General features: G+C 39.3%; 3 non-coding genes across 3 annotated transcripts; 1 reads left to right on the plus strand and 2 right to left on the minus strand.

Annotated features, from left to right (window-relative positions):
• Window positions 1–9,618: 9,618 nt before the first annotated feature.
• LOC130958298 (small nucleolar RNA R71) lies at window positions 9,619–9,726 on the minus strand. The gene has a single exon (XR_009077427.1). It is a non-coding gene; the product is annotated as a small nucleolar RNA R71 (small nucleolar RNA).
• A 10,205-nt stretch (window positions 9,727–19,931) lies between these two features.
• On the plus strand, window positions 19,932–20,039 carry LOC130958975 (small nucleolar RNA R71). Its single transcript, XR_009078072.1, has one exon. It is a non-coding gene; the product is annotated as a small nucleolar RNA R71 (small nucleolar RNA).
• Window positions 20,040–41,987: 21,948 nt separating this feature from the next.
• LOC130959365 (small nucleolar RNA R71) lies at window positions 41,988–42,091 on the minus strand. The gene has a single exon (XR_009078451.1). It is a non-coding gene; the product is annotated as a small nucleolar RNA R71 (small nucleolar RNA).
• Between the last annotated feature and the right edge of the window lie 29,998 nt (window positions 42,092–72,089).

A 72,089-nucleotide genomic window follows, 5' to 3' on the forward strand; every position in this document is an offset into this window, starting at 1 on the left:
TCTTCATTTCTTTCTGTTTTTCGGTTTTTAATGTTGTGTTTATCTATGTTTTGTGTCTTTATTTCATGATCATTAGTATGTAACCATGCCTTAAAGCTATGAATAAAATCCATTAATCCTTCACCTCTCTTAAAAGAAAAATGTTTTAATTCAAAAGAACAAGAAGTACATGAATTTCGAATTTATCCTTGAATTTAGTTTAATTATATTGATGTGGTGACAATACTTTTGTTTTCTGAATGAATGCTTGAACAGTGCATATGTCTTTTGATCTTGTTGTTTATGAATGTTAAAATTGTTGGCTCTTGAAAGAATGATGAACAAAGAGAAATGTTATTGATGATCTGAAAAATCATGAAATTGATTCTTGAAGCAAGAAAAAGCAGTGGAAAAAAAATGGCGAAAAAAAAATATATAGAAAAAGAAGGAGCAATAGAAAAAGCCAATAGCCCTTAAAACCAAAAGGCAAGGGTAAAAAGGATCCAAGGCTTTGAGCATTAATGGATAGGAGGGCCCAAGGAAATAAAATCCAGGCCTAAGCGGCTAAACCAAGCTGTCCCTAACCATGTGCTTGTGTCATGAAGGTCCAAGTGAAAAGCTTGAGACCAAGTGGTTAAAGTCGTGATCCAAAGGCAAAAGAGTGTGCTTAAGAGCTCTGGACACCACTAACTGGGGACTCTAGCAAAGCTGAGTCACAATCTGAAAAGGTTCACCCAGTTATGTGTCTGTGGCATTTATGTATCCGGTGGTAATACTGGAAAACAAAGTGCTTAGGGCCACGGCCAAGACTCATAAGTAGCTGTGTTCAAGAATCAACATGCTTAACTAGGAAAGTCAATAACACTATCCGAAATTCTAAGTTCCTAGAGAAGCCAATCATTCTAAAACTTCAAAGGAAAAAGTGAGATGCCAAAACTGTTCAGAAGCAAAAAGCTACAAGTCCCGCTCATCTAATTATAATTAATATTCATTGATATTCTGGAATTTATAGTATATTCTCTTCTTTTTATCCTATTTGATTTTCAGTTGCTTGGGGACAAGCAACAATTTAAGTTTGGTGTTGTGATGAGCGGATAATTTATACGCTTTTTGGCATTGTTTTTAGGTAGTTTTTAGTAAGTTCAAGCTACTTTTAGGGATGTTTTCCTTAGTTTTTATGTTAAATTCACATTTCTGGACTTTACTATGAGTTTGTGTGTTTTTCTGTGATTTCAGGTAAATTCTGACTGAAATTGAGGGATTTGAGCAAAACTCTGAAAAAGGCTGACAAAAGGACTGCTGATGCTGTTGGAATCTGACCTCCCTGCACTTGAAATGGATTTTCTGGAGCTACAAAACTCCAATTGGCGCGCTCTCAACGGCGTTTGAACGTAGACATCCAGGGCTTTCCAGCAATATACAATAGTCCATACTTTATTCGAAAATTGACGACGTAACTTGGCGTTGAACGCCAAGTTCATGCTGCTGTCTGGAGTTAAACGCCAGAAAAACGTCATGATCCGGAGTTGAACGCCCAAAACACGTCATAACTCGGAGTTTAACTCCAAGAGGAGCCTCAGCTCGTGGATTGATCAAGCTCAGCCCAAGCATACACCAAGTGGGCCCCGAAAGTGGATTTATGCATCAATTACTTACTCATGTAAACCCTAGGAGCTAGTTTATTATAAATAGGATGATTTACTAATGTATTAGATATCTTTGGTCTCAGTTTTGTTTTATTCTTCATCCTAAGAGGCTATTGATCACGTTTTAGGGGGCTGGCCATTCGGCCATGCCTGAACCTTTCACTTATGTATTTTCAACGGTGGAGTTTCTGCACACCATAGATTAAGGGTGTGGAGCTCTGCTGTACCTCAAGTATTAATGCAATTCTATTTTCTTTCATTCAATTCTCTCTTATTCTTATTCCAAGATATTCATTCGTACCCAAGAACATGATGAATGTGATGATTATATGACCCTCATTATCATTCTCACTTATGAACGCGCGTGATTGACAACCACCTTCGTTCTACATGCAACCGAGCTTGAATGTGTATATCTTAGATTCCCCAACAGAATCTTCGTGGTATAAGCTAGATAGATGGCGGCATTCATGAGGATCCAAAAAGTCTAAACCTTGTCTATGGTATTCCGAGTAGGATTCTAGGATTGAATGACTGTGACGAGCTTCAAACTCCTGAAGGCTGGGCGTGATGACAAACGCAAAAGAATCAAGGGATTCTATTCCAACCTGATTGAGAATCGACAGATGATTAGCCGTGCTGTGACAGAGCATAGGACCATTTTCACTGAGAGGATGGGATATAGCCATTGACAACGGTGATGCCCTACAAACAGCTTGCCATGGAAAGGAGTAAGAAGGATTGAGTTGAAGCAGTAGGATAGCAGGCGTTCTTGAGCCATACAGTATCTCCATTCGCTTATCTGAAATTCCCACCAATGAATCTGCATAAGTATTCTATCCCTTTTATTATTTCTATTTTATTATTTCTATTTTCAAAACCATAAACAAATTTAATCTGCCTGACTGAGATTTACAAGGTGACCATAGCTTGCTTCATACCAACAATCTCTGTGGGATCGACCCTTACTCACGTAAGGTTTATTACTTGGACGACCCAGTACACTTACTGGTTAGTTGAACGGAGTTGTGAATTCGACCAGTGCCATAATAATGATTTCATACAAATAGTTAGAACATGGATCACAATTTCGTCCACCATCAGGCCTCTTTCTATGGATTACTTTTTATAATTTTGTCGTTTTGATTAGTTTGGTCCGACTTCTTCATGTCGGTCCGTCCTAAGTTATTTTTAACGATCCATTTTTTCTCAGACCTCGTCAGGCCTCTTTCTATGGATCACTTTTTTATAACTTTTTTGTAGCTTTAGTCGATTGGTCCGACTTATTTATGTCGTTCTGTTCCGAGGTCAATTGGTCCGACTTCTTCATGTCGGTCTGTCTCAAGTTATTTCTAGTAATCCATTTTTTAGTCAGGGCTGACCAGGCCTCATCTTATGGATTACTTTTCATAACTTTGTCGATTTTGTCATGATCGGACGGTGAATTTGATCTTCACCTTGCCGACCTATAGCTTTGTCTTGATCGAGCAGTGAATTTGGTTTTCACTTTTTGCCAATCTTTGTTAAAATTAGACGATGAATTCGGTTTTCATCGTGGTTGGGCGGTGAATTTGATTTTCACCTTGCCGACCTGTAGAGAGGCTTTGTAGAAAATCTGGAAAACTTTATTCAAATAGAAAAAAAAGACATATAGGCAAGAATATGTACATGTGGGTGTTTACCCCTCTAATTCGGGTAATTTGCAGATCTTGGCTCGGTGCCTCATTAAAAAACCTTTTTTTCAGGGAAAAGAGTGCACCTTATCCTAAGATATTTTATTACCTCTTAACTATAATACCTTCTTAGGTTACAAGCGTGCCATGATCTTGGTAGCTCTCACCCCTCGAGTTTGGACACCCTGTATTAGCCTTTTTCCAATACCTCTATGACTCGGTAGGGGCCTTTCCAGTTAGCCGCCAGTTTTTCCTCTCCAAGTCGACTTGTTCCGATATCATTTTGGATTAGGATGAGGTCGTTGTTGGTGAAATTTTGCTGTACTACCTTTTGATTATATCTTAAGGCCATTCGACGTTTTAACGCCTCCTCCCTAATCCGAGCTCTTTCTCGAATTTCTGAAAGTAGGTCGAGCTCTTCTTTTTGAAGTTGAGAGTTGGCCTCTTCACTATAGAGGATCGTTCTGGGAGATCCTTCTTCGAATTTCACTAGGATCATTGCCTCCATTCTTTAAGCTAATCGGAAAGGTGATTCCCTGGTCGTGGAGTGTGGGGTTGTCCGATATGCCCATAGGACTTGTGGGAGCTCTTCAGCCCAGGCTCCCTTTGCATCCTGTAATCTCCATTTTAGCCCGGCTAATATGACTTTATTGGCAACTTCTACCTGTCCATTAGGCTGGGAGTATTCTACGGACGTGAATTGGTGCTTTATGTTTAAGTCAGCCACCAATTTTCTTAACCCTGCGTCTGTGAATTGAGTGCCATTGTCTGTGGTAATAGAATAAGGAACCCCAAACCTTGTGACAATGTTTCTATATAGGAATTTTTAACTTCTTTGAGCAGTGGCATTAGCTAGGGGCTCTGCTTCAATCCATTTTGTGAAATAGTCTACCCCTATAATGAGGAACTTGACTTGTCCTGATCCTTAAGGGAAGGGTCCGAAGAGGTCGAGTCCCCATTTTGCAAATGGCCAGGGTGAGGTTACCCTGATGAGTTCCTCTGGTGGGGCGATGTGGAAATTAGCATGTTTCTGACATGGTGGACATCTCTTTATGAGCTCTATTGTTTCTTTTTGTAAGGTTGGCCAAAAGAATCCGGCTCAGAGTACTTTTTTAACGAGAGCTCGTGCTCCAAGATGGATGCCACAGATGTCACTATGTACTTCTTCTAAAACTTCTTTTGTGTTGGAGGTCGGCACACATTTTAACAGCGGTATTGAAATCCCTCTCTTGTATAGAGTATTATTTATGATGGTGTAGTATTGTGCCTCCCGTTTTAGTCTTTTCGCCTCCTTCTTATCTGTAGTGAGTGTCTCTGTATTGAGGTAGTTAATTATGGGGGTCATCCATCCCTGATCCTGATCTGTTATGGCTAGGACTTTTTTCCCCCGAGATTGATGGACTTTGCAATACTTCCTGAAATGAGGCTTCTATTATTGCCCCCTGGTTTGGTGCTGGCTAGTTTTGAGAGTGCATCGGCTCGAGCATTTTGTTCCCGAGGTATGTGGCAGACCTCATATTCCCCAAGTTATCTGAGCTATTCCTTGGTTTTGTCCAAGTACTTTTTTATGGTAGGATCCTTAGCTTGGTAGCTCCCTGCTATTTGTGAGGTGACTACTTGTGAGTCACTGAAGATGATAAGCTTTTGAGCTCCAACCTCCTTAACCAGCTTCAAACCAGCTAGTAGTGCTTCGTATTCGGCCTGGTTGTTTGAAGCAGGGAACTCGAATTTGAGGGAGAGTTCGATTTGGGTTCTTGATCAGTTTCCATTATAACACCTGCGCCACTTCCCGTTTTGTTTGAAGAACTGTCTACGTAGAGATTGCATTCTGTGGGAGTTCTCGGAGTGTCAGTGTACTCAGCAATGAAGTCGGCAAAATATTAGGACTTTATGGTCGTCCGAGTTTCGTATTGAAGGTTGAACTCAGATAGCTCGACTGCCCATTGTAGAATTCTTCCAGCTAAGTCTGTCTTCTGGAGAATTCTTTTCACGGGCTGATTAGTCCGAACCTTGATGGTGTGAGCTTGAAAGTAGGGGCAAAGTCGTCGAGAAGTTAGTATGAGGGCGTAGGCGAACTTCTCTATCTTTTGATAGTTCAGTTCTGCCCCCTGTAGAGCTTTGCTGACGAAGTAGATGGGTTGTTGCCCATTTTGTCTTATCTGACTAGTGTTGATGCTATTGCCCGGCTTCCTACTGTGAGGTATAATACAAATGGTTCTCCTTCCCGTGGTCGAGTTAGAATAGGTGGTTGTCCCAGGAACCTTTTGAAATCCTAGAAAGCTTGTTCACACTCATCTGTCCATTCAAACCTCTTTCCTTTCCTTAGGGTGGCATAGAAGGGGAGAGATCTTATGGCTGATCCGGCTAGAAACCTAGACAAGGCTGCCAGTCTCCCGATGAGTTGTTGTACCTCTTTGACATAGGTCGGACTCTTCATGTCAAGTATGGCCTGGCATTTGTCCGGATTCGCCTCAATTTCCCATTGTGTTAACATGAAACCCAGGAATTTGCCCGCTTCTTGATGAGCGGATAATTTGTACGCTTTTTGGCATTGTTTTTAGTATGTTTTTAGTATGATCTAGTTAGTTTTTAGTATATTTTTATTAGTTTTTAGTTAAAATTCACTTTTCTGGACTTTACTATGAGTTTGTGTGTTTTTCTGTGATTTCAGGTATTTTCTGGCTGAAATTGAGGGACCTGAGCAAAAATCTGATTCAGAGACTGAAAAGGACTGCAGATGCTGTTGGATTCTGACCTCCCTGCACTCGAAGTGGATTTTTTGGAGCTACAGAAGCCCAATTGGCGCGCTCTCAACGGCGTTGGAAAGTAGACATCCTGAGCTTTCCAGCAATATATGATAGTCCATACTTTGCCCAAGATTTGATGGCCCAAACCGGCGTTCAAAGTCACCTCAAGAAATTCCAGCGTTAAACGCCGGAACTGGCACCTAAATGGGAGTTAAACGCCCAAACTGGCATAAAAGCTGGCGTTTAACTCCAAGACAAGTCTCTACACGAAAATGCTTCATTGCTCAGCCCAAGCACACACCAAGTGGGCCCAGAAGTGGATTTTTATGTCATTTATTCATCTCTGTACACCCTAGGCTACTAGTTTTCTATAAGTAGGACCTTTTACTATTGTATTTTCATCTTGGTTCTTCTGGTTCCCTCTCTGGGGCCGAAACCAATGATCACTTTTGTTCTTATGTATTTTCAACGGTGGAGTTTCTACACACCATAGATTAAGGTGTGGAGCTCTGCTGTACCTCGAGTATTAATGCAATTACTATTGTTCTTCTATTCAATTCCGCTTGTTCTTGTTCCAAGATATCACTTGTTCTTCAACTTGATGGATGTGATGATCTGTGACACTCATCATCATTCTCACTCATGAACAAGGTGACTGACAACCATTCTTGTTCTACAAGCATATGAGGCTTAGTGAATATCTCTTGGATTCTTTAATCGGAGTCCTCGTGGTATAGGCGAGAACTGATGGCGGCATTCAAGAGAATCCGGAAGGTCTAAACCTTGTCTGTGGTATTCTGAGTAGGATTCAATGATTGAATGACTGTGACGTGCTTCAAACTCCTAAGGGCGGGGCGTTAGTGACAGACGCAAAAGAATCACTGGATTCTATTCCGGCCTGATTGAGAACCGACAGATGGTTAGCCTATGCTGTGACAGAGCATCAGGGACGTATTTCCAATGAGAGGATGGGAGGTAGCCATTGACAACGGTGAAACCCTACATGAGCTTGCCATGGAAAGGAGTAAGAAGGATTGGATGAAGACAGTAGGAAAGCAGAGAGACGGAAGGGAAGGCATCTTCATACGCTTGTCTGAAGCTCTTACACCAATGATATACATAAGTATCCCTATCTTTATCTTTTATGTTATTTTCGTTCATCACCATACCCATTTGAGTCTGCCTGACTGAGATTTACAGATGACCATAGCTTGCTTCATACCACCAATCTCCGTGGGATCGACCCTTACTCGCGTAAGGTTATTACTTGGACGACCCAGTGCACTTGCTGGTTAGTTGTGCGAAGTTGTGTTTATGCCATGGTATTGAGCACCAAGTCTTTGGAGCCATTACTAGGGATTGTTTATGTTTTGAAAAGTATTGATCACAATTTCGTGCACCAAGTTTTTGGCGCCGTTGCCGGGATTGTTCTTGTGTATGGACAACTGACGGTTCATCTTGTTGCTTAGATTAGGCATTTATTTTTTTCGAAATTCTTGAAGATGAATTCTAGAGTTTCATGATGATTTGCTGAAATCTGGCTGGCTGTAAAGCCATGTCTAATTTCATTGGACCGAGGTTTCAACTTATCATCACAAGAGCTTGTTGATCTTGCTTTTGGAGCAGTGATCTGCTAAGGCTTGGCTGGCCTTTGGCCATGTCTAGTGTTTTGGACCGAAGCTTTCTTTGAAAGCTTGGCTGGCTGTGAAGCCATGTCTAATTCCTGGACCGGAGTCTTAGACTAGCATTGCACTGATTCCTGGAACTCTCATTAAGAATTTTGATGTTTCCACTTAATTTTCGAAAATCACAAAAAAATTCACAAAAACCATAAAAAACCAAAAATATTGGATGTTTCTTGCTTGAGTCTAGTGTCTCATCTTAAGTTTGGTGTCAATTGCATGCATTCATTCATGTGTCTTAAGGACCTTCAAGTAATTCTTGATGATTTCTTACTCTGATCTTTGAATTCTTTTGACTTGAGTGTTTATGTGTCTCATATAGTGTCAATAGTATACAAACTGCTAAGTTTGGTGTCTTGCATGCATTGTTATTTGATTCTTGTTGCATTTTGATTATTAAAAAATCCAAAAATATTTTGTTATTTGTGTCTTTTCAAGTCAATAATACAGAGAATTGAAGATTCAGAACATACTGCAGAGGAATTATACAGAAAAAGCTGGGCATTCGAAAATGCCCAGTGAAGAAGGCAGACTGGCGTTTAAACGCCAGCCAGGGTACCTGGTTGGGCGTTTAATGCCCAAAAAGGGTGCATTTTGGGCGTTAAACGCCAGAATGGATACCATTCTGGGCGTTTAACGCCAGGATGGTGCTAGGGGGAAGATTTTGTTTTCAAAATCAATTTTTTTCAAGTTTTCAAAGTTTTTCAAAATCAAATCTTTTTCAAATCATATCTTTTCAATCAAATGTTTTCAAAATTAATTTCTTTCCTTTTTCAAAGATACTTACTAACAATTAATGATTTGATTGAACATTTTTTGCCTTTTCTGTTGAGGAAGGTTTCATGTTTGAATCATATCTTTTCTTGTTAGGCAAGTCATTAATTTTAAAATCAAATCTTTTTTTTAATTGTTTTCAAATCATATCTTTTTAAATTTGTTTTCAAATCATATCTTTTCAATCACATCTTTTTAAAACCAATCATATCTTCTTAACCACATCTTTTTCAAAATAGTTTTCAATCAAATCTTTTTGATTTCTAATTTCAAAATCTTTTTCAAAAATCACTTGATTTCTTTTCCACTTTTATTTTTCGAAAATCAATTAGTGTTTTTCAAAAATGTTTTCAAAATATTTTAATTAATTTTCGAAAAATTACTTCCCTCCTTCTCACATCCTTCTATTTATGGAGTACCACTCCTTCTCAATGCACAATTCGAACCTTATCTAAGTAAAGTTCGAATTCTTCTTCTCCTTCTTCTTTCTATTTCTCTTTTCCTCTGACACCTCAAGGGATCTCTATACTGTGACATAGAGGATTCCACATTTTCTTGTTCTCTTCTCTTTCATATGAGCAGGAGCAGAGACAAAGGCATTCTTGTTGAAGCTGACCCTGAACCCGAAAGGACCTTGAAGAGAAAGCTAAGAGAAGCCAAAGCACAACTCTCTTTAGAGGACCTGACCGAATTCTTCAAAGAAGAAGAAGACATGGCAGCCGAAAACAACAATAATGCAAACAATGCAAGGAAGGTGCTGGGTGACTTTACTGCACCTACTCCTGATTTTTATGGGAGAAGCATCTCTATCCCTGCAATTGGAGCAAACAACTTTGAGCTTAAGCCTCAATTAGTTTCTCTAATGCAACAGAATTGCAAGTTCCATGGACTTCCAATGGAAGATCCTCATCAGTTTTTAGCTGAATTCTTGCAAATCTGTGACACAGTCAAGACTAATGGGGTTGACCCTGAGGTCTATAGACTGATGCTATTCCCTTTTGCTGTAAGAGACAGAGCTAGAATATGGTTGGACTCTCAACCTAAAGAAAGCCTGGACTCTTGGGAAAAGCTAGTGAATGCCTTCTTGGCAAAGTTCTTTCCACCACAAAGATGGAGTAAGCTTAGAGTGGAAGTCCAAACCTTCAGACAGAAGGATGGAGAATCCCTCTATGAAGCTTGGGAAAGATACAAACAATTGATCAGAAGATGTCCTTCTGACATGCTTTCTGAATGGAGCATCATAGGTATTTTCTATGATGGTCTCTCTGAACTATCCAAGATGTCTTTGGATAGCTCTGCTGGAGGATCTCTTCATCTGAAGAAGACGCCTACAGAGGCTCAAGAGCTAATTGAAATGGTTGCAAATAACTAATTCATGTACACTTCTGAAAGGAATCCTGTGAACAATGGGACTAGTCAGAAGAAAGGAGTTCTTGAGATTGACACTCTGAACGCCATTTTGGCTCAGAATAAAATATTGACTCAACAAGTCAATTTGATTTCTCAAAGTCTGTCTGGAATGCAAAATGCACCAAGCCGTACTAAGGAGGCTTCATCTGAGGAAGAAGCTTATGATCCTGAGAACCCTTCAATGGAAGAGGTGAATTACCTAGGAGAACCCTATGGTAACACCTATAATTCTTCATGGAGAAATCACCCAAATCTCTCATGGAAGAATCAAGAGAGACCTCAACAAGGTTTCAATAATAATGGTGGAAGAAACAGGTTTAACAATGGCAAACCTTTTCCATCATCTTCTCAGCAACAGACAGAGAATCCTAAGCAGAACCCCTCTGACTTAGCAACCATGGTCTCTGATCTAATTAAAACCACTCAAAGTTTCATGAATGAAACAAGGTCCTCCATTAGGAATTTGGAAGGACAAGTGGGACAGCTGAGCAAGAAAGTTACTGAACTCCCTCCAAGTACTCTTCCAAGCAACACAGAAGAAAATCCAAAAGGAGAGTGCAAAGCCATCAATATGGCCGAATCTGGAGAGGAAGGGGAGGAAGTGAACGCCACTGAGGAAGACCTCAATGGGCGTGCACTAGCCTCCAATGAGTTCCCCAATGAGGAACCATGGGAATCTGGGACTCACAATGAGACCATAGAGATTCCATTGGACTTACTTCTGCCTTTCATGAGCTCTGATGAGTATTCTTCCTCTGAAGAGGATGAGTATGTCACTGAAGAGCAAGTTGCTAAATACCTTGGAGCAATCATGAAGCTAAATGACAAGTTATTTGGAAATGAGACTTGGGAGGATGAACCTCCTTTGCTCACCAAAGAACTGGATGACTTGTCTAGGCAGAAATTACCTCAAAGAGACAAGACCCTGGGAAGTTTTCCATACCTTGTACCATAGGCACCATGACCTTCAAGAAGGCTCTGTGTGACTTAGGGTCAAGTGTAAACCTCATGCCTCTCTCAGTAATGGAGAAGCTAGGGATCTTTGAGGTACAAGCTGCAAGAATCTCATTAGAGATGGCAGACAACTCAAGAAAACAAGCTCATGGACTTGTAGAGAATGTTTTGGTAAAGGTTGAAGACCATTACATTCCTGCTGATTTCATAGTCCTAGAGACTGGGAAGTGCATGGATGAAACCATCATCCTTGGCAGACCCTTCCTAGCCACAGCAAAGGCTGTGATTGATGTTGATAGAGGTGAACTGATCATTCAAGTGAATGGAGAATCCTTTGTGTTTAAGGCTCAAGGATATCCCTTTGTCACCATAGAGATGAAGCATAAAGAGCTTCTCTCAAATCAGAGTCAAGAAGAGCCCCCACAGTCAAACTCTAAGTTTGGTGTTGGGAGGCCACAACCAAACTCTAAGTTTGGTGTTGAACCCCCACATTCAAACTCTAAGTTTGGTGTTGGGAGGTTCCAACATTGCTCTGAGTATCTGTGAGGCTCCATGAGAGCCCTCTGTCAAGCTACTGACATTAAAGAAGCGCTTGTTGGGAGGCAACCCAATGATTATATTTTATATATTTTCTTTTGTTATTTTATGTTTTTTGTAGGTTGATGATCATAAGAAGTCACAAAATCCATTGAAAAAGCAAAAACAAATTGAAAAACAGGAAGAAAAACAGCACACCCTGGAGGAAGAACCCACTGGCGTTTAAACGCCAGTGAGGCTAGCAGTTGGGCGTTTAACGCCCAGTCTGGCACCATTCTGGGCGTTTAACTCCAGAAAGGGGCACCAGACTGGCGTTAAACGCCAGAAAAGGGCAAGAACTTGGCGTTAAACGCCAGGAATGGGCACCAACCCGGCGTTTAACGCCAGAAATGGCTCAAAACGTGATTTTGAGTGCCATTTGGTGCAGGGATGACTTTTCCTTGACACCACAGGATCTGTGGACCCCACAGGATCCCCACCAACCCACCACACTCTCTCTTCTTCTTCACCCATTCACCAAACACCTCAATACCTCTTCCCCATAAACCCTTCTTCACTCCTTCATTTTCACACCACCTAAACACCATTTCTCCCCCTCTATGGCCGAAACACAAAGACACTCCCTTCTTCCTCATTTCTTCTTCTTCTACTCTCTTCTTTCTTCTTTTGCTCGAGGACGAGCAAACCTTTTAAGTTTGGTGTGGTAAAAGCATTGCTTTTTGTTTTTCCATAACCATTTATGGCATCCAAAGCCGGTTCAACTGAGAAGGCATGACCACAAGCCCATCACTAAGAAGAAGATGGAGCAAACAAGAGACCCCTCTCATCATGAGATCCCTGAGATACCTCAAGGGATGCACTTTCCTCCACAAGACTATTGGGAGCAACTAAAACACCTCCCTAGGAGAATTGAGTTCCAACATGGGACAACTAAGGGTGGAGCACCAAGAACATGCCATCCTCCTCCATGAAATTAGAGAAGATCAAAGAATCATGAGAGATGAGCAACAAAGACAAGGAAGAGACATTGAGGAGCTCAAGCACTCCATAAGACCTTCAAGAGGAAGAACAAGCCGCCATCACTGAGGTGGACCCGTTCTTTAATCTCCTTGTTCTTTATTTCTCTGTTTTTCGAATTTTTATGCTTATGTTTATCCATGTTTGTGTCTTATGATCATTAGTGTCTTAGTGTCTATGCCTTAAAGCTATGAATATGAATCCATCACCTTTCTTAAATGAAAACTGTTTTTATTACAAAAGAACAAGAAGTACAGGATTTCAAATTCATCTTTAAAACTAGCTTAATTAGTTTGATGTGGTGACAATACTTTTTGTTTTCTGAATGTATGCTTGGACAGTGCATATGTCTTTTGAATTTGTTGTTCATGAATGTTAAAAATTGTTGGCTCTTGAAAGAATGATGAAAAAGGAGACATGTTACTGAGGATCTGAAAAATCATAAAAATGATTCTTGAAGCAAGAAAAAGCAGTGAATACAAAAAAAACAAAAAAAAAAGCAAAAAGCAAACGAAAAAAAAAAGAGAAAATAGAAAAGAGAAAGAAAGAAATAAAGTTGTGATCCAAGGCAATAAGAGTGTGCTTAAGAACCCTGGACACCTATAATTGGGGACTTTAGCAAAGCTGAGTCACAATCTGAAAAGGTTCACCCAATTATGTGTCTGTGGCATGTATGTATCCGGTGGTAATACTGGAAGACAGAGTGCTTTGGGCCACAGCCAAGACTCAATAAAGTAGCTGTGTTCAAGAATCATCATACTTAACTAGGAGAATCAATAACACTATCTGGATTCTGAGTTCCTAAAGAAGCCAATCATTCTGAGTTCCAAAGGATAAAGTGAGATGCCAAAACTATTCAGAGGCAAAAAGCTAAAAGCCCCGCTCATCTAATTAATACTGATCTTCATAGATGTTTTTGGAGTTCATTGCATATTCTCTTCTTTTTATCTTATTTGATCTTTAGTTGCTTGGGGACAAGCAACAATTTAAGTTTGGTGTTGTGATGAGCGGATAATTTGTACGCTTTTTGGCATTGTTTTTAGTATGTTTTTAGTATGATCTAGTTAGTTTTTAGTATATTTTTATTAGTTTTTAGTTAAAATTCACTTTTCTGGACTTTACTATGAGTTTGTGTGTTTTTCTGTGATTTCAGGTATTTTCTGGCTGAAATTGAGGGACCTGAGCAAAAATCTGATTCAGAGACTGAAAAGGACTGCAGATGCTGTTGGATTCTGACCTCCCTGCACTCGAAGTAGATTCTGAAAAACAATACTTTTTCACAACTCAAATAATCCCCGGTAATGGCTCCAAGAACTTGGTGGCTCAATACCATGGCATTACACAACTTCGCACAACTAACCAGCAAGTGCACTGGGTCGTCCAAGTAATAAACCTTACGTGAGTAAGGGTCGATCCCACGGAGATTGTTAGCATTGAAGCAAGCTATGGTCATCTTGTAAATCTTAGTCAGGCAAACTCAAATGTATATGATGATGAACGAAAATAACATAAAAGATAAAGATAGTGATACTTATGTATATCATTGGTGTAAGAGCTTCAGACAAGTGTATGAAGATGCCTTCCCTTCCGTCTCTCTGCTTTCCTAATGCCTTCATCCAATCCTTTCTTACTCCTTTCCATGGCAAGCTCGTGTAAGGTTTCACTGTTGTCAGCAGCTACCTCCCATCCGCGCAGTGAAAGCTAATGCACACACTCTGTCACAGTGCTGCCAATCACCGGTTTGGTTCCCTCCCCTACCGGAATAGAATAACTCTTTTGCGTCTGTCACTAACGCCCAGTAGGTTACAGGTTTGAAGCACGTCACAGTCATTCAATCATTGAATCCTACTCAGAATACCACAGACAAGGTTAGACCTTCCGGATTCTCTTGAATGCTGCCATCAGTTCTTGCCTATACCACGAAGACTCTGATCTCACGGAATGGCTGGCTCGTTTGTCAGGCGAGCACTCGGTTGTCAGGCGATCAACCATGCATCGTGCAATCCGGAATCCAAGAGATATTCACTAAGCCTCAAATGCTTGTAGAACAAGAGTGGTTGTCAGTCACCTTGTTCATAGGTGAGAATGATGATGAGTGTCAATCATCACCTTCATCAAGTTGAAGAACAAGTGATATCTTGGTAAAAGAACAAGCGGAATTGAATAGAAGAACTATAGTAATTGCATTAATACTCGAGGTACAGCAGAGCTCCACACCTTAATCTATGGTGTGTAGAAATTCCACCATTGAAAATACATAAGAACAAGGTCTAGGCATGGCCGTGAGGCCAGCCTCCCCAAAGTGATCAAAGGATCAAAAATAATCCAAAGATTTTAAATACAATAGTAAAAGGTCCTACTTATAGAAAACTAGTAGCCTAAGGTGTACAGAAATGAGTAAATGACATAAAAATCCTCTTCCGGGCCCACTTGGTGTGTGCTTGGGCTGAGCAATGAAGCAAATTTCGTGTAGAGACTCTTCTTGGAGTTAAACGCCAGCTTTGGTGCCAGTTTGGGCGTTTAACTCCCATTTGGGTGCCAGTTCCAGCGTTTAACGCTGGGATTTCTTGAGGTGACTTTGAACGCCGGTTTGGGCCATCAAATCTTGGGCAAAGTATGGACTATCATATATTGCTGGAAAGCCCAGGATGTCTACTTTCCAACGCCGTTGAGAGCGCGCCAATTGGGCTTCTGTAGCTCCAGAAAATCCGCTTCGAGTGCAGGGAGGTCAGAATCCAACAGCATCTGCAGTCCTTTTTGGTCTCTGGATCAGATTTTTGCTCAGGTCCCTCAATTTCAGCCAGAAAATACCTGAAATCACAGAAAAACACACAAACTCCTAGTAAAGTCCAGAAAAGTGAATTTTAACTAAAAACTAATAAAAATATACTAAAAACTAACTAGATCATATCAAAAACATACTAAAAACAATGCCAAAAAGCATACAAATCATCCGCTAATCACAACACCAAACTTAAATTGTTGCTTGTCCCCAAGCAACTGAAAATCAAATAAGATAAAAGGAAGAGAATATGCAATGAATTCCAAAAACATCTGTGAAGATCAGTATTAATTAGATGAGCGGGGCTTTTAACTTTTTGCCTCTGAACAGTTTTGGCATCTCAATCTATCCTTTGAAATTCAGAATGGTTGGCTTCTTTAGGAACTTAGAATCCAGATAGTGTTAATGATTCTCCTAGTAAAGTATGATGATTCTTGAACATAGCTATTTATTGAGTCTTGGCTGTGGCCCAAAGCACTCTGTCTTTCCAGTATTACCACCGGATACATACATGCCACAGACACATAATTGGGTGAACCTTTTCAGATTGTGACTTAGCTTTGCTAAAGTCCCCAATTAGAGGTGTCCAGGGTTCTTAAGCACACTCTTATTTGCCTTGGATCACACTCTTATTATTATTTTTTTTCGTTTTCTTTTTTTTTCGGTTTTTTTTTTTTTTTTGAATAGCAATGCTTTTTCTTGCTTCAAGAATCATTTTATTGATTTTTCAGATCCTCAATAACATGTCTCCTTTTTCATCATTCTTTCAAGAGCCAACATTCATGAACCACAAATTCAAGATACATATGCACTGTTTAAGCATACATTCAGAGAACAAAAATATTGCCACCACATCAAAATAATTAAACTATTATAAAATTCAAAATTCATGCAATTCTTCCTTTTTCAATTAAGCACATTTTTATTCAAGAAAGGTGATGGATTCATAGGACATTCATAACTTTAAGGCATAGACACTAAGACACTAATGATCATAAGACACAAGCATGGATAACATAAAGCACTAAAATTCGAAAAACAAAGGAATAAAGAACAAGGAAATCAAGGAATGGGTCCACCTCAGTGATGGCGGCTCTTCCTTGCTTTTGAAGGTCCTATGGAGTGCTTGAGCTCCTCAATGTCTCTTCCTTGCCTTTGTTGCTCCTCTCTCATGATTCTTTGTTCTTCTCTAATTTCATGGAGGAGAATGGAGTGTTCTTGGTGCTCCACCCTTAGTTGTCCCATATTGGAACTCAACTCTCCTAGGGAGGTGTTTAGTTGCCCCCAATAGTCTTGTGGAGGAAAATTCATCCCTTGAGGAATCTCAGGGATCTCATGATGAGTGGGATCTCTTGTGTACTCCATCCTTTTCTTAGTGATGGGCTTGTCCTCATCAATGGTGATGTCTCCCTCTATGTCAACTCCCACTGAATAACAGAGGTGACAAATGAGGTGAGGAAAGGCTAACCTTGCCAAGGTAGAGGTCTTGTCCGCCACCCTATAGAGTTCTTGGGCTATAACCTCATGAACCTCTATTTCTTCTCCAATCATGATGCTATGGATCATGACAGCCCGGTCTATGGTAACTTCGGACCGGTTGCTAGTGGGAATGATTGAGCGTTGTATGAACTCTAACCATCCTCTAGCCACGGGTTTGAGGTCATGCCTTCTCAATTGGACCGGCTTTCCTCTTGAATCTTGCTTCCATTGTGCGCCCTCTTCACATATGACTGTGAGGACTTGGTCCAACCTTTGATCAAAGTTGACCCTTCTAGTGTAAGGATGCTCATCTCCTTGCATCATAGGCAAGTTGAACGCCACCCTCACACTTTCCGGACTAAAATCCAAGTATTTCCCCCGAACCATAGTAAGATAATTCTTTGGATCCGGGTTCACACTTTGGTCATGGTTCTTGGTGATCCATGCATTGGCATAGAACTCTTGAATCATCAAGATTCCGACTTGTTGAATGGGGTTGGTAAGTACTTCCCAACCTCTTCTTCGGATCTCATGGCGGATCTCCGGATATTCACCCTTTTTGAGTGAAAAGGGGACTTCGGGGATCACCTTCTTCAAGGCCACAACTTCATAGAAGTGGTCTTGATGCACCCTTGAGAGGAATCTATCCATCTCCCATGACTCGGAGGTGGAAGCCTTTGCCTTCCCTTTCCTCTTTCTAGAGGTTTCTCCGGCCTTGGATGCCATAAATGGTTATGGAAAAACGAAAAAGCAACGCTTTCACCACACCAAACTTAAAATGTTTGCTCGTCCTCGAGCAAAAGAAGAAAGAAGAGAGTAGAAGAAGAAGAAATGAGGAGGAGGGAGATGGTGGTGTATTCGGCCAAGGAGGGGGAGAAGTGGTGTATAGGTAGTGGGAAAATGAAGGGGTAAAGAGGAGTTTACATAGGAAAGAGGGGGATGAGGGGTCGGCCATTTGAGGGTGGGTTTGGGAGGGAAAGTGGTTTGAATTTGAAGGGTGAGGTTGGTGGGGTTTTATGAAGGATGGATGTGAGTGGTGAAGAGAAAGATGGGATTTGATAGGTGAGGGGTTTTTGGGGAAGAGGTGTTGAGGTGATTGGTGAATGGGGGAAGAAGAGAGAGAGTGATGGTAGGGTCCTGTGGGGTCCACAGATCCTGTAGTGTCAAGGAAAAGGCATCCTTGCACCAAATGGCATCAAAATCCACGTTTTGAGCCTTTTCTGGCGTTAAACGCCGGGCTGGTGCCCATTCCTGGCGTTTAACGCCAGGTTTTTGCCCTTTACTGGCGTTTAACGCCAGTCTGGTGCCCCTTTCTGGCGTTAAACGCCCAGAAGGGTGCCAGACTGGGCGTTAAACGCCCAACTGCTAGGCTGACTGGCGTTTGAACGCCAGCAGCATCTTCCTCCAGGGTGTGCTGTTTTTCTTCCTGTTTTTCATTTTGTTTTTGCTTTTTTCATTGTTTTTGTGACTTCTTATGATCATCAACCTACAAAAAAGATAAAATAACAAAAGAAAATAATTAATTATAAAACATTGGGTTGCCTCCCAACAAGCACTTCTTTACTGTCATTAGCTTGACAGAGGACTCTCATGGAGCCTCAGAGATGCTCAGAACCGTGTTGGAACTTCCCAACACCAAACTTAGAGTTTGATTGTGGCCTCCCAACACCAAACTTAGAGTCTGACTGTGGGGGCTCTGTTTGGCTCTGTTTTGAGAGAAGCTCTTCATGCTTCTTCTCCATGATGACAGAGGGATATCCTTGGGCCTTAAACACCAAGGATTCTTCATTTACTTGAATGATCAACTCTCCTCTATCAACATCAATCACAGCCTTTGCTGTGGCTAGGAAGGGTCTGCCAAGGATGATTGATTCATCCATGCACTTCCCAGTCTCTAGGACTATGAAATCAGTAGGAATGTAATGGTCTTCAACCTTAACCAGAACATCCTCTACAAGTCCATAGGCTTGTTTTCTTGAGTTGTCTGCCATCTCTAGTGAGATTTTTGCAGCTTGCACCTCAAAGATCCCTAATTTCTCCATTACAGAGAGGGGCATGAGGTTTATACTTGACCCCAAGTCACACAAGGCCTTCTTGAAGGTTATGGTGCCTATGGTACAAGGTATAGAAAACTTCCCAGGATCCTGCCTCTTTTGAGGCAGTTTCTGCCTAGACAAGTCATCCAGTTCTTTGGTGAGCAAGGGAGATTCATCCTCCCAAGTCTCATTTCCAAATAACTTGTCATTTAGCTTCATGATTGCTCCAAGGTATTTAGCAACTTGCTCTTCAGTGACATACTCATCCTCTTCAGAGGAAGAATACTCATCAGAGCTCATGAATGGCAGAAGTAAGTCCAAGGGAATCTCTATGGTCTCAGTTTGAGCCTCAGATTCCCAAGGTTCCTCATTGGGGAACTCATTGGAGGCCAGCGGACGTCCAGTGAGGCCTTCCTCAGTGGCGTTCACTGTCTCTTCTTCCTCCCAGAATTCGGCCATATTTATGGCTTTGCACTCTCCTTTTGGATTTTCTTCAGTGTTACTTGGGAGAGTGCTTGGGGGAAGTTCAGTAATTTTCTTGCTCAGCTGACCCACTTGTCCTTCCAAATTCCTAATGGAGGATCTAGTTTCAGTCATGAAACTTTGAGTGGTTTTGATTAGATCAGAGACCATGGTTGCTAAGTCAGAGGTATTCTGCTTAGAGCTCTCTGTCTGTTGCTGAGAAGATGATGGAAAAGGTTTACCATTGTTAAACCTGTTTCTTCCACCATTATTATTGAAACCTTGTTGAGGTCTCTCTTGATTCTTCCATGAGAGATTTGGGTGATTTCTCCATGAAGAATTATAGGTGTTTCCATAGGGTTCTCCTAGGTAATTCACCTCTTCCATGAAAGGGTTCTCAGGATCATAGGCTTCTTCCTCAGATGAAGCTTCCTTAGTACTGCTTGGTGCATTTTGCATTCCAGACAGACTTTGAGAAATCAAATTGACTTGTTGAGTCAATATCTTGTTCTGAGCCAATATGGCATTCAGAGTGTCAATTTCAAGAACTCCTTTCTTCTGACTAGTCCCATTGTTCACAGGATTCCTTTCAGAAGTGTACATGAATTGGTTATTTGCAACCATTTCAATCAGTTCTTGAGCCTCAGTAGGCGTCTTCTTCAGATGAAGAGATCCTCCAGCAGAGCTATCCAAAGACATCTTGGATAGTTCAGAGAGACCATCATAGAAAATACCTATGATGCTCCATTCAGAAAGCATGTCTGAAGGACATCTTCTGATTAATTGTTTGTATCTTTCCCAAGCTTCATAGAGGGATTCTCCATCCTTCTGTCTGAAGGTTTGGACTTCCACTCTAAGCTTACTCCATCTTTGTGGTGGAAAGAACTTTGCCAAGAAGGCATTGACTAGCTTTTCCCAAGAGTCCAGGCTTTCTTTAGGTTGGGAGTCCAACCATATTCTAGCTCTGTCTCTCACAGCAAAAGGGAATAGCATCAGTCTATAGACCTCAGGGTTAACCCCATTAGTCTTGACTGTGTCACAGATTTGCAAGAATTCAGCTAAAAACTGATGAGGATCTTCCATTGGAAGTCCATGGAACTTGCAATTCTGTTGCATTAGAGAAACTAATTGAGGCTTAAGCTCAAAGTTGTTCGCTCCAATGGCAGGGATAGAGATGCTTCTCCCATAGAAATCAGGAGTAGGTGCAGTGAAGTCACCCAGCACTTTCCTTGCATTGTTGGCATTGTTGTTGTTTTCGGCTGCCATGTGTTCTTCTTCCTTGAAGAATTCGGTCAGGTCCTCTAAAGAGAGTTGTGCCTTGGCTTCTCTTAGCTTTCGCTTCAAGGTTCTCTCAGGTTCAGGGTCAGCTTCAACAAGAATGCCTTTGTCTCTGCTCCTGCTCATATGAAAGAGAAGAGAAAAAGAAAATGTGGAATCCTCTATGTCACAGTATAGAGATTCCTTGAAATGTCAGAGGAAAAGAGAAATAGAAAGAAGAAGGAGAAGAAGAATTCGAACTTTAGTTAGATAAGGTTCGAATTGTGCATTCAGAAGGAGTGGTACTCCATAAATAGAAGGATGTGGGAAGGAGGGAAGAGAATTTTCGAAAATTCATTTAAAAGATTTTGAAAACATTTTGAAAATTTGATTGATAATTTTCGAAAATTAAAAGTGAAAAAGAAATCAAGTGATTTTTGAAAAAGATTTTGAAATTAGAAATTAAAAAGATTTGATTGAAAACTATTTTGAAAAAGATGTGGTTAAAAAGATTTAATTGAAAAGTTATGGTTTTAAAAAGATGTGATTGAGAAGATATGATTTGAAAACAATTTTAAAAGATATGATTTGAAAACAATTTGAAAAGATATGATTTTAAAAATTAATGACTTGCCTAACAAGAAAAGATATGATTCAAACATAAAACCTTCCTCAACAGAAAAGGCAACAATTTTGAGATGTTCAATCAAATCATTAATTGTTAGTAAGTATCTTTTAAAAAGGAAAGAAATTGATTTTGAAAACATTTGATTGAAAAGATTTGATTTGAAAAAGATTTGATTTTGAAAAACTAAAAAAATTGATTTGAAAACAAAATCTTCCCCCTAGCACCATCCTGGCGTTAAACGCCCAGAATGGTATACATTCTGGCGTTTAACGCCCAAAATGCTACCTCTTTGGGCGTTGAACGCCCAACCAGGTGCCCTGGCTGGCGTTTAAACGCCAGTCTGTCTTCTTCACTGGGCATTTTTGTATGCTCAGCTTTTTCTGTGTAATTCCTCTGCAGTATGTTCTGAATCTTCAATTCTTTGTATCATTGACTTGAAAAGACACAAATTAAAAATATTTTTGGATTTTTAATAATCAAAATGCAAAAGGAATCAATTAACAATGCATGCAAGACACCAAACTTAGCAGTTTGTATACTACTGACACTATATGAGACACACAAAATACTTCAAGTCAATAGAATTCAAAGATCAAAACAAAGAAATATATGCATGGATTCGAAAATTATAACAAAAACATGCATTTGACACCAAACTTAGGATGAGACACTAAACTTAAGCAGGAAACATCAAATATTTTTGGTTTTTTTATGATTTTGTAAAATTTTTTTTTGTGTTTTTCGAAAATTAAGTGGGAAAAGGTATCAAAATTCTTAATGAGAATTCCAGGAATCAGTGCAATGCTAGTCTAAGACTCCGGTCCAGGAATTAGACATGGCTTTACAGCCAGCCAAGCTTTCAAGGAAAGCTTCGGTCCAAAACACTAGACATGACCAAAGGCCAGCCAAGCCTTAGCAGATCACTGCTCCAAGAGCAAAATTGATGAGAATCAACAAGCTCTTGTGGTGATAAGTTGAAACCTCGGTCCAATCAGATTAGACATGGCTTCTCAGCCAGCCAGATTTCAACAAATCATCATGAAACTCTAGAATTCATCTTCAAGATTTTCGAAAAAAAATAAATACCTAATCTAAGCAACAAGATGAACCGTCAGTTGTCCAAACTAGAACAATCCCAGGCATTGTTACCAAAAGCTTGCTCAAAACTTGAACAATCCCCGGCAACGGCGCCAAAAACTTGGTGCGCGAAATTGTGAACAATACTTTTTCACAACTCAAATAATCCCCGGTAATGGCTCCAAGAACTTGGTGGCTCAATACCATGGCATTACACAACTTCGCACAACTAACCAGCAAGTGCACTGGGTCGTCCAAGTAATAAACCTTACGTGAGTAAGGGTCGATCCCACGGAGATTGTTAGCATTGAAGCAAGCTATGGTCATCTTGTAAATCTTAGTCAGGCAAACTCAAATGTATATGATGATGAACGAAAATAACATAAAAGATAAAGATAGTGATACTTATGTATATCATTGGTGTAAGAGCTTCAGACAAGTGTATGAAGATGCCTTCCCTTCCGTCTCTCTGCTTTCCTAATGCCTTCATCCAATCCTTTCTTACTCCTTTCCATGGCAAGCTCGTGTAAGGTTTCACTGTTGTCAGCAGCTACCTCCCATCCGCGCAGTGAAAGCTAATGCACACACTCTGTCACAGTGCTGCCAATCACCGGTTTGGTTCCCTCCCCTACCGGAATAGAATAACTCTTTTGCGTCTGTCACTAACGCCCAGTAGGTTACAGGTTTGAAGCACGTCACAGTCATTCAATCATTGAATCCTACTCAGAATACCACAGACAAGGTTAGACCTTCCGGATTCTCTTGAATGCTGCCATCAGTTCTTGCCTATACCACGAAGACTCTGATCTCACGGAATGGCTGGCTCGTTTGTCAGGCGAGCACTCGGTTGTCAGGCGATCAACCATGCATCGTGCAATCCGGAATCCAAGAGATATTCACTAAGCCTCAAATGCTTGTAGAACAAGAGTGGTTGTCAGTCACCTTGTTCATAGGTGAGAATGATGATGAGTGTCAATCATCACCTTCATCAAGTTGAAGAACAAGTGATATCTTGGTAAAAGAACAAGCGGAATTGAATAGAAGAACTATAGTAATTGCATTAATACTCGAGGTACAGCAGAGCTCCACACCTTAATCTATGGTGTGTAGAAACTCCACCGTTGAAAATACATAAGAACAAGGTCTAGGCATGGCCGTGAGGCCAGCCTCCCCAAAGTGATCAAAGGATCAAAAATAATCCAAAGATTTTAAATACAATAGTAAAAGGTCCTACTTATAGAAAACTAGTAGCCTAAGGTGTACAGAAATGAGTAAATGACATAAAAATCCTCTTCCGGGCCCACTTGGTGTGTGCTTGGGCTGAGCAATGAAGCAAATTTCGTGTAGAGACTCTTCTTGGAGTTAAACGCCAGCTTTGGTGCCAGTTTGGGCGTTTAACTCCCATTTGGGTGCCAGTTCCAGCGTTTAACGCTGGGATTTCTTGAGGTGACTTTGAACGCCGGTTTGGGCCATCAAATCTTGGGCAAAGTATGAACTATCATATATTGCTGGAAAGCCCAGGATGTCTACTTTCCAACGCCGTTGAGAGCGCGCCAATTGGGCTTCTGTAGCTCCAGAAAATCCGCTTCGAGTGCAGGGAGGTCAGAATCCAACAGCATCTGCAGTCCTTTTTGGTCTCTGGATCAGATTTTTGCTCAGGTCCCTCAATTTCAGCCAGAAAATACCTGAAATCACAGAAAAACACACAAACTCATAGTAAAGTCCAGAAAAGTGAATTTTAACTAAAAACTAATAAAAATATACTAAAAACTAACTAGATCATATCAAAAACATACTAAAAATAATGCCAAAAAGCATACAAATCATCCGCTCATCAGGGATCCTTTGGGCAGGCATTGTTGAGATCAGTGTAGTCAGTACACATCCGCCACTTCCCATTTGACTTTTTCACTAAAACAACATTGGCTAGCCATAATGGGTACTTGACCTCTCTTATGAACCCTGCCTCCAGTAGAGCCTGCACCTGTTCTTTCACAGCTTGGGATCTTTCTGGTCCGAGCTTCCTACGCTTCTGCTGTACTAGCCGAGATCCTGGGTATACTGCCAGCTTGTGGCACATTAATTTGGGGTCTATGCCCAGCATGTCTACAGCTTTCCATGCAAAGAGGTCGGCATTATCCCTTAGGAACTGTATCAAAGGGCCTTTTGTATCTTGTTTCAAAGTTGCGCCGATGTTTGTTGTTTTGTCCGGGGTGTCTCCGATCTGGACTTCTTCAATTTCGCCCTCAGGTTGTGGGCAAAGTTCTTCCCGACCTCGAACTCCGTCGAGCTCGATGGTGTGGATTTCTTCCCCTTTGCCTTTAAGGTTTAGACTTTCATTGTAACAGCGTCGCGCTATTTTTTGATCTCCTTTTATCGTAGCGATCCCTTCTGGAGTTGGGAACTTCATGCATAGATGTGGAGTTAAAACTACTGCTGTGAGCTGATTCAATGTTGCCCGACCTATCAGGGCATTGTAGGCTGAGTCTACGTCGACTACAATGTAGTCTATGTTGAGTGTCCTTGATCGGGTTCCTTTTCCAAATGTTGTGTGTAGCGAGATGTATCCAAGTGGTTGGATTGGAGTGTCTCCTAGTCCATACAAGCTGTTTGGATATGCTCTGAGTTCTTTCTCTTGTAGGCCGAGTTTATCGAAAGCCAGTTTAAACAAGATGTCCGCCGAGCTTCCTTAGTCCACCAGTGTGCGGTGGAGGTTAGCATTGGCCAATATGATAGTGATGACCATAAGATCGTCGTGTCCCGGGATGATGCCTGCTGCATCCTCTTGGGTGAAAGTAATAATAGGGAGGTCGGGTGATCCTTCTCCTCCCTCGACATGATATATTTCTTTAAGGTGCCTTTTGCGAGATGATTTTGAGATCCCCCCTCCTGCAAATCCTCCGTTTATCATGTGAACGTGCCTCTTTGGGGTGCGAGGTGGTCACTCTCCTCGTCCGACCTCTTCGTCCCTTCTTCTTTTTTAGGACTCTTCCGATTTGTTGGCTAAATACCGATCTAGTTGTCCTTCTCTTACCAATTTCTCAATAACATTTTTTAAGTCGAAGTACTCATGGGTAGGATGTCCATAGATTCTGTGATATTCGCAGTATTCTGTCCGATTTCCTCCTCCTTTCTTGCTTTTGAGTGGGCAAGGTAGTGGGATCTTCTCAGTATGGTATACTTCTCGGTAAACATCCACAAGAGACACTCGAAGGGTGTAGTTGTTGTATTTTTTAGGCTTTTCGTCGTATTTATCTTCCTTTTACTTGGACTCTTTATCCTTATCCCGGGAGGAGTAAGAGAATCCAGATTTTGAGGTCTCTCCTAGTCAAGAGTTTTCCTCCATGTTGATGTACTTTTCGGCTCATTCCTACACTTTGTTCAGAGATGTTGGATGTTTCTTTAATATGGAGTGACTAAAAAGTCCTTCTTGTAGGCCATTGATGAGACCCATAATGCTGCTTCCGTCGGTAGGCTTTGTATGTCCAAGCATGCTTTGTTGAACCTCTCCATGTAGCTACGAAGACTCTCCCGATCTCCTTGCTTGATTCCTAATAGGCTCGGAGCGTGTTTGGCTTTGTCCTTCTAAATGGAGAATCTAGCAAGAAACTTTTTGGCTAAGTCATCAAAACTTGTGATGGATCTGGGAGGCAGAGTGTCGAACCACTTAATTGCTGTCTTTGTTAAGGTAGTCGGGAAGGCTTTACAACGAATAGCGTCCGAGGAGTTGGTGAGGTACATTCTGCTTCTAAAATTGTTGAGATGATGGCTTGGATCTGATGTGCCATCGTACAGGGTCATATCGGGAGCTTTGATGTCCTTCGGAACTTTGGCTTTCATGATCTCTTTGGTGAATGGGTCTTGATCTTTGTGGGGGCTATCTTTATGATTGGATTGAGTAGTCTTGGTTTTGAATTTGGCTTCGAGCTTTAGGAGCTTGTCCTCTATCTCTTGGCGTCACCTAGTTTCCCTCCGAAGGTCCCTCTCGGCTTTCCGTTGATGTTCGGCTTTTTTTTCGAGCTGTTTAAGGCAATCTTGTTGAGCTTGAAGTGCCTCCATGATTTCTGTACTTGGCGAATTCTTGTCTTTATTTGGTTGAGATGCATCTTTTGGTGTGGCATCCATGATCTTATGCGGCGTCCTGTTCTCTATATTAGAGTCGTGGTCATTGTCAAGGTTGTCGTGGCCATGATGATAGGATGACTTCCAAGTTCCCCGGCAACGGTGCCAATATTCCGAGGGTTACCTGAAACTGTTAGGACAATCTCGGACGAGATCTTCTGTACTGGTCGGCGCTGTTGAGTCCGATTTGATGATGGTGGCCGGAGCCGCCATGTCTGACTTGTTAGACTTGGTGGTGCTGTGATCCTTCGTCATCGGAAGGTGGTGGTACCTACAAGGGACTCCAATGCTTAAGTTAGCAAGGGTATTAAGCAGATTTTTAGTAGAATCAGAGTATATGTTATACCTGGGTGCTCTAGTGTATTTATAATGTTGTAGAGTGACCTTTGCTGGAGATTATCTTATCTTATCTTTGAGTGGAGTTATCTTATCTTTAAGGGAACCGCCCTTATCTTTCTAGGCTTGGGATGCCTTTGGACTTGGGTCGTGTTCCTTTGTTTGGGCACTTTTTTGGGCTCTCCTGGTGATTTGGCCGAACTCTTTGAGAAGAGGTCGGATAATCCTTACATGAAGAGGTCGGTTGACTTGTCGTTAATCAGCTCGGGTCATACAGCTCAACCCAGGGCATGAGCAGATTGCATTTGAGGCATCTGTGAGATACATCCGACTTCTGAAGCTGTTGAGATGATGACATAGGTCAGACGTGCCATCATAGGGAGTCATGTCAGGAGCTTTAAAGTCTTTTGGGACTTTAGCTTTCATGATTTCCTTTGTGAATGGGTCTCGGTCCTTGTGGGGGCTATCTTCGGGATTGGGCCGAGTAATTTTAGTTTTGAGATCGGCTTCGAGTTTAAGGAGCTTGCCCTCTAACTCTCGACGCCTTCGTGTTTCTCTATGAAGGTCTTGCTCGGCCTCTCGCTGTCGTTCTGCTTCTTATTCGAGCTATTTAAGGCGATCCTGCTATCCACGAATGACATCTAAGATTTCTGTGTTTTGGGGTTGATTGTCTCCCTTGGTTTGAGGTATGTCCTTAGATGTGATGTCCGCGTTCTTATTCGACATTCTGTCCTCCAAACCAGAGTTGTGATCGTTGTCGTGGTTGTCCGCCATGATGATGAGATGACTTCCAGATTTCCCGGCAATGGCACCAATGTTCTGAGGGTTACCTGAAACTAAAGGTCGATCTCGGATGAGATCTTCTGATGGGGTCGGAGTTGTAGTGTCCGACTTGCTGGTTTTAGTGGTGCTACTAATCCTTGATCACCGAAGGGTGGTGGTACCTGCAATAGACTTCGATGCTTAAGTTAGCACGTGCTTTAGGAAGATTTTTTGTGTAGAATCAGAGTATGAGTTATACCTGGGTGCTCCAATGTATTTATAGTAGTGTTTGATGACCTTCCTTTGAGATAAGTTTGTTATCTTATCTTATCTTTTGTGGGTGAGGTCACCTTATCTTTTTTGGCTAGCCACCTTTAGAGGGGCTGTAATCCTCAGCTTTGGGCCTGCTTGGGCCTTTATGGAGATTTGGCCAAGCTCTTTAGGAAGAGGTCGGTAATGAGCTAACCTTTACAAGAGGTCAGTTGTTTTTACGTCGTCCAGCCTGAATATTATAGCTCGGTCCAGGGTATGAACAATTCATCTCCAAGTCTTAAACTCATCATCAGTTCTCAATATTTTGTCATCTCAACACTCCGCCAAACCACTCAAGTCATTCCATCCATAGAATTTCCCAAGTCTATGTCTCCGTCTTCTAAAATCAAACGTAAATTATCTAATCTTAAGTCATCTAACTCGTCCTCAATAATCTCAAGGCCTAATCACTAGTTATAAGTCTCAAATAATAGTTAAGGAAGTTTAGAAAGCTAGAAGAACCTTTAAAATAAAGAAAAACAAGTTTTTTTGTAGAACAGGGGTCATGCATACGCATGTCCCTGTCCGCGTACGTGAGTCCTCAAAACAGCAAAGGAGGCTCGCATTGCGTGCAACATGCCTCGTACACGTGCCTGTAAAATCACCATTCTCGCGTATGCATGCCTGTGCCACATACGCATGGATGCATGCTTGGCAGTGGGCAATCCCCGCATTGCGTGCAACAGTCACGTACGCATGCCATAAAAGTCTTAGAAAATTTTAAAAGCGGCAAAAATTTCATATTTTTACACCAAACTTCAAACGCACATAACTTTTTCGTTTTAAAACATTTTCCATCCATTCTTTAAATGTCTTAAAGCTCTCGGATCTGCTTTTATTTAAATCAATTTTTATCAAAATTGAGGGTTCGGAGGCCAAGTTATGCCTCACCAAAGTTCATAAAAAACAAGGTTTTATAAAAACTCACAAGGTTCTCTAGTTTTCCAAAACATTAAACCCAACCAAAATCACGACACACTCTAATCCATACTAAAACTTACCATTCTGTTCCAAATAACCATTCTCACCATAGTTCCCACTTATAAATCATTATCTTCACAATCATCAGTCCCAAACATCAATTACATCATTGTTTCACCATTCTCAACCATCAAAATCATTAATCATCAATTTATCATTACCAATTCTCATAAATATCATTATTCAACCTCAACATCAATAATCAACAACAACATCATAATTAATCAACCATCAACAATCATCAACAATCATCATAAATCATCAACCATTCAAACTTATCCTAAGATCCACTAGCCTATGTTTCACGAAACATTATATATTACATAAAGAAAACCGAAATCATACCTTGATCGATTCCCACGTGACAATGCCCAATAGCATAGGTTCGGATTTTTGCACTAAAAATAGAATTTCTCCATTGCAAGTATAGTCCAAACCCAACAATTGAGAATCAATCAAATATTAAATTCAAATCAAGATAACAGAGATCGAGAGTAATTCAACCTCGGATCGTCTTCCCTAGGAGTTGCAATTAAGTGTCTATTATTGGCTATGAGGGGGAAATGGGGGTTAGATGATGGCAAGGAAATGTAAATAGCAAGAAATTAAATGAGCATACAAGGAATTAAAAGAAAGCAATTAAAAGCAATGAAAATGTTAAAGACCCTTGGTGAGAATTGGGGAATTTAGGATTCTTATCCTAGTTATGGACCACAAACATGGCAATTGAGTGAAATTAATCCCAATTAGTCAATCCTACTTGAGAATTAGTCAAAAGGGCATAATTGACTCCAATCCCTAAGTCCTAAGTCAACACCAGTGGGTCACTTAGAGTCAAGAGAAACCAAACCAATTAATAATCCTCACACAATGCGGAATGGACATCCACAACTCATTTCCACCCAAACAACTAATTTCTCAACCAAGAGTGCGAAAGGCTTAACATGCAAGAAATTAAACATGCAAAGCAATAAAAGTCAACGTAATTAAATGCAAAGAAAGGAAAATTCAAATGCAAAAAACCTCTTGGCATGTAATTTGGTGCACAAAATTGTGATCACACTTTTCACAACTCCGCACAACTAACCAACAAGTGCACTAGGTCGTCCAAGTAATACCTTACGTGAGTAAGGGTCGATACCACGGAGATTGATGGCTTGAAGTAAGCTATGGTCATCTTGTAAATCTCACTCAGGCGGATTCATATGGTTACGAGGTATTGATAATTAAAAGATAAATAAGACGGAAAATAACATAAAGATACTTATGTAATTCATTGGTGGGAATTTCAGATAAGCGTTTGGAGATGCTTTGTTGCTTCTGAACCTCTGCTTTCCTATTGTCTTCATCCAATCATGCATGCTCCCTTTCATGGCAAGATGTATGATCCTCTTAGTGAAAATGGTCCGGCTACGGTCTTTGTACAGCTAATCAAGTGTCAAATTTCTCGTCTCGGATGAAAAATACCAGGCACAGCTACCACAGGGCTAATCATCTGTCGGTTCTCACTTGTGTCGGAATAAGATCCAATGATCCTTTTGCACACTATCACTGCGCCCAACATTCGTGAGTTTGAAGCTCATCACAGTCATCCCTTCCCAGATGCTACTCGGAATACCACAGACAAGGTTTAGACTTTCCGAATCTTAGGAATGCTGTCTATTGATTCTAGCCTATACCACGAAGATCCTAATCACGGGGTTGGATGCTCTGTTGTCAGGAGAGACGAAGTGAATCTGTGGATCAGAGACCTAAGAGAGTATACTCCAGCTGGCGTCCAATGACTACGTTGAACATCATATAGACCGCTTTGTGGTTGTCAGGCACGCGGATCTTGGCTAAGCGAGTACTGAAGATAGTGGGTGATTGTCACGGGTCACCCCTTCAGTCTGACTTAACTGAATTAAGTACAAGAGTATATCTTGAAGAAGAAGTAGGCGTGAATTGAAGGAAAAACAATAGTACTTGCATTAATTCATGAGGAATAGCAGAGCTCCTCACCTTAATCTATGAGGTGTAGAAATTCCACCGTTGAAAATACATAAGAGAAAAAGGTCTAGGCATGGCCGAATGGCCAGCCTCCCCAAAGATGATCATAAAGCTCAAGGGTTCCAAAGAAGACCTGATCAAAGGATCGAAAAGTGGTCCAAAGATGAAATACAATAGTCAAAAAGTGCTATTTATACTAAACTAGTAACCTAGGTTTATAGAAAATCAGTAGATAATGCAGAAATCCACTTCCGGGGCCCACTTGGTATGTGTTTAGGCTGAGCTTTGAAGCTTTCACGTGCATAGGCTATCTGATGAGCGGATAATTTGTACGCTTTTTGGCATTGTTTTTAGTATATTTTTAGTATGTTTTAGTTAGTTTTTAGTATATTTTTATTAGTTTTTAGTTAAAATTCACTTTTCTGGACTTTACTATGATTTTGTGTGTTTTTCTGTGATTTCAGGTATTTTCTGGCTGAAATTGAGGGACCTGAGCAAAAATCTGATTCAGAGACTAAAAAGGACTGCAGATGCTGTCGGATTCTGACCTCCCTGCACTCGAAGTGAATTTTCTGGAGCTACAGAAGCCCAATTGGTGCTCTCTCAACAGCGTTGGAAAGTAGACATCCTGGGCTTTCCAGCAATGTATAATAGTCCATACTTTGCCCGAGATTTGATGGCCCAAACCGGCGTTCCAAATCAGCTCAAGAATGCCCGGCGTTAAACGCCGGAACTGGCACAAGAATGGGAGTTAAACGCCCAAACTGGCACAAAAGCTGGCGTTTAACTCCAAGAAGAGTCTCTACACGAAAATGCTTCAATGCTCAGCCCAAGCACACACCAAGTGGGCCCGGAAGTGGATTTTTCTGTCATTTACTCATTTCTGTAAACCTTAGGCTACTAGTTCTTTATAAATAAGACCTTTTGCTATTGTATTTTTCATCTTGGGATCTTAGATCATCTTTAGATCTTTGAATCCTTGATCACGTATTGGGAGGCTGGCCATTCGGCCATGCCTAGACCTTGTTCTTATGTATTTTCAACGGTGGAGTTTCTACACACCATAGATTAAGGTGTGGAGCTCTGCTGTACCTCGAGTATTAATGCAATTACTATTGTTCTTCTATTTAATTCAGCTTGTTCTTATTCCAAGATATTCATTCGTACCCAAGAACATGATGAATGTGATGATTATGTGACGCTCATCATCATTCTCACTTATGAACGAGTGCCTGACAACCACCTCCGTTCTACAAGCAAACGAGGCTTGAATGTTTATCTCTTGGATTCTTTAATCGGAATCTTCGTGGTATAAGCTAGAATTGATGGCGGCATTCAAGAGAATCCGGAAGGTCTAAACTTTGTCTGTGGTATTCTGAGTAGGATTCAATGATTGAATGACTGTGACGAGCACTCCTGAAGGCTGGGCGTTAGTGACAGACGCAAAATAATCAATGGATTCTACTCCAACCTGATTGAGAACCGACAGATGATTAGCCGTGCCGTGACAGGGTGCGTTGAACATTTTCACTGAGAGGACCGGACTGTAGCCACTGACAACGGTGATGCCCAACATACAGCTTGCCATGGAAAGGAGTAAGAAGGATTGGATGAAGACAGTAGGAAAGCAGAGAGACGGAAGAGACAAAGCATCTCCATTCGCTTATCTGAAGTTCTCACCAATGAATTACATAAGTATCTCTATCTTTATTCTATGCGTTATTCATATATCATCCATAACCATTTGAATCTGCCTGACTGAGATTTACAAGGTGACCATAGCTTGCTTCATACCAACAATCTCCGTGGGATCGACCCTTACTCGCGTAACGTTTATTACTTGGACGACCCAGTGCACTTGCTGGTTAGTTGTGCGAAGTTGTGTTTATGCCATGGTATTGAACACCAAGTTTTTGGATTCATTACCGGGGATTATTTGAGTTGTGAAAAGTAGAGATCAGAATTTCGTGCACCAAGTTTTTGGCGCCGTTGCCGGGGATTGTTGAGTTTGGACAACTGACGGTTCATCTTGTTGCTTAGATTAGGTATTTATCTTCAGAGTTCTTAAGAATGAATTCTAGTGTTTCAAGGTGATGTTCTTATCATCACCAAAGCTGATTGATTCTCATCAATTTAGCTCTTGAATGTAATGTCCTGCTGAAGCTTGGCTAGCCATGTCTAATTTCTTTAGACTAAAGCTTTAGACTAACATTGCATGATTCCTGGAATTCTCATTAAGAATTTTGATATCCTTGTTTTCTTTTTTCACTTAATTTTCGAAAAACCCAAAAAAAATTACAAAATCATAAAAACCAAAAATATTGTATGTTTCTTGTTGAGTCTAGTGTCTCATGTTAAGTTTGGTGTCAATTGCATGTTTCTGTTCTTCTTGCATTCATTCATGTGTCTTAAGTGATCTTCAAGATGTTCTTGATGATTTCCTTTCTCTGATCTTTAAATTCTCTTGTCTTGAGTATTTTTGTTGTTTGTCATATGCATTCTCATTTTGCTAGTGTCAGTAGTATACAAACTGCTAAGTTTGATGTCTTGCATGCATTGTTATTTGATTTTAGTTGCATTTTGATTTTTCCTCATTATTAAAAATCCAAAAATATTTTTACTTTATGTCTTTTCAAGTCAATAATACAGAGAATTGAAGATTCAGAACATACAGCAGAGAAATTACACAGAAAAAGCTGGACGTTCAAAATGCCCAGTGAGGAAGGAAAACTGGCGTTTAAACGCCAGCCAGGGTGCCTAGTTGGGCGTTTAACGCCCAAAAGGGTAGTGCTTTGGGCGTTAAACGCCAGAATGTGCACCATTCTGGGCGTTTAACACCAGGATGGCACAAGAGGGAAGATTCTGTTTTTAATTCAAATTTTTTTCAGGTTTTCAAAAAATTTTCAAAATCAAATCTTTTTCAAATCATATCTTTTCAATCAAATCTTTTTCAAAATCAATTTCTTTCCTTTTTCAAAAACACTTGCTATCAATTAATGATTTGATTCAACATTTCAAGTATGTTGCCTTTTCTGTTGAGAAAGGTTTAATGTTTGAATCATATCTTTCCTTGTTAGCCAAGTCATTATTTTTTAAAATCAAATCTTTTTAAATTGTTTTTCAAATCATATCTTCTCAATCACATCTTTTTAAAACCATAACTTTTCAATCATATCTTCTTAATCATATCTTTTTCAAAATAGTTTTCAATCATATCTTTTTTATTTCTAATTTCAAAATCTTTTTCAAAAATCACTTGATTTTTTTTCACTCTTGGTTTTCGAAAATCAATTAGTGTTTTTCAAAATGTTTTTAAAATCTTTTACTTAATTTTCGAAAATTTCTTCTCCTCTTCTCACATCCTTCTATTTATGGACTAACACTATTCCTTAATGCACAATTCGAACTCCATCTTTCTTGATAAGTTCGAAATTTCTACTTCTTCCCTTCTATTTTTCTTTTCCTCTGACACCTCAAGGAATCTCTATACTGTGACATAGAGGATTCCATATTTTCTTGTTCTCTTCTCTTTCATATGAGCAGGAGCAAAGACAAAAGCATTCTTGTTGAGGCTGACCCTGAACCTGAAAGGATCTTGAAGCGAAAGCTAAGAGAAGCTAAGGCACAACTCTCTATAGAGGATCTAACAGAAATCTTAAAAGAAGAAGACATGGCAGCCGAAAACAACAACAATGCCAACAACGCAAGGAAGGTGCTGGGTGACTTTACTGCACCTACTCCCGACTTCTATGGGAGAAGCATCTCTATCCCTGCCATTGGAGCAAACAACTTTGAGCTTAAGCCTCAATTAGTTTCTCTAATGCAACAGAATTGCAAGTTCCATGGACTTTCATTGGAAGATCCTCATCAGTTTTTAGCTGAATTCTTGCAAATCTGTGACACTGTCAAGACTAATGGGGTTGACCCTGAGGTCTACAGACTTATGCTATTCCCTTTTGCTGTAAGAGACAGAGCTAGAATATGGTTGGACTTACAACCTAAAGAAAGCCTGAACTCTTGGGAAAAGCTAGTCAATGCCTTCTTGGCAAAGTTCTTTCCACCTCAAAAATTGAGTAAGCTTAGAGTGGAAGTCCAAACCTTCAGATAGAAAGAAGGAGAATCCCTCTATGAAGCTTGGGAAAGATACAAACAATTGATCAGAAAGTGTCCTTCTGACATGCTTTCTGAATGGAGCATCATAGGTATCTTCTATGATGGTCTGTCTGAACTGTCCAAGATGTCTTTGGATAGCTCTGCTGGAGGATCTCTTCATCTGAAGAAGACGCCTACAGAAGCTCAAGAACTAATTGAAATGGGACAATGGGACAAATCAGAAGAAAGGAGTTCTTGAGATTGATACTCTGAATGCCATATTGGCTCAGAACAAAATATTGACTCAGCAAGTCAATTTGATTTCTCAAAGTCTGTCTGGAATGCAAGCTGCACTAGGCAGTACTAAGGACGCTTCATCTGAAGAAGAAGCTTATGATCCTGAGAACCCTTCAATGGAAGAGGTGAATTACATGGGAGAACCCTATGGAAACACCTATAACTCTTCATGGAGAAATCATCCAAATTTCTCATGGAAAGATCAACAGAGACCTCAACAAGGTTTCAACAACAATAATGGTGGAAGAAACAAGTTTAGCAATGGCAAGCCTTTTCCATCATCTTCTCAGCAATAGACAGAGAATTCTAAGCAGAACAACTCTGACTTAGCAACCATGGTCTCTGATCTAATCAAAACCACTCAAAGTTTCATGATTGAAACAAGGTCCTCCATTAGGAATTTGGAGGCACAAGTGGGACAGCTGAGCAAGAAAATTACTGAACTCCCTCCTAGTACTCTTCCAAGCAATACAGAAGAGAATCCAAAAGGAGAATGTAAGGCCATCAACATGGCCGAATTTGGTGAGGAGGGAGAGGCAGTAAACGCCACTGAGGAAGACCTCAATGGACGTCCACTGGCCTCTAATGAGTTCCCTAATGAGGAACCATGGGAATCTGAGGCTCACACTGAGACCATAGAGATTCCATTGGACTTACTTCTGCCATTCATGAGCTCTGATGAGTATTTTTCCTCTGAAGAGGATGAATATGTCACTGAAGAGCAAGTTGCTAAGTACCTTGGAGCAATCATGAAGCTGAATGACAAGTTATTTGGTAATGAGACTTGGGAGAACGAACCTCCTTTGCTCACAAAAGAACTGGATGACTTATCTAGGCAGAGATTACCTCAAAAGAGACAAGATCCTGGGAAGTTCTCAATACCTTGTGCCATAGGCACCATGACCTTCAAGAAGGCTTTGTGACTTAGGTCAAGTGTAAACCTCATGCCTCTCTCTGTAATAGAGAAGCTAGGGATCTTTGAGGTACAAGCTGCAAGAATCTCACTAGAGATGGCAGACAATTCAAAGAAACAAGCTTATGGACTTGTAAAGGATGTTCTCGTAAAGGTGGAAGACCATTACATCCCTGATGATTTCATAGTCCTAGAGACTGGGAAGTGCATGGATGAATCCATCATCCTTGGCAGACCCTTCCTAGCCACAGCAAAGGCTGTGATTAATGTGGACAGAGGAGAAGTGATCATTCAAGTGAATGAAGAATCCTTTGTGTTTAAGGCTCAAGGATATCCCTCTGTCACCATGGAGAGGAAGCATGAAGAGCTTCTCTCAAAACAGAGTCAAACAGAGCCCCCAAAGTCAAACTCTAAGTTTGGTGTTGAGAGGCCACAACCAAATTCTAAGTTTGGTGTTGAAACCCTACATTCAAACTCTAAGTTTGGTGTTGGGAGGTTCCAACATTGCTCTGAGTATCTGTGAGGCTCCATGAGAGCCCTCTGTCAAGCTACTGACATTAAAGAAGCGCTTGTTGGGAGGCAACTCAATGTTATGTTTTATCTATTTTCCTTTGTTATTTTATGTTTTCTGTAGGTTGATGATCATGGGAAGTCACAAAATCAATTGAAAAAGCAAAAACAGAATAAAAAACAGAAAGAAAAACAACACACCCTGGAGGAGAACTTGCTGGCGTTTAAACGCCAGTGAAGCTAGCAAATGGGCGTTTAACGCCCAGTCTGGCACCATTCTGGGCGTTTAACGCCAGAAAGGGGCACCAGACTGGTGTTAAACGCCAGGAAAGGGCAAGAGGCTGGCGTTAAACGCCAGAAATGGGCACCAGCCCGGCGTTTAACGCCAGAATTGGCATGAAGAGCAATTTTGCTCGCCATTTGGTGTAGGGATGACCTTTCCTTGACACCTCAGAATCTGTGGACCCCACAGGATCCCCACCTACCCCACCACTCTCCCCCTTCTTCTTCAACCATTCACCAATCACCTCAACACCTCTTCCCCAAAAACCCTTCACCTATCAAATCCCATCTTTCTCTTCACCACTCACATCCATCCTTCATAAAACCCCACCTACCCCACTATTCAAATTCAAACCACTTTACCTCCCAAACCCACCCTCCTATAGCCGAACCTTACCCCTCTCTTCACCCTATATAAACCCATCTTCACTCCTTCATTTTCACACAAACTAAACACTACTTCACCCCTTTTGGCCGAACCACAAAGCCACCTCCCTCTCCTCTATTTCTTCTTCTTCTACTCTCTTCTTTCTTCTTTTGCTCGAAGACGAGCAAACCTTTTAAGTTTGGTGTGGTAAAAGCATTGCTTTTTGTTTTTCCATAACCATTTATGGCATCCAAGGCCGGAGAAACCTCTAGAAAGAGGAAAGGGAAGGCAAAAGCTTTCACCTCCGAGTCATGGGAGATGGAGAGATTCATCTCAAGGGTGCATCAAGACCACTTCTATGAAGTTGTGGCCTTGAAGAAGGTGATCCCTGAGGTCCCTTTCAAACTCAAAAAGAGTGAATATCCGGAGATCCGACATGAGATCCGAAGAAGAGGTTGGGAAGTCCTTACCAACCCCATTCAACAAGTCAGAATTTTAATGGTTCAAGAGTTCTATGCCAATGCATGGGTCACCAAGAACCATGATCAAAGTATGAACCCGGACCCAAAGAATTGGCTTACAATGGTTCGGGGGAAATACTTAGATTTTAGTCCGGAAAATGTAAGGTTGGCATTCAACTTGCCCATGATGCAAGGAGATGAACACCCTTACACTAGAAGGGTCAACTTTGATCAAAGGTTGGACCAAGTCCTCACAGTTATATGTGAAGAGGGCGCCCAATGGAAGAGAGATTCAAGAGGGAAGCTGGTTCAATTGAGAAGGCATGACCTCAAGCCCGTAGCTAGGGGATGGTTGGAGTTTATCCAACGCTCAATCATTCCCACTAGCAACCGGTCTGAAGTTACTCTAGACCGGGCCATCATGATTCATAGCATCATGATTAGAGAAGAAATAGAAGTTCATGAGGTTATAGCCCAACAACTTTATAAGGTGGCGGACAAGTCCTCTACCTTGGCAAGGTTAGCCTTTCCTCATCTCATTTGTCACCTCTGTTATTCAGTTGGAGTTGACATAGAGGGAGACATCCCCATTGATGAGGACAAGCCCATCACTAAGAAAAGGATGGAGCAAACAAGAGATCCCACTCATCATGAAATTCCTGAGATGCCTCAAGGGATGCACTTACCTCCACAAAACTATTGGGAGCAAATCAACACCTCCCTAGGAGAATTGAGTTCCAACATGGGACAACTAAGGGTGGAGCATCAAGAACATTCCATCCTCCTCCATGAAATTAGAGAAGATCAAAGAATCATGAGAGAGGAACAACAAAGGCAAGGAAGAGACATTGAGGAGCTCAAGCACTCCATAAGACCTTCAAGAGAAAGAACAAGCCGCCATCACTAAGGTGGACCCGTTCTTTAATTTCCTTGTTCTTTATTTTTCTGTTTTTCGAAAAATCATGCTTATGTTTATCTATGTTTGTGTCTTGTGATCATTAGTGTCTTAGTGTCTATGCCTTAAAGTTATGAATGTCCTATGAATCCATCACCTTTCTTAAATGAAAAATGTTCTTAATTGAAAAAGAGAAGAATTGCATGAATTTTTCATTTTATAACAGATTAATTATTTTGATGTGGTGGCAATACTTTTGTTTTCTGAATGTATGCTTAAACAGTGCATATGTCTTTTGAATTTGTTGATTCATGATTGGTTGGCTCTTGAAAGAATGATGAAAAAGGAGACATGTTACTGAGGATTGATGCCAAGGCATCTTAGGCTAGTTTTACTAGCATTTTTATGTTAGTTTTAGTTGTTTTATGCATTTTCTTGAGCTTAAAGTAACCAAGAATGGTTAAATGAACAACAAAGTAATGAATCATCCAAGCAGTATAATTTTGATGCAAATTCCATGAGTTTTAGTTATATTACTTGAATGCTATGAATGGAAGATTTCTCATGAAATTTTGCAAGACTTTGATGCAATTGTTTGGATGATCTCAGGGAAGAAGAGGTTAGGCAAAGAAGCAACAAAATCAAGAAAGGAAGCTTGAAGATCACATGTGCCAAGCCATATAATGCTGAAACTGGCGTTTAACCTCCAGTTTAACCTTAAACTGGAAGTTAAACGCCAGAACAAGAAATGCACCAAAGCTGAAAGTGGCGTTTAACCTTCAGTTTAAGGTTAAACTGAAGGTTAAACGCCAGAATCATGAAAGCTGAGAAAAGAGGAAACTGGCGTTTAACCTCCAGTTTAACCTTAAACTGAAGGTTAAACGCCAGAATGAGGATTAAACCAAAGGAGTATTTCCACGTTTAACCTCCAGTTTAACCTCAAACTGGAGGTTAAACGCCAGAAGCATTATGCACCAGGAAGCCATTTCCACGTTTAACCTCCAGTTTAACCTTAAACTGGAGGTTAAACGTGTTCGACATTCACACTCCTGGGCCACTTTCTTCATTCCCACGTTTAACCTCCAGTTTAACCTTAAACTGGAGGTTAAACGTGTTCGACCCATTCACACTCCTGGGGCTACTTTCTTCTTTCCCACGTTTAACCTCCAGTTTAACCTTAAACTGGAGGTTAAACGTGTTCGACTCAAATTGCCTCCAGGGTTGCTTTCTTCAATTCCACGTTTAAGCTTTAGTTTAACCTTAAACTAAAGCTTAAATGTGTTCGACCATACCACACTCAATAATTGCTTTCTTCTATTTCCACGTTTAAGTTTCAGTTTAACCTTAAACTGAAACTTAAACTTCAACTTAAACGCCACCTCTTGAAAGGGTTTCTGGGCCAAATATATTGAAGTTTAAGTTAGCATTTGAGCACAAATATTAACTTAAATGTATTATGGTATGAAACCCAATTGAATAGCATGGTTTATGGGATTGGGCTTGAAGAATTGATGAGTTTGGAGCATCCATTTGTTGAGTCTTGTGTCATTACTTGTTTATCACTAAGTTTGCTCAATGAATGTTACAGATTTGAATCACAGCCTCATCAGGATTATGGACCATAAACCCAAAGCAAAAGGAATTCAGGGAAAGGCCTCAAAGCCCAAGGAACACAACAGAAGCTCAATTTAGAAAGTGTATAAATAGGATAGAATTTAAGTTGGTGAACACTTTTTACACTTTGGAACTTTTGATCATTTTGCTTGTAATTGAATTCAGAGCTATGATTCACTAAACCCCTTTCATTGGGTTAGGGAGCTCTATTGTAATTCAATGAATCAATAATAGTTTTATCTTCTTCTTCAATCTTTTCTCTTGAATTTTGTTAGAAAGCTTCTCGATCTAACTCCATTGGGTAGTTGTCTTGGGAAAGAAACTACCCATAATTGGAATCCTTCGGAACCTTGGGAAAGGAATGGAGGATTCATGCTAGAGAAGCTTTCTCACAGTGAATTGAATTGGGGTTTGGATGGATATTGTGACATGTAATCCTACCAAATTGTGGTTCATGAAACTGTGTGGTATAATCAGTGATCGAGCATCATCTCTTCTTATGAACATTTAAACCAAGGGATTGGGAATTTGTTTGTTTTTAGAGAGAATTTGTGAGCGAAGGGATTGGGATCCAGTCATATAAGATTGCCAAGCAAAATTCAATGAATGCATTGGTTGAGGAAGAGATAGAAATGTTTTGATTCGGAGATCTCAATATCTCCTAACACCCAATGAACTCCCCATTTCTGATCTACACTTTCTTTTACATTCTGCCATCAATTTCATGCAATCACCCCCATCCCTTTTGATTTCAGCAATTTACTTTCTCGCACCTTAATTCTCGCAATTTAAGTTTATGCAATTTCAATTCCTTGCAATTTACGATTTCCTGCCACATTTACTTTATGCAATTCACATCCAAAAGTTGATTCTGCTCAACTAATCAAACTTCTAATTCGAATTGCTCATTCAACCAATCCTTGTGGGATTCGACCTCACTCTATTGTGAGTTTTTACTTGACGATAACTGGTGCACTTGCCGGAAGGAATTTTGCCGTTTGTGCAATTTCCTAAAATCGTAGCATAACAAGTTTATGCGCATCAAGTTTATGGCGCCGTTGCCGGGGATTGGTTTTCGATTGACAATTCTCAAATTGGAAGTTAACTAGATTGAGCAATTTTTTTTTTGTTTTGATAATTTAGTTCAAGCTACTTGTTGAATTTTAATTTCTGCACTCTGTTACTTGTTTTCTTTCTTTATGCCTTCAAATTCAAGCAACTAACTCACTGACTCACTAACTATTTGAATTAATTCCTCAACTGCTCTAACCATACTCTTCCATTAACCAAGAGTATTTCACTTGTTTGTTGCCTGTGCTGTGTTCTTGTATGATAGGTAGGAGAGGAGAGACATCAACTCCTCCATATACCGAACCAGAGAGGACCCTTCATAGACGTAGAAGGGAAGCAAGAGGGAAGAAAGTACTGAGAGAAGAGGAATCTGAAGGAGAATCTGAGGACAACTTTGAGGAAGCTCTAGATCTCAACATGGATAGAGATTTTCACAACCATGAGAGGGCTGATGGAAACAATGTCATTCCTGAGAGGAGGGTTCTTGGTTCATACATAAACCCAACCTCTGGGAATTGTGGAAGCAGCATTCAGAAACCACCCATTCAGGCCAATAATTTTGAACTCAAACCACAGCTAATATCATTGGTGGAGAATCATTGTTCATTTGGTGGGAGTGCTACTGAAGATCCAAACCAACATCTCACCAAATTCCTGAGAATTTGCGACACTGTGAAGTCCAATGGAGTCCAGGAAGATGCCTATAAACTGCTCTTGTTCCCATTTTCACTTAGGGACAAGGTAGCTAAGTGGTTGGAATCATTCCCAAGGGACAGCCTAACAACCTGGGATGAGGTGGAGAGCAAGTTTCTGGCACGTTTCTACCCCCCATAAAAGGTCAATAGGCTTCGATCTGAGGTTCAGACTTTTAGACAACAAGATGGTGAGACGCTCTATGAGGCATGGGAGAGGTTCAAAGAATTGACAAGGAAATGCCCACCAAACATGTTCCCTGACTGGGTGCAATTGCATATTTTCTATGATGGACTTTCTTATGAATCAAGGAAGGCTGTAGACCATTCATCAGGAGGTTCATTGAACAGGAAAAAGACTGTGGAAGAAGCCATTGAAGTGATTGAGACAGTGGCTGAGAATGAGTACTACTATGCTTCAGAGAGACACAACACTAAGGGAGTCATGGAGCTGAACCATGTTGATACAATTCTAGCTCAAAACAAGGTGTTTGCCAAGCAACTAGCAGAGCTCACAAGGAAATTAGACACAAAGCAAGTGGCTGCAATACACACACAAGATCAAGAGGAAGTAAGCATTGAAGGAGGTGATTGGGAAGAGGCCAACTATGTGGGAAATCAACAAAGGCAATCATATGATCCACATTCCAACACTTACAACCCAGGATGGAAAAACCACCCAAACTTTGGGTGGGGAAACCAGCAAACCCAACCCCAAAACCACAAACCTTACAACCACAACCAACATAACAATTCCACATACCAAAACTCCAACCAAAGATCATACCAAGCCACACAAAACACTTACTCCCAACTACCATATCATGGCCAAAATAACCAACCTGCCCAATCTAATCCGAACCAACAATTTCAAGATCAATTAAACAGGATAGAAGGAATACTTGCAAACATGGGTCAGGACATAAGTGAGTTGAAAAGCTTCAGGGATGATGTGAGATCTACCTTAAGGGACCATGGTGAAAAACTCAAGAGGATGGAGTCTCGGGTAGGAGAGCTATCTCAACAGGCCCCCAAGTCAACTGCAGTGTTCCCTAGTGACACAGAAAAGAATCCTAAAGGGGAACAAAAGGGAGTGAGATGGGAAGAATACAAGGTCATCACCATGTTGAAAGAAGTCTCAGAAGAAGAAGGAATCAGACCCTCAGAAAAGGAGCTAGAAGTCTTGAAAGAAGGTGTGGAAGAAGCTAAGCAGGAAAGTGAAACTGAGCAAGCCAAAGAATTGCAAAAGGAAGGCATGCTGGGAACATACCAACCAAAAGCACCATTTCCTCAGAGGTTAGGAGTAGGTGAAAAAGAGAAAACATATTCAAGGTTCTTAGAGACATTTAAGTCTCTCCACATCAATATTCCCTTTCTTGAGATCCTCCAGCAGATGCCTACACATATCAAGTATTTGAAGGAATTGCTGAGCAAGAAAAGAGTTTTGAAGGGAGGACAAACTGTAATAATGAACAAAGAATGCAGTGCACTCATCAAGAAGGATACGGTCTCTAAGAAAACAGACCCAGGAAGTTTTCATATCCCCTGCATCATAGGGGAAACAAAAATTGACAAAGGATTCTGTGATCTAGGAGCTAGCATAAATGTGATGCCTCTGACTCTTATGAGAAGGCTACAACTGAATGAGGTCAGATCCACTGATGTAATCATACAACTGGCTGACAAAACTCAAAAGCAAGCTGAAGGGGTAGTTGAGAATGTGCTGGTGAAAGTGGGAAATTATTTCTTCCCCACAGACTTTGTCATTTTGGACATGGAGGAAAGCTACCTACACCCTATCATTCTGGGAAGGCCATTTCTAGCCACTGCTAGAGCGCTCATAGATGTAGAACAAGGAGAGCTAATTTTGAGAATACATGATGAACAGCTCATTTTCCATGTTTTCAAACCTGTATCTGAGCCTGAACCAGAGCCTGAAAAGCCTAAGGATGATAGTAGCCATCTGTGTTTGGAGGAAAGCAATCTAGCAGCTGAAACTCTAAAACAATCCTTTGAAGGCAAACAAGAATTGCAAGAGTTAAAGCCACAAGAATCAATAGAAACAGATCAAAAGGGCCCTCCTAGCATAAGGGTCAATGACGAAATCCTCAAGAGAGAGGGAAGAATTGGAAAGAAATTGCCAAGAGGGTGGAGAAACAAGAAAATTCCCACTGAAGGTTTCTCTCCGGGAGATAAAGTGATATCAAGTCATTATCTGCCAATCCCACCTGGCCTCAAACCCATTCCTTCTCAGCTCCCTCAAGTGTTCACAATCAAGAAAGTTCTTTCTATGGAACATTTGGAAATCATGAAGGAATCAAATAGGGATGTTTCCATAGTAAGAGGAGAAGACATCAAGCACTACAATCCACCCTAACAAGGGACAGCCGTCAAGCTAGTGACGTTAAAGAAGCGCTTCATGGGAGGCAACCCATGTTTTAGTATCCTTACTCTTTATTGTTTTGCTCTGCATCTAATAAAGCATGGTTTCTTATGCATGAACTTGAATCCTCAAGACAACTGTTGATAAAGTGCATTAAACATTGCATGTAAAATACAATTGGTCTCTAAGTTTGGTGTGCCTGAAGGCACCCCCAAATCTTATTCAAATTGTATTCAATCTTTCATTCAAGGTGCACAACCAATCATTAAGTTTGGTGTTCCTTTTGAACACAATTAATGAAAAGCAAGAAGTTCTTCTGGATTTAGAAATTCATGACAAGTATACCATTTGCATGTTTTAATACTTTAATTTCAATTACTTTAGGTAGTAAAAATTGTTAGGATCAAAGAGCCAAAGTGACTATGATTTATTAGAATTATGCACAATTATTAAGGACAACCAACATGGATTTCATGTTATCATGAGACATTACCAAACACTAAGTTTGGTGTCCAATAATAAGTGTGTATACATACAAAGGTCACGGCTATAAGCTCATGAAGACAATCATTGATTTACAATTCAAAAAGAATGAAAAACATGTGCAAGTACTATTCATTATTCACATAGACCGAAAAATAATAGCAAATTTGTTTGTTTGTGCAGGTACAAAAGGAAAGATAAGAATGGAGGAAGAAGACAACGGGGGAGGTACGGTGCTTGGTCAAAAAGGAAATTGACAAGTCTTTGAGACTAACACATGGAAAAAGCTCATAAAAAAAGACAAGGGAAGCTAAAATCAAGGTGGTCTGGACCATTCCTTGTTACCAAGGTCTCCCAATATGGACAAGTAGAAATCATGGAAGAAAAGTCACAACGAACCTTCACTGTGAATGGTCAAAGACTCAAACATTACTTGGGAGATGTGGAGGAAAAGGACAAGGTTAAATATCACCTCAACTGAGGAACAACCGTCAAGCTAGTGACGTTAAAGAAGCGCTTGTTGGGAGGCAACCCAACCTGAGGTAATACTCTTTTGCTGTCTCTTTTATTTGTTTCAATAAAAAGGGTAAAGTAGTTTCTGTGCATTGCAAAGAATTAAGTTTGGTGTTTCACACCAAACAATGAATTTGTGGATCAATAATTCAAAGGGGAATGTGTGACTCTAAGTTTGGTGTTCCACCATAAAGATCAACTGAACACAACAACCTTTGAATTATATGAAAGGAACAACCATTCTAAGCAATCACAGAAATGCTTAAAATCCTTAGCAGCAACTTCATTCCAAGGAAAACTCAAGGATTCAAAGAACAGAGAAGTGAGTAGGAGACTAAGTTTGGTGTTCACACACCAACTTAAGACTCAGACACTTGCCCATATATAGTTGAGCTAACCACTCAAGTGCTTGAGAAGCAAGCAACTTCATCACTCCTTGCAGGAAAGGAACAAGGATCTTAGAAAGAACATGAAGCAACAACTAGGAGAAGAAGGAGAAATCAAATTGTTTCCTGGCAGCAAAGAGAAAACAAGAAATTTCACAAGGTGGTGTTGCTCCTTGACCATTCTTTAAAAGGCAAACAAAAGCATGCTTGTTCTGGTTTAAACTGTAATTGTTGAATCTTTCTGGAATGTGAAGTTTTTAGTATGTTTGTCTGTTTATTGCTTGAATAAAGTGAATGCTTAGATGTTTGGATATAACTCCACCTTCTTAAACAAATGCTTGCCATGCTTGTTCTGTTTCCAAAAATTAAAAGAAAAAGTTTGAACAAAAGTAACTTGGCTCAATTAGTGACAAATCAAGTAGAATTAAGTGGTGGTATGCATGCTTGATTGTTTAGTTAGCTCACTGGAAATTGAGTGTAGAATTATCAATTTTTGTGTAGAAGTTGAATACTGTCTATGGATCTTGATGAATAAATGTCTTTGGCCATGAAAAAGAAAGAAAAAGAAGAAGAAAAGCCACTGAAAAAGGGCAACCAAAAAGCAAAAGAATTAAGAAAATAAAGCTAGGCACCAATGGTTTGAACTTTTGAGACATATGCCTGTGGTGTTTATGTACTAGGATCTGCTTGGATGAATAGGTTCTGTGGAGTGTTTCAACACTTGGTAACTTGGGTTAACTAACCCGGGATTATCAACCAAAAGTCCATTATCAAGAGCAACCTAGCTACAAAACATTTAGTTACACAAAGAGGTGCTGGGCACCAATGTCTCAAAAAGAAAATGTGAACTAAAATGCCTGTAGTGGATATGTGTACTGCACTGATAAGAAAAAGAAAATGCCAAAGGCTTGTGCAACACATGACACTGAGCAAACAAGGAGCAAAGGAGCTCTAAGAAAAAGAAAAACAAAGAAAGAAAAAGTGCCAAGGACATAAGAATAACAAGAGGCCATAGTAGTGTTTGATGGATGCAATGAAAAAGTGATAATCCTCTCTGATAAGAATGAAAAAGTGATGCTGCAACTTTCTGCATAAAACCCTTCTGATGAACTTCAAATGCTTGCTAATATAGCCAATGTAATTGCTTTCTGTTTCATACTTTCTTCTCAATTAACTCAGGACTTGCTTAGGGACAAGCAAGTATTAAGTTTGGTGTTGTGATGCCAAGGCATCTTAGGCTAGTTTCACTAGCATTTTTATGTTAGTTTTAGTTGTTTTATGCATTTTCTTGAGCTTAAAGTAACCAAGAATGGTTAAATGAACAACAAAGTAATGAATCATCCAAGCAGTATAATTTTGATGCAAATTCCATGAGTTTTAGTTATATTACTTGAATGCTATGAATGGAAGATTTCTCATGAAATTTTGCAAGACTTTGATGCAATTGTTTGGATGATCTCAGGGAAGAAGAGGTTAGGCAAAGAAGCAACAAAATCAAGAAAGGAAGCTTGAAGATCACATGTGCCAAGCCATATAATGCTGAAACTGGCGTTTAACCTTCAGTTTAAGGTTAAACTGAAGGTTAAACGCCAGAATCATGAAAGCTGAGAAAAGAGGAAACTGGCGTTTAACCTCCAGTTTAACCTTAAACTGAAGGTTAAACGCCAGAATGAGGATTGAACCAAAGGAGTATTTCCACGTTTAACCTCCAGTTTAACCTCAAACTGGAGGTTAAACGCCAGAAGCATTATGCACCAGGAAGCCATTTCCACGTTTAACCTCCAGTTTAACCTTAAACTGGAGGTTAAACGTGTTCGACATTCACACTCCTGGGCCACTTTCTTCATTCCCACGTTTAACCTCCAGTTTAACCTTAAACTGGAGGTTAAACGTGTTCGACCCATTCACACTCCTGGGGCTACTTTCTTCTTTCCCACGTTTAACCTCCAGTTTAACCTTAAACTGGAGGTTAAACGTGTTCGACTCAAATTGCCTCCAGGGTTGCTTTCTTCAATTCCACGTTTAAGCTTTAGTTTAACCTTAAACTAAAGCTTAAACGTGTTCGACCATACTACACTCAATAATTGCTTTCTTCTATTTCCACGTTTAAGTTTCAGTTTAACCTTAAACTGAAACTTAAACTTCAACTTAAACGCCACCTCTTGAAAGGGTTTCTGGGCCAAATATATTGAAGTTTAAGTTAGCATTTGAGCACAAATATTAACTTAAATGTATTATGGTATGAAACCCAATTGAATAGCATGGTTTATGGGATTGGGCTTGAAGAATTGATGAGTTTGGAGCATCCATTTGTTGAGTCTTGTGTCATTACTTGTTTATCACTAAGTTTGCTCAATGAATGTTACAGATTTGAATCACAGCCTCATCAGGATTATGGACCATAAACCCAAAGCAAAAGGAATTCAGGGAAAGGCCTCAAAGCCCAAGGAACACAACAGAAGCTCAATTTAGAAAGTGTATAAATAGGATAGAATTTAAGTTGGTGAACACTTTTTACACTTTGGAACTTTTGATCATTTTGCTTGTAATTGAATTCAGAGCTATGATTCACTAAACCCCTTTCATTGGGTTAGGGAGCTCTATTGTAATTCAATGAATCAATAATAGTTTTATCTTCTTCTTCAATCTTTTCTCTTGAATTTTGTTAGAAAGCTTCTCGATCTAACTCCATTGGGTAGTTGTCTTGGGAAAGAAACTACCCATAATTGGAATCCTTCGGAACCTTGGGAAAGGAATGGAGGATTCATGCTAGAGAAGCTTTCTCACAGTGAATTGAATTGGGGTTTGGATGGATATTGTGACATGTAATCCTACCAAATTGTGGTTCATGAAACTGTGTGGTATAATCAGTGATCGAGCATCATCTCTTCTTATGAACATTTAAACCAAGGGATTGGGAATTTGTTTGTTTATAGAGAGAACTGGTGAGCCAAGGGATTGGGATCCAGTCATATAAGATTGCCAAAAAAAATTCAATGAATGCATTGGTTGAGGAAGAGATAAAAATGTTTTGATTCGGAGATCTCAATATCTCCTAACACCCAATGAACTCCCCATTTCTGATCTACACTTTCTTTTACATTCTGCCATCAATTTCATGCAATCACCCCCATCCCTTTTGATTTCAGTAATTTACTTTCTCGCACCTTAATTCTCGCAATTTAAGTTTATGCAATTTCAATTCCTTGCAATTTACGATTTCCTGCCACATTTACTTTATGCAATTCACATCCAAAAGTTGATTCCGCTCAACTAATCAAACTTCTAATTCGAATTGCTCATTCAACCAATCCTTGTGGGATTCGACCTCACTCTATTGTGAGTTTTTACTTGACGATAACCGGTGCACTTGCCGGAAGGAATTTTGCCGTTTGTGCAATTTCCTAAAATCGTAGCATAACAAGTTTATGCGCATCAAGGATCTGAAAAATCATAAAAATAATTCTTGAAGCAAGAAAAAGCAGTGAATACAAAAAAAAAGAAGCGAAAAAAAAAGAAGAAAAGAAAAAAAGAGAAAAAAACGAAAAAAAAGGGAGAAAGAGAAAAAGAAAGAAATAAAGTTGTGATCCAAGGCAAAAAGAGTGTTCTTAAGAACCCTGGACACCTCTAATTGGGGACTCTAGCAAAGCTGAGTCACAATCTAAAAAGGTTCACCCAATTATGTGTCTGTGGCATGTATGTATCCGGTGGTAATACTGAAAGACAGAGTGCTTTGGGCCACGGCCAAGACTCATAAAGTAGCTGTGTTCAAGAATTATCATACTTAACTAGAAGAATCAATAACACTATCTGGATTCTGAGTTCCTATAGAAGCCAATCATTCTAAATTTCAAAGGATAGAGTGAGATGCCAAAACTATTCAGAGGCAAAAAGCTAAAAGCCCCGCTCATCTAATTAATACTGATCTTCATAGACGTTTTTGGACTTCATTGCATATTCTCTTCTTTTTATCTTATTTGATTTTCAGTTGCTTGGGGACAAGCAACAATTTAAGTTTGGTGTTGTGATGAGCGGATAATTTGTACGCTTTTTGGCATTGTTTTTAGTATGTTTTTAGTATCTTTTAGTTAGTTTTTAGTATATTTTTATTAGTTTTTAGTTAAAATTCGCTTTTCTGGACTTTACTATGAGTTTGTGTATTTTTCTGTGATTTCAGGTATTTTCTGGCAGAAATTGAGGGACCTGAGCAAAAATCTGATTCAGAGACTAAAAAGGACTGCAGATGCTGTTAGAGTATGACCTCCCTGCACTCGAAGTAGATTTTCTGGAGCTACAGAAGCCCAATTGGCACGCTCTCAACGGCGTTGGAAAGTAGACATCCTGGACTTTCCATCAATGTATAATAGTCCATACTTTGCCCGAGATTTGATGGCCCAAACCGGCGTTCCAAATCAGCTCAAGAATGCCCAGCGTTAAACGCCGGAACTGGCACAAGAATGGGAGTTAAACGCCCAAACTGGCACAAAAGCTGGCGTTTAACTCCAAGAAGAGTCTCTACACGAAAATGCTTCAATGCTCAGCCCAAGCACACACCAAGTGGGTCCGGAAGTGGATTTTTCTGTCATTTACTCATTTCTGTAAACCTTAGGCTACTAGTTCTTTATAAATAAGACCTTTTGCTATTGTATTTTTCATCTTGGGATCTTAGATCATCTTTAGATCTTTGAATCCTTGATCATGTATTGGGAGGCTGGCCATTCAGGCATGCCTAGACCTTGTTCTTATGTATTTTCAACGGTGGAGTTTCTACACACCATAGATTAAGGTGTGGAGCTCTGTTGTACCTCGAGTATTAATGCAATTACTATTGTTCTTCTATTCAATTCAGCTTGTTCTTATTCCAAGATATTCAGTCGTACCCAAGAACATGATGAATGTGATGATTATGTGACGCTCATCATCATTCTCACTTATGAACAAGTGCCTGACAACCACCTCCGTTCTACAAGCAAACGAGGCTTGAATGTTTATCTCTTGGATTCTTTAATCGGAATCTTCGTGGTATAAGCTAGAATTGATGGCGGCATTCAAGAGAATCTGGAAGGTCTAAACCTTGTCTGTGGTATTCTGAGTAGGATTCAATGATTGAATGACTGTGACGAGCTTCAAACTCCTGAAGGCTGGGCGTTAGTGACAGACGCAAAAGAATCAATGGATTCTACTCCAACCTGATTGAGAACCGACAGATGATTAGCCGTGCCTGACAGGGTGCGTTGAACATTTTCACTGAGAGGACGGGACTGTAGCCACTGACAACGGTGATGCCCAACATACAGCTTGCCATGGAAAGGAGTAAGAAGGATTGGATGAAGACAGTAGGAAAGCAGAGAGACGGAAGGGACAAAGCATCTCCATTCGCTTATCTGAAGTTCTCACCAATGAATTACATAAGTATCTCTATCTTTATTCTATGCGTTATTCATATATCATCCATAACCATTTGAATCTGCCTGACTGAGATTTACAAGGTGACCATAGCTTGCTTCATACCAACAATCTCCGTGGGATCGACCCTTACTCGCGTAAGGTTTATTACTTGGACGACCCAGTGCACTTGCTGGTTAGTTGTGCGAAGCTGTGTTTATGCCATGGTATTGAACACCAAGTTTTTGGATTCATTACCGGGGATTATTTGAGTTGTGAAAAGTAGAGATCACAATTTCGTGCACCACTATCCTTGGAGTTAAACACCAGCTTTGGTGCCAGTTTGGGCGTTTAACTCCAGCTTTGGTGCCAGTTCTGGCATTTTACTCCAGAAAATGGTCTCTGGTGGGAGTTTGAACGCCAGTTTGGGCCATCAAATCTCGGGCAAAGTATGGACTATTATACATTTCTGGAAAGCCCAGGATGTCGAATTTCCACCAAAATTGAGAGTGCACCAATTGGGCTTCTGTAGCTCCAGAAAATCTACTTCGAGTGCAGGGAGGTCAGAATCCAACAGCATCTGCAGTCCTTTCTCAGCTTCTAAATCAGATTTTTGCTCAGGTCCATCAATTTCAGCCAGAAAATACCTGAAATCATAGAAAAATACACAAACTCATAGTAAAGTCCAGAAATGTGAATTTTGAATAAAAACTAACAAAAATATACTAAAAAGTAACTAAAACATACTAGAAATTACCTAAAAACAATGCCAAAAAGCGTATAAATTATCTGCTCATCACAACACCAAACTTAAATTGTTGCTTGTCCCCAAGCAACTGAAAACAAAATAGGATAAAAAGAAGAGAATATACAATAAATTCTAAAATATCAATGAAGCTTAGTTCCAATTAGATGAGTGGGACTAGTAGCTTTTTGCTTCTGAACAGTTTTGGCATCTCACTTTATTCTTTGAAATTCAGAATGATTGGCCTCTATAGGAACTCAGAATTAAGATAGTGTTATTGATTCTCCTAGTTCAGTATGTTGATTCTTGAACACAGCTACTTATGAGTCTTGGCTGTGACCTTAAGCATCTTGTTTTCCAGTATTACCACCAAATACATAAATACCACAGACATATAACTGGGTGAACCTTTTCAGATTGTGACTCAGCTTTGCTATAGTCCCCAGTTAGAGGTGTCCAGAGTTCTTAAGCACACTCTTTTTGCTTTGGATCACGACTTTAACCACTCAGTCCCAAGCTTTTCACTTAGACCTTCATGACACAAGCACATGGTTAGGGACAGCTTGGTTTAGCCGCTTAGGCCAGGGTTTTATTCCTTTGGGCCCTCCTATCCACTGATACTCAAAGCCTTGAATCCTCTTTACCCTTGCCTTTTAGTTTAAAGGGTTACTGGCTTTTTGCTCTTTCCTTTTGGTTTAAAGAGCTATTGGTTTTTTTTGCTTGCCTTTTCTTTTTCTTTTTTTTTTCTTTATTTTTCGCCCCTTTTTTTTGCAAGCTTTGTGTTTTTCACTGCTTTTTCTTGCTTCAAGAATCAATTTTATGATTTTTCAGATTATCAATAACATTTTTTTCTTTTTTCATTATTCTTTCAAGAGCCAACAATTTTAACATTCATAAACTTCACTATCAAAAATATGCACTGTTCAGGCACTCATTCAGAAAACCAAAAGTATTACCACTACATCAAAATAATTAAACTATTTTCAAGATATAATTAGAAATTCATGCACTTCTTGTTCTTTTGTAAATACAAACATTTTTCATTTAAGAAAGGTGAAGGATTCATTGAACCCTCATAGCTTCAAGACATAGACACTAAACACTAATGATCGTGTAATAAAGACAAAAACATAGACAAAGCATAAAGCATAGAAAATGAAAAACAAAAAAACAAATAACAAGAAAATTAAAGAACGGGTCCACCTTAGTGATGGTGGCTAGTTCTTCCTCTTGAAGATCCTATGGAGTGCTTAAGTTCCTCAATATCTCTTCCTTGCCTTTATTACTCCTCCCTCATGGCTCTTTGGTCCTCTCTGATTTCATGGAGGATGATGGACTGCTCTTGGTGCTCCATTCTCAGTTGTTCCATGTTGGAACTCAATTCTCCTAAGGAGGTGTTGAGTTGCTCCTAATAGTTGTGTGGAGGAAAATGCATCCCTTAAGGCATCTCAGGGATTTCTTGATGAGGGACTTCCTCATGCTCTTGTTGAGGTCCATGAGTGGGCTCTCTTGTTTGCTTCATCCTCTTTCTAGTGATGGGCTTTTGAGATGAATCTCTCCATCTCCCATGATTCGGAGTTGGAAGCAACTGTCTTTCCTTTCCTCTTTCTAGAGGTTTCTCTGGCCTTAGGTGTCATTAATGGTTATGAAAAAATAAAAAGCAGAGCTTTTTTCCACACCAAACATAAAAGGTTTGCTCATCCTCGAGCAAAAGAAGAAAGAAAGGATTAGAGGAAGAAGAGATGGAGGAGATGAAGGTGTGTGAATGGTTCGGCCAAGGGGGGTTTTAGGTGGTTATGATGTGCAAAAATGAAGGAGTGATGAGGGGCTTATAGATGAGTGGAGTGGAGAGGGAATTCTTATGATAGGGGTTGGGTTTGGGAAGGAGATTGTTTGAATTTGAATGGGTGGGGGTAGATGGGTTGTATGATGGTTTTGGAGGAGAAATGGAGGTGATTGGTGGAGGTTATTTTGGGGAAGACTGTTATGGAAGGGTGTGAAAAAGAGAGAAAAAGAGTTAGGGTAGGTGGGGATCCTGTGGGGTCCACAGATCCTGAGGTGTTAAGGATTTCTCATCCCTGCACGTTTCTGGCATTTAAACGCCCTCTGTGTGCCATTTCTAGCTTTAAAGGCCAGGCTGATGCCTCTTTCTGGCGTTAAACGCCAGTCTGGCTGCCAATTCTGGCGTTTAATGCCCAGAATACTACCAAATTGGGCGATAAACACCCATTTTGCTATCCTTACTGGCGTTTAAACACCAGTAAGTTTGTCCTCCAGGGTGTGCTATTTTTGATATTATTTTTTATTCTGCTTTAATTCTGCAGCTATTTTTGTGACTTCACATGATCATCAACCTAAAGAAGACATAGACTAACACTAGAAAATAAAAATGAGAAGGAATTAATATAGATAAATAAGATTGGGTTGCCTCCCAATAAGCACTTCTTTAATGTCAATTGCTTGATAGGAAGCTCTTACAGAGCTTCACAGATGCTCAGAGCATGATTGTGGCCTCCCAACACCAAACATAGAGTTTGAGTGTGGGGGCTCTGCTTGACTCTGTATTGAGAGAAGCTTTTCATGCTTCCTCTCCATGGTTACAGAGGAAGATCCTTGAGCCTTAAACACAAGGTAGTCTTCATTCAATTGAAGGACTAACTCTCCTCTGTCCACATCAATCACAGCCCTTGCTGTGGCTAGGAAGGGTCTTCCAAGGATAATGGATTCATCCTCATCCTTCCTAGTGTCTAGGATTATGAAGTCAGCAGGGACGTAAAGGCCTTCAACCTTCACTAAGACATCCTCTACAAGTCCGTAAGCCTTTTTCATTGATTTGACTGCCATCTCTAGTGAGATTCTTATAGCTTGTATCTCAAAGATCTCTAGTTTATCCATTACAGAGAGTGGCATGAGGTTGATACCTGACCCTAGGTCACACAGAGCCTTTTCAAAGGTCATGGTGCCTATGGTGCAAGGTATTAAGAATTTTCCGGGATCCGGTTTCTTTTAAGGCAATGTCTGCTGAATCCATGTATTCAGTTCATTGATAAGCAATGGAGGTTCATCCTCCCAAGTCTCATTACCAAATAACTTGGCATTCAGCTTCATGATTGCTCCTAGATACTGAACAACTTGCTCTTCAATAGTGTCTTCGTCCTCTTTAGAGGAAGAATATTCATCAGAGCTCATGAATGACAATAGTAAGTTCAGTGGAATTTCTATGGTCTCTGTATGAGCCTCAGATTCCTCTGGTTCCTCAATAGAGAACTTATTATTGGCCAGTGAATGTCCTTTGAGGTCTTCCTCACTGGGAATCACTGCCTTTTCACTCTCTCCAGGTTCGGCCATTTTGGTTATAGTTATGGCCTTGCACTCTCTTTTAGGATTCTCTTCTATATTGCTTGGGAGAGTACTAGGAGGAGTTTCAGTAACTCTTTTACTCAGCTGACTCACTTGTGCCTCCAAATTTCTGATGGAGGACCTTATTTCATTCATGAAACTGGGAGTGGTCTTAGATAGATCAGAGACTATGTTTGCTAAGCCAGACAGGCTCTGCTCAGAATTCTCTATCTGTTGCTGAGAAAATGATGGAAAAGGTTTGCTATTGCCAAACCTATTTCTCCTGCCATTATTGTTGTTGAAGCCTTGTTGATGCTTCTGTTGATCCTTCCATGAGAAATTTGGATGATTCCTCCATGAAGGATTATAGGTGTTTCTATAGGATTCTCCCATGTAATTCACTTCTTCCATTGCAGGATTCTGATGACAAGTCATCTTAGGCTAGTTTCACAAGCTTATTTCATTAGTTTTCACTTGGTTTTAATGCATTTATAGGCAATAAGTAAGTGTTTGGGTGAGAATTTCATGCTTGTCTTGATTCAATCAAAAATTGGTAATTCTATGCATTTTCATTAGATTTCTTGCAAGATTTAGTTGATAATATAAATTATGCAAGATTTGATGATTATGCCAAGGCTTTGATGTATTTGTTTGGTTGATGATAGGTGAAAGGATGAAGGAGAAGGAGCAATAAAAGCACTAAAAGAAGAATCATACTCCCAAGGTGGCAAAAGAGTTGGAAACAAACTCAAAGAGGCTTTTGAGTTAAGCAAAGAGGATTTGCAACCCTGACCTCTTCATACTCCAACAAAAATAACTCGAGCTACAAAACTCCAAACAAGGTGATTTTAGTGGCATTGAAAATTAGACATCTAGAGCTTTCCAAGCATATATGGCATTGCATGGTGGACACTAAATCTGAGGGAGAAAACTTGCCCCGAACGTGCATAGATGAACATGGTATCAACCTGCAGTAAGGCCAGCTGACCTCTTCACCTTCCAAGGTGGATACCTTGATCTGTAGAGCTTGTAATGATGCGCACTCAATTGCATTGGAAAGTAGACATCCAGATCTTTCCAAGCATATATAATAGTATGGGGTGAATCTCAAGGGTGGGCCTCAGAAGCTGACGCAAAGTTTGGCCTCCAACCAGCACCCATAGCGCTGCATTAACTTAGTGAGCGTAGCGCTCCTTCTCTAAGCGCTACGTTTTTTTTTACAAGCGCTACGCTTTGAGTGCTACGCTTTGAGCGGCCTCCAAACAGCACGACCATGCCTCCCTCAAAGGGCCATAACTTGAGCTACAGATGTCCGATTGATGCGCTTTCAGTTGCGTTGGAAATTTGACATTCAAAGCTTTCCAACGATATATAGAAATCCATATTTGGCACAAAATTGAAGCACAAGTGAAAGGTATCTTTAAGACCTAAAAATCAACCAAAGTGAAGTCACCAAGGCTCGAAGAGGGAGCCTCACTCCAAAGCAAAGGGGCGCTTCTAATAGCGCTCACTTAGTGAGCGCAGCGCTCACTTTGTTAACTTTATCGGGCTCCCTTCATGAAGAAAAGTGAGGTTTGGTAAGGAAAAGTGGCCAAAAGAGTGCAACCACCAAGACTCGAACACGGGAGCTCCACCAACACAAAGGGATGCTGCGCTCTTTCAATTCACTTAGCGCTACCCTTTTGTTTTCCCAAGGAAATGAGCACCAATTTGGCAAGGCCAAGGATTCCTCACAAGGCAAAAGGAGCACTGTGTTGGTTCTTTTAACCGAGCGCTATGCATCAAAAGGAAATGGCCTGGCACGAACAAAATTGAAGGCACACTAGGCAAAGGGAGCGTTGCGCTCTCTCTTTTAACCGAGCGTGCCCCTGGAAGGTGGTCTTGGTCCAATTTCCATTTTTTCACTCAAAAACCAATTTGGATCCAATTCTTCACCAACTTAAAAAACCCATTGACATCACTTCAAGGCACAAGAACAAGCTAGATTAGGAATTTTATTTAAATTGTAATTTGTTTTCAATTTCAATTTCATTTTTTATTTTCATTTTGTAAAGCCTATATAAGGCATCATTTTCATTTTTGTAGGAGGCTGGCTCTACTAGGGAGCAGTAGGAGTAGAGAGCTCTCTCTTTTAATTTTCCTTTTTTGAATTTGAAGGATTGGAGGCAAATTTGATATGGTTTTCTTTTTTCATTTTACTTTCCTCTGCAACTTCTACTTTCTTTCTGATTTTGATTTTGGAACTCTAATTGGAGAATTCTCTTGGATCTCTCCATCGTTGAGTTTTTCCTTTGATTTCCTTGTTTCTGATTTTGTGAATTAAAGAGTTGATCTCAATTATCTCTTTGAATTTCATACTAAAGCAAGTTCTCAGTTTTGTTTTAGTTCTTATGCAAATCTACACTTCTGTTTAGATCCTTTGCAATTATCTTCATCTCTTAATTCTCTGATTTACTGCACTTTACATTTTCAGTTCTGTTTGAATCCCAGCACCCAATTTCCTTTATTCTTCCTACAATTTAAATTTTCAGTTGCTTGATCTATTGCTTTCTTTAATTTTGAGCACCCACTCCCCTTTACATTCACTGCAATTTACATTTCTTGTCATTTAAGCTTCTGAGATTTACTTTTCTTGCTCTTTAAGTTTTAGTCAATTTTACTTTTTGCACTTTAAATCTTCTTGTCATTTACTTTCTACTGCATCAATTATCACTCACCAATGTTAGCTTGACTAAACTAATCACCCACTAAAGTTGCTTGATCCATCAATCCTTGTGGGATCGACCTCACTCTAAGTGAGTTATTACTACTTGATGCGACCCGATACACTTGTCGGTGAGTTTTGTGTTGGATTATTTTCCACACATCAAGCTTTTGGCGTCGTTGCCAGGGATTGATTAGATCGACAATGATTAAGTGGGTGAGAAGTCTAGATCAAGCATTTTTTTGTTTTGTTCTCTGTTTTAAGTTGAAACCAAGGTGTTTGTATTTTTGCCTTACTAAGAAATTCTCATCTCTGATATGAGTACTTTCAGTTTTCATTGGTTGTGTGTTTTACAAAACTCAAATGGAGTTCAACTCATCTTATGATCAAACAAATTTTATGGGATATTACCCACCATCACCAAACTCAAATGGAGTTCAACTCATCTTATTAATTACTTGTATCTTTCCTAAGCTTCATAGAGGGATTCACCTTCCTTCTGTTTGAAGGTTTGGACTTCCACTCTAAGCTTGCTCATCTTTTGAGGTGGAAAGAATTTGGTCAAGAAAGCATTGACCAACTTGTCCCAAGAGTTCAGGCTTTCTCTAGCTTGTGAGTCTAACTATATCCTAGCTCTGTCTCTTACAGCAAAGGGGAAAAGCATGAGTCTGTAGACCTCGGGATCAACCCCATTGGTCTTAATAGTATCACAGATTTGCAAGAATTCAGCTAAGAACAGATGAAGATCTTCCGATGGAAGTCCATGAAACTTGCAATTCTACTACATTAGAGAAACTAATTGAGGATTAGGCTCAAAATTGTTTGCTCCAATGGCAGGAATTGAGATGTTTCTTCCATAGAAGTTGGAAGTTGGTGCAGTATAGTCACCAAGCATCTTCCTTGGATCTCTAGCATTATTGTTGGGTTCGGCTGCCATGTCTGCTTCTTTTTTGAAATTCTCTGTAAGGTCCTCTCTGGAGTGCTGTGCTTTAACTTCTCTTAGCTTCTTCTTCAGAGTCCTTTCAGGTTCAGGATCAGCTTCAATAAGAATGTTTTTATCCTTGTTTCTGCTCATATGAAAAAGAAGAGAACAAAAGGGAGTAGTGGAATCCTCTATGTCACAGTATAGAGATTCCTTGAGGTGTCAACAGAAAAGAAGAATAGAAAAATGAAGTAGAGAGAGTAAGAAGAATTCGAACACAGAGGGAGAGAGAGGGTTCGAATTATAAGTATAAGAGAAGTGTTAGCAAATAAATAGAAAGAGATGAGAGAGAGAGTAATCGAAAATAAAAAAAGATTTTAAAAAAATTTTAAACTAAAAAGATTTTTATTTAACTAATTGTTTTAGTTTTAATTAAAAAGATTTTTGAAAAAGTGGTTAGTGATTTTCGAAAATTGGAAGTGGAAAAGTAGTTAGGTAGTTTTGAAAAAAGATATGAAATAGTAATTAATTGAAAAAGATTTGAAAATAAATTTTGAAAAAATAAGAAGTTAGAAAAAGATTTTGAAATCAAAATTTTAAAAAGATATGATTGAAAAAAAAGATTTGATTGAAAAAGATTTGACTTTAAAAATATATGATTGAAAATATATGATTGAAAAAGATTTGATTTTTAAAATTGATGACGTGACTAACAAGAAATTAAAAGATATTATTCTAAAATTTGAAGGTTGAACCTTCCTTAACAAGAAAGTAACAAACTTGAAATTTTTTTGAATAAAAACTTTAATTGTTAGCAAGGATTTTTGAAAGTGTGGAAAGATAAGATTTTAAAATTATGAATTAAAACATGAAAATTTGAAAAAATTTGAATTTGAAACGAAATTACCTCCCCTGTGTCATCCTGGCGTTAAACGCCCAGGATGCTATCCATTCTTGCGTTTAACGCCCAAAATGCTACCTTTTTGGGCGTTTAATGCCCAGCCAGATACCCTGGCTGGCGTTAAACACCAGAAATCCTTCTTTACTGGGCTTTTTCTAAACGCCCAGAATGCTGCCATTTCTGGCGTTAACCGCCCAGAATGCTGCCATTTCTGGCGTTAACCGCCCAGAATGCTACCCATTCTGGCGTTTAACGCCCAGAATGATAGCTTTACTGGCGTTTAATGCCCAAAGTGCTTCTTTACTGGCGTTTTATTGCCAGTGAGCTCTTTTTTCTGTGATTCTTCTACCTTATGTTCTGAATCTTCATTTCTCTGTATTATTTACTTGAAAAAGATATTTTCTTGAATTTTTAATAAAGAGAGAAAAAAACAACAAAATGAAATAAAACATGAAAATACAAGATCAAAACAAGTAATGCATGCAAGGACACTTTGAATGTCAAGATGAACACCAAGAACACTTTGAAGATCATGATGAACATCAAGGATATATTTTTGAAAATTTTTAAGAAAAGAAAGATATGCAAGACACCAAACTTAGAAATTTTTAATGTTTAGACAATATGGATTTGAAAATGCATATGAAAAATAGAAAAAGACACAAAATAGGAGAATTTAAAGATCAGAATAAGGAAAATCATCAAGAACAACTTGAAGATCAATGAAGAACACAATGCATGAATTTTTTATTTTTTAATTTTTTTATTTATTATATTTTTTTTCTAAAACTTAAGAAAATAAAAAACATGCAATTGACACCAAACTTAAGATTTGACATTAGACTCAAACAAGAAACACAAAATATTTTTTTTTGGTTTTTATGATTTAATTAAAATTTTTTTGTGTTTTTCGAAAATAAAAATAAAATTACCCAATCTAAGCAACAAGATGAACCGCCAGTTGTCCAAACTAGAACAATCCTCGACAACGGCGCCAAAAACTTCGTGCACGAAATTGTGATCACACTTTTCACAACTTCGCACAACTAACCAGCAAGTGCACTGGGTCGTCCAAGTAATACCTTACGTGAGTAAGGGTCGATCCCACGGAGATTGACGGCTTGAAGCAAGCTATGGTCATCTTGTAAATCTCACTCAGGCGGATTCAAATGGTTATGAGGTATTGATAATTAAAAGATAGATAAGACGGAAAATAACATAGAGATACTTATGTAATTCATTGGTGGGAATTTCAGATAAGCATTTGGAGATGCTTTGTTGCTTCTGAACCTCTGCTTTCCTATTGTCTTCATCCAATCATGCATGTTCCCTTTCATGGCAAGCTGTATGATCCTCTCAGTGAAAATGGTCCGGCTACGGTCTCTGTACGGCTAATCAACTGTCGGATTTCTCGTCTCGGATGAAAAATACCAGGCACAGCTACCGCAGGGCTAATCATCTGTCGGTTCTCACTTGTGTCGGAATAAAATCTATTAATCTTTTTGCACACTGTCACTGCGCCCAACATTCGCGAGTTTAAAGCTCCTCACAGTCATCCCTTCCCAAATCCTACTCGAAATACCACAGACAAGGTTTAGACATTCCAAATCTCAGGCATGCTGTCTATTGATTCTAGCCTATACCACGAAGATCCTAATCACGGGGTCGGATGCTCTGCTATCAAGAGAGACGATGCGAATCTGTGGATCAGAGACCCAAGAGAGTATACTCCGGCCGGCATCCAATGACTACGTTGAACATCATGTAGACCGCTTTGTGGTTGTCAGGCACGCGGATCTTGGTTAAGCGAGTACTGAAGATAGTGGGTGATTGTCACGGGTCACCCCTTCAGTCTGACTTAACTGAATTAAGTACAAGAGTATATCTTGGAGAAGAAGTAGGCGTGAATTGAAGGAAAAACAATAGTACTTGCATTAATTCATGAGGAACAGCAGAGCTCCTCACCTTAATCTATGAGGTGTAGAAACTCCACCGTTGAAAATACATAAGAGAAAAAGGTCTAGGCATAGCCGAATGGCCAGCATCCCCAAAGATGATCATAAAGCTCAAGGGTTCCAAAGAAGACCTGATCAAAGGATCGAAAAGTGGTCCAAAGATGAAATACAATAGTCAAAAAGTGCTATTTATACTAAACTAGTAACTTAGGTTTACAGAAAATGAGTAGATAGTGCAGAAATCCACTTTCGGGGCCCACTTGGTGTGTGTTTGGGCTGAGCTTTGAAGCTTTCACGTGCATAGGCCATCCTTGGAGTTAAACGCCAGCTTTGGTGCCAGTTTGGGCATTTAACTCTAGCTTTGGTGCCAGTTCTGGCGTTTTACTCCAGAAAAGGGTCTTTGGTAGGCGTTTGAACGCCAGTTTGGTCCATCAAATCTCGGGCAAAGTATGGACTATTATACGTTGCTGGAAATCCCAGGATATTTACTTTTCAACGCAATTGAGAGCGCGCCAATTGGGCTTCTGTAGCTCCAGAAAATTTACTTCGAGTGCAGGGAGGTCAGAATCCAACAGCATCTGCAGTCCTTTCTCAGCCTCTGAATCAGATTTTTGCTCAAGTCCATCAATTTCAGCCAGAAAATACCTGAAATCACAGAAAAACACACAATCTCATAGTAAATTCCAGAAATGTGAATTTTGCATAAAAACTAACAAAAATGTACTAAAAAATAACTAAAATATACTAGAAATTACCTAAAAATAATGCCAAAAAGTGTATAAATTATCCGCTCATCATAATTGAGAGCTAAGGTTACCAATCCTAGCCATTGACCATAACACAAGATGATTAAGAAGAGTTAATCCTACTTAGTCAACCCTACATCGAGGATAAGTTAAATAGGCATAGTTGGTTTCAATCCGTAAGTCCTATGTCAACACTAAGGGTCACATAGAGTCAATGGAAACCAAATCAACTAACTACTCTAATATATCAAACCAGAATAGACATCAATGACTCATGGATCACCAAAGTCATCAATTTCAAGCCAAGAGTGAGAAAAAACTAAGTAAAAACTAAGTATTTTATCAAACACTTGGTGTGCATGAAAATAAAATAATATTTAATTGCATTAAAAATAAATTCTAACTACAAAAAGTAAGAAAATGATAACAACAACTAAAGAAAGCATTAAATGAACATAAAACATAAATTACATTAATTGAAAATTAAAATAACAAGAGCGTGCATAAACATAAAAGGTAACTAAAATGAGAAATTAACAAGAGAAACAAAGGAAATTAAGACAAGAGAACAAAGAAATGTGGAAGAAACAAGATAAAAACAAGAATTAGAAGTAGAAATTACAAATAAGGAGCTTCTCTCTCTAGAAAATGAACTACATGATGCTAAACTAACCCTAATTGCTCCCCCTCTTCACATGGAAGGAGGCCTTCTTTGATATAGCACTCAATCAGCTTCAGAGGGTCAAAAATTGGGCTCTTGAGGCCCAAAAATTGCCCCCAACGATTTGCAATAAATGAGTCACGCGCTGGGACCTGTGTGTACGCACAGGTGTGTGCGTATGCATACATACTGATTTTCCTCATATGCTTGGGCACAGACCTGTGCGTGGGCACAGGTACTGATTTTTCATTCTGTGCGTGGGCACAGACCTATGCGTATGCACAGGTGCTGATTTTGACCCTTGTGCGTGGGCACAGAAGGTGTGCGTGGACACAGGCTGAAATACTTTTCTCCTTTGTTTTCTTCATGTTTTCTCCCTTTTACATGCTTTCTTCCACTTAGACTAAACCATTCTTGCCTCTAGGACCTGAAATCACTCACCAAATATATCACGGCATCGAATGGCATAAAAGTGGAATTAAAATCACTAATTTAAGCACAAAAATGCATATTTTCACAATTAAGCTCAATTTAGGGAGAGAATACAAAATCATGCTATTTGCATGAATAAATGTGGGTTTATATGATAAAATTCACTCAAATCAAACCAAAATATATCGTCAAATATGGATTCATCAATTCTCCCACACTTAAATAATAGCATATCCTCATGCTAATCACAATCAAAAGAGAATGATCAAAGGGTAAGCAATTTATTCAATGCAACTAACTACATGAAAGAAACTATGCTAAATGCTATCTATCTATATATATACTATGATTCTTATGGAGTTTAGTAAAAACAAACAAGAAAATTCCAATCAATCCAAAGTAAAAACTTAGGGTCAAGAAAAAAGCAAATATAGCAATATGATCAATGTCCAAAGATTTCATTTGAAATTTTCAAAATTAAGTTCAACAACTTGCAAGAAGACATAAGATAAGGGAAACATAGAATTGAGCGATTGAACCCCTCACCTAATATGTATACACTCTAATCGCTCAGTGTGTAGGGCTTAATCACTCAATGCTCCTTTAATCATGTTTCTCAAAGATTTACAAGTCGTCTAACAATCAACTAATATTTGATGCATGAGTGCAAATATCATAAGGACTTTTGTGGGTTGTAATGGGGCTTAGGCAAGGGTAGGATTAATATGGTTAAGTGGGCTAATAGATTGGATCTTTAATTTGCTCAAGTATCCCACCTAATCCTATATCATCCTATATACATAACAAAATGACCTAAAAACCCATTTATCCCTTTTTCTTACATTCATTCATGCATCCTTCTTTCCAATTCAACTACATATGCATTCCTTATTTACATTATTCTTATTATCATACCTCTTCTTTTTTTTATATATATATACAAAGTATGTACACCAAAATTTTTCTTTTATCAAGAGATGCATATGTTTTAAGTAATGAATGCATGGGTGTTTACCCATTTTTTTCCAATTATTTTTCTCAATGAACACCCAAAGTACTAACTATCAATGTTTTTCCACAAATTTTCCCCACACTTGATTAACACACACTCACACCCAAGCTAATCAAAGATACAATTTAAGGACATAATGGTTTTTCACTTAGGGTGAATGATGTGCTTAAAATTAGAACAAAGGGGAATTAAAGGCTCAAAAAGTGGTTTACAAAGATAGATGTAAGGGTTGGCCATATGGGTTTGTGAGTTCAATTTCAACAATGGCTTCAATCATACTAAATGCAATTCAAAACACCAAATATAGGACATATAGACTAAAGCAAATCTAAGATTACAATCATAAAAGGAGTTTATCAGAAAAGAACAAAAATTGTGGTTGAAAATGTGCAACCACACAATCAAAGCTCAAATCTCACTAGTATTTATTCAAGCTCTTTTCTATGTTCCATAAAAAGATACTTCAAGCAAGCTCAAAAACAAGTTTTTAAATCTAATCAATGGAATGCCCAAAAAGATATTTCTTGAAAATTTTTTTGTTGTTTTACCCAAAATTATTTACTCTACCATGCAAATGCAAAGATAACTATTTACTAAAATAAAACTATAAGCAAGCTAAGCTATGTACAAGCAAACCAAACAAAGCATAATGTAATAAAAGACTAACAAATATTCACAAAAAATATAACTACCAAAACTAAAAAAATAATGTAAAATATTGAGAGAAAGAGAGAGTTATGCCCCCAAAATTTGCGGATCTTCCTCCACACTTAAACGTTGCACGGTCCTCCATGCATGCACTCAATCCAGGGGTGAAGAGATATGAGGCTCCACCTTTAACTGGTGGGCACCGGGGCTCCGGATTACTGTATAAAACAAGGATTGAGGAAAAGTAAGATGTGTGGCATGATAAAAGACAATGTGTGTATTCTAAATGCGCATGGTTTAGAACACAACACATTGGCCAAGCAAAATGGCAACCACATAATCAAAAGAAATAACATGCGCTCCTCAATCAGGTGGCCTAGTTTGCAAGTTAAGCATAAGCAAGAGATAAGGTACAAACAAACCTAGATAACCACAAAAGTGAATTGAGTGTTTGAGATATTGGATATTGAAATTGTGCAAGTGAAAGCTCAAAATAAATAGAAAATGGCACAATTAATAATAACCAATTCAATTATGAAAAGAGACTACTTATTCACACTTAGGAATAATGAAATAATCACATGTATAAGGTGCTTGTTACAAAAAGTGACAAGTCTTGATAAAAATCAAGTCAAGTCAACTAAAAAAATGCAAAGCATTAACAAGGAACAAATACCTTGTTATGTGATTATATTCACTAAAAACCCTGATGAATAAATAGTTCAACTCAATTCACTAAATTCATTATGCACTTATAAAAATTTCACCTAATACGCAACATGTAAATGTGCAAATCCACTTAGGTGTTAGTAATTTAAGGCAAAGTATAAGTGCATTGATGAAATTCAATCAAGAAGCAACCCAATCAACATTAAGCAAACACTTGCAACTTATTTAATTAACAAACAACTAAAGAAAAACTAATATAATTACTAGAATAGAAATGAAATGCAAACAAAACAAAGTAAAACAAATAGAGAAGAGGGCAAAAGTAAGAGAAGAGAGGGATGGAGGGAAGAAGAAGAGAAGAAGTAGAAAGAAGAAAAGAAAAGAAGTATAGTAGAAGAAAACAGGGGCGTGCGTACGCACAGGTACGTATGTGTACGCTCCAAGAAGACGAGCAATTAAGAAGTGTGTGTACGCACAAATGTGTGCACACGCACATAGGGTAAAGAAATGGAGGGTGAGCAGACGCACTAGTGTATGCGAGCGCTTTGAATAGAGAGGGGATTAAGACGTTGGTGCACACGCACAGAATTTTTTTTTAAATGAAGCGTCAAAATTGCCAGCTATCTCGCCATCTGTGCGTACGCACACAGGTCCATGCGCATGCACAAGAGGCAAAAAGAGGAGGGTGCGGGCGCACAAGGTGTACGAACGCTCCCAATAGAAGGAGCATAAGAACAGAAGGGTGCGCGCGCACAAAACGCGAAAATTGGGGTTGTGTGCGCACGCACAGGTGGGTGCGCACGCACATGCTCTGTTTTTCTCAAAATGTTTTAGTGCTCTAAGGCACCAAACTTGAAATCTAAAATATCTCCAACCCCAAAACATATTATTCATCAAAAACACATGATCTATACAAAAATCTAAGCAAATTAAGCTTGAAATTAAACTAAGCCTAAGCTATCTACAAAAGACAAAATGCAATGAATTAAAACTACGTACAAAGAGAGGGTTAGAAAGGTGTTACCATGGTGGAATGTCTCCCACTTAGCACTTCTATTTAGAGTCTTTAAGTTGGACTTTATTGAGAAGCTTTAACAATGCTTGGGTCTCCAAACTCTCCATTGATTGCACCAAGCTTGGATGGAGTGTCCCTCAAGCCATGAGCTCCCAACAAGAAAAACAAAAAGGCAAACAAGAAAAGCATATTCACAATAGCAAACATATTCATAATGGCAAACAAAAAAGCAAGCTATTCACATATTAGCATATTTACAATCAACCAAAAATAAGCAAGTAACATATGCACAATCAACTAAAATTAAGCTATTTACAATATTCACATATGAACAATAGCCAATAACATACATCATTGCAACCTCTCCGGCAACGGCGCCAAATTTGACAATGCCCAATAGCATAGGTTTGGATTTTTGTACTAAAAATAGAATTTATCCGTTGCAAGTATAGTCCAAACCCAACAATTGAGCATCAATCAAATATTAAATTCAAATCAAGATAACCGAAATTGAGAGTAATTCAACCTCGGATCGTCTTCCCTAGGAGTTGCAATTAACTGTCTATTATTGGCTATGAGGGGAAAATGGGGGTTGGATGATGGCAAGGAAATGTAAATAGCAAGAAATTAAATAATCATGCAAGGAATTAAAAGAAAGCAATTAAAAGCAATGAAAATGTAAAGGACCCTTGGTGAGAATTGGGGAATTTAGGATTCCTATCCTAGTTATGGACCACAAACATGACAATTGTGTGGAATTAATCCCAATTAGTCAATCCTACTTGAGAATTATTAGTCAAAAGGGCATAATCGACTCCAATCCCTAAGTCCTAAGTCAACACTAGTGGGTCACTTAGAGTCAAGGGAAACCAAACCAATTAACAATCCTCACACAATGCGGAATGGACATCCACAACTCAATTCCACCCAAACAACCAATTTCTCAACCAAGAGTGTGAAAGGCTTAACATGCAAGAAATTAAACATGCAAAGCAATAAAAGTGAAAGTAATTAAATGCAAAGAAAGGAAAATTTAAATGCAAGAAACCTCTTGGCATGTAATTGAGAGCTAAGGTTACCTATCCTAGCCATTGACCACAAACACAAGATGATTATGAAAAGTTAATCCTACTTAGTCAACCCTACATCGAGGATAAGTCAAATAGGCATAGTTGATTTCAATTCATAAGTCCTATGTCAACACTAAGGGTCACATAGAGTCAATGGAAACCAAATCAACCAACTAATCTAATATATCAAACAAGAATGGACATCAATGACTCCAGGATCACCAAAGTCATCAATTTTAAGCCAAGAGTGAGAAAAAATTAAGTAAAAACTAAGCCAAGCATTTTATCAAACACTTGGTGTGCATGAAAATAAAATAACATTTAATTGCATTAAAAAGAAATTCTAACTACAAAAAGTCAGAAAATGATAACAACAACTAAAGAAAGCATTTAATGAACATAAAACATAAATTGCATTAATTGAAAATAAAAAAAAACAAGAGTGTGCATAAACATAAAAGGTAACTAAAATGAGAAATTAACAAGAGAAACAAAGTAAATTAAGACAAGAGAACAAAGAAATGCAGAAGAAACAAGATGAAAACAAGAATTAGAAGTAGAAATTACAAATAAAATAAACTAAAAACCCTAGGTTCTAGAGAAAAGGGGAGCTTCTCTCTCTAGAAAATGAACTACATGATGCTAAACTAACCCTAATTGCTTCCCCCCCCCCCCTTCACATGGAAGGAGGCCTTCTTTGATATAGCACTCAATCAGCTTCAGAGGGTCAAAAATTGGGCTCTAGAGGCCCAAAAATCGCCCTCAGTGACCTGTGCGTACGCACACATGCTGATTTTCCTCCTGTGCGTGGCATAGACCTGTGCGCACGCACAGGTGCTGATTTTGACCCTTGTGCGTGGGCACAGAAGGTGTGCGTGGGAACAGGCTGAAATGCTTTTCTCCTTTGTTTTCTTCATGTTTTCTCCCTTTTTGCATGCTTTCTTCCACTTCTACTAAACCATTCTTGCCTCTAGGATCTGAAATCACTAACCAAACATATTACGGCATCGGATGGCATAAAAGTGGAATTAAAATCACTTATTTAAGTACAAAAATGCATGTTTTCACAATTAAGCTCAATTTAGGGAGAGAATACAAAATCATGCTATTTGCATGAATAAATGTGGATTTATATGATGAAATCCACTCAAATAAAACTAAAATATATCGTCAAATATGGATTCATCACCACGCAACTCAAAACTCCCCAAAACTTTATTCCAACAAGCTTCCACAAGGTTTCAACCACCAACACCAATCCAAAAAACAACACCACTTCCAATAATCACCAAATATCAAGCTATACACATATACCAAAATTAATTCTTAGGATTTATAATATATCAAACCACAAAGGTTTCAAGAAATCCTACCTTACCCAAAGGTATTAGAGGCACAAACCAACAATAATCCACTATTAGATAACACCTAGACAACCAAAATAAAAAAATCCATTCAAAATCCAAACCTAAATTTTTGAAATTGTTAGGGCTGAAGGAAGGAATGTGAAACATGATTTCTTACCTACAATGCTTAAGTAAAAATGACGGCCTCAGCAAAAGCTTCACGTGGCCGTAAATGACACTCAAATCAGAGCACCGTAACTCGAGTTACAAGCAAATAAAGGAGGAAGTGAATAGTGCCACTTCTTCTTCCTCTCTCAAAATTCTCAGCTGTGTTTCTTTGTATTTGAGTGTGTTATGAGCTGAGTTAGCTTCATTTACTCACTTATATATGTTGGGCTTAGATCCAACCTGGGTCCGGTCCAACCCGTTAGCGTTTTTAGTTCGTTCTGCCCAACATTGGGCCAAATCCTATAAAATTAGTGTCCAATTTTCAATTCTAAATATTTTTCTAAGTTTCTCGACAATTTTATTTTATCTCTCGCAGTACTAGATAAACTTAAGTCAGTACTACTGGCTAAATCACCGGTACGCGTTTTTACGCAATTTTTTCACCATTAAATTTTCTAATTAACATTTCTAAATTTTCAAACCTACTTCGGACAATTAAATTATTATTTTATTTTATCCACGTAGTTAATTTAATTTCCGGTACTAATAATTGTTTTCTATTATAGGTCATTGAGATATGAAAACAGTGACATAATCATATTGCTCTAATTTATTGGGTTGAAAAAGCGCAAAGTAAAATAGTCTTCTTTACTATATATACTATGACTGAATAGTACTACAATCCAAGGAATTCTCTAAATACGATAGAAAAAGACTCGAAAGAATCAAAGGTTTAGTCCTTTTTCTTAAATTTTTTTATACAGAATAGAATTACAGTACATAATTTATCGACTAAAATTAGTTCTTTTACTGGCTTAGTCTTAATATGTTCATAAAGTCGTGGACCTGTAAATTAGATATTCATCTAGGACAATTGCACCTTCTCAAATTGTTTCTTTTTAAGAACCAAGAAGATTTGTGCCAAAATAATTGATGCCAAGAAGAATGAAAGACCTTGGACACATAACGGATCTTAAAGTACTATTTCTGCACCCCCTAACCAAATCCACCCACATTAGGATTACTCGTTAATGGTTGATCAAGTTTGATAGATTCACCATCCATAATAAGAAGTTCTGGTCCTGGAGGTCTAATATCAATCACTTCACGTCCATCCGATGCATCCTCTATAGTTATTTCGTATCACCTCTTTTCTTTTTGCATGATTTTTTTTATTATCCCTGCTGTCATAGCATTATACACAGTATTATTACTCTTGCTCCCGTCGGGATAAATTTGACCCTTCCCCCTGGCAACTGGGTTCATGAAAAGTCCGGTGAGGTGCCTGGGGTGAGTGTCATTCATCCAGAAATTAGGGCGAATTGGTACGAGTTGTTGATAGCTTCAGAAATGGGAGCCAAACATGTTATTTCTGAAGTAGACTCAGTGAATGTGTTTCTTCTAGTAAACACATTGGTGCTTTCCTAATGAACATAAAGAGAAGGTTCTGCTACAAAAGATTTTCAAGCTCAAAAACTATAGAGGTTGGAAACTGCACTTGGTGCTTATTCAGCGAAGTGCAAATACTGTAGTAGACTGATTAGCAAAATTTAGAACCCATGGTAACTACGAGACAATAGAATAGCATCAGCCAACTCCTCCATTACTTTAATTGCTCATGGATGACATACTTTAGGCTGCATTTGTTTATAAGGACAGGACACTGAGACAGAGACTGATGAGCGGATAATTTATACGCTTTTTGGCATTATTTTTAGTATGTTTTTAGTATATTTTAGTTAGTTTTTATTACATTTTCATTAGTTTTTAGTTAAAATTCACTTTTCTGGGCTTTACTATGAGTTTGTGTAATTTTCTGTGATTTCAAGTATTTTCTGGCTGAAATTGAGGGACCTGAGCAAAAATCTGATTTAGAGGCTGAAAAGGACTGCAGATGTTATTGGATTCTGACCTCCCTGCACTCGAAGTGGATTTTCTGGAGCTACAACGCCCAATTGGTGCGCTCTCAGTTGCGTTGGAAAGTAGACATCATGGGCTTTCCAGCAATGTATAATAGTCCATACTTTGCCCGAGATTTGATGGCCCAAATTGGCATTGCAAATCAGCTTCAGAATTCCCGGCGTTTAACGCTGGAACTGGCACAAAAATTGGAGTTAAACGCCCAAACTGGCATAAAAGCTGGCGTTTAACTCCAGAAAAAGTCTCTACACATGAAAGCTTCAATGTTCAGCCCAAGCACACACCAAGTGGACCCCGGAAGTGGATTTTTACGTCATTTACTCATTCCTGTATACCCTAGGTTACTAGTTCACTATTAATAGGATCTTTTGATGTGTATCTGTACCTCATGACACTTTACACGTTTCTCATTGTATCTTCTACAGCATGAGTCTCTAAACCCCATGGTTGGGGGTGAGGAGCTCTGCTGTGTCTTGATAGATTAATGCAATTACTACTGTTTTTCATTCAATCACGCTTGCTTCTATTCTAAGATATCACTTGTTCCTAAACTTGATGAATGTGATGATCTGTGACACTCATCATCATTCTCACCTATGAACGTGTGCCTGACAACCACCTCCGTTCTACCTTAGATTGAGTAGATATCTCTTGGATTCCTTAATCAGAATCTTCGTGGTATAAACTAGAATTGATGGCGGCATTCAAGAGAATCCGGAAGGTCTAAACCTTGTCTGTGGTATTCTGAGTAGGATTCAAGGATTGAATGACTGTGACGAGCTTCAAACTCCTGAAGGCTGGGCGTTAGTGACAGACGCAAAAGAATCACTGAATTCTATTCCAACCTGAT

Source organism: Arachis stenosperma, chromosome 10 (genome assembly GCF_014773155.1).
Source record: "Arachis stenosperma cultivar V10309 chromosome 10, arast.V10309.gnm1.PFL2, whole genome shotgun sequence".
NCBI lineage: Eukaryota > Viridiplantae > Streptophyta > Magnoliopsida > Fabales > Fabaceae > Arachis > Arachis stenosperma.